Below are 72,089 nucleotides of genomic sequence, written 5' to 3'. Positions count from 1 at the left end.
ACTGCCCTAGCAGAGATTCTCCATTAGGGTTGAACCCCTGTGGCAAACTTCTGTCTGCACATCCAGGAATTTACATGCATCCTCTGAAATCTAGGTGGGAGTTCCCAAACCTTAATTCTTGACTTCTGTGTACCTGCAGGCCCAACACCATGTGTAAGTCGTTGAGGCTGGGGGTTGCACCCTCTGAAGCAACAGCCTGAGCTGTAAGTTGGCCCATTTTAGCCACAGTTGGAGCAGCTGGGATGCAGAGCATCAAATTCTGATGCTGCACACAGCGGGGGTGGGGGTAAGGGGAGCGGGGAGGTGGGTCTTGGGACCCCTAGGGGTCCCTCCTAGGCCTCCAGGGCCTGTGGTGGGAGGGACTGCCATAAAGGTCTCTGACATGCCCTGGAGACATTTTCCCCATTGTCTCGGCAATTAGCCTTTGGCTCCTCATTTCTTATGCAAATTTCCGCAGCTAGCTTTAATTTCTCCCCAGAAAATGGGATTTTCTTTTCTACTGCAGTCAGTCTGCAAATTTTCCAAACTTTTATGCTCTGCTTCCTCTTGAACGCTTTGCTGCTTAGAAATTTCGTCTGCCAGAAATCCCAAATTCTCTCTCTCAAGTTCAAAGTTCCAGAGATCACTAGGGCAGGGACAAAATTTTGCCAGTCTCCTTGCTAAAGAATAGCAAGAATCACCTTTAATTCAGTTCCCAGCAAGTTCCTCATCTCCATCTGAGACAACCTCAGCCTGGCCTTTATTGTCCATATCACTGTCAGCATTTTGGTCAAAGCCCTTCAACAAGTCTCCAGGAAGTTCCAAGCTTTCCTACATTTTCCTATCGTTTTCTGAGCCCTGCAGACTGTTCCAATGTCTGCCTGTGACCCAGTAGTCCCAAAGTCACTTCCACATTTTCAGGTATGCTTATAGCAGCACCTTCACTCCCAGTACCAATTTACTGTATTAGTCCATTCTCATGCTGCTATAAAGACATGTTCAAGACTGGGTAATTTATAAAGGAAAGAGGTTTAATTGACTCATAGTACCACAGGGCTGGGAGGCCTCAGGAAACATAATTATGGCAGAAGGAGAAGCAAACACATTTTTCTTTACATGGCAAAAGGAAGAAGTGCCAAGCAAAGGGGAAAAATCCCCTTATAAAACCATGAGATCTCATGAGAACTCACTACCGTAAGAACAGCATAGGGGTAACTGCACCCATAAAATTACCTCCCACTGGGTCCCTCCCACGATATGTGGAGATCATAGGAAATACGATTCAAGATGAGATTTGGATGGGGACACAGCCAAACCATGCCCTTCAGTCATTCCTGTCTCCTTGACACACTTTTTTCACTTGACTTTCACTACCTTTGCTTCTTTCCCTCTTATGTCACTAGTGGCTTCTTCTCAATCAGCTTAGATGGATACTCCTCATCTTCCAGATCTCTTACTGTTGGAGAGGCCCAGAGCTCAGACTTAGACCTTGCCTGTTTTCTGTCTATGCCCACTCCCAGTGTGAACTAATTTGGTTCAAAGACTTTAAATACCATCTCTATGCTAATGACTCTTCCTAAGTTTATACATTCTGTCAGGCCTGTGAGCCAAAGTTAAGCCATTATATCCCCTGTGACCTGCACATACACATCCAGATGGCCAGTTCCTGCCTTAACTGATGACATTCCATCACAAAAGAAGTAAAAATGGCCTGCTCCTGCCTTAACTGATGACATTACCTTGTGAAATTCTTTTCCTGGCTCATCCTGGCTCAAAATCTCCCCCACTGAGCACCTTGTGACACCCACCCCTGCCCGCCAGAGAACCCCCTTTGACTGTAATTTTCCTTTACCTACCCAAATCTTGTAAAATGGCCCCACCCCTACCTCCCTTCGCTCTCTTTTCGGACTCAGCCCGCCTGCATCCAGGTGATTAAAAAGCTTTATTGCTCACACAAAGCCTGTTTGGTGGTCTCTTCACATGGACATGCATGACATTTTGGTGCCGTGACTCGGATCAGGGGACCTCCCTTGGGAGATCAATCCCCTGTCCTCCTGCTCTTTGCTCCATGAGAAAGATCCACCTATGACCTCTGGTCCTCAGACCGACCAGCCCAAGGAACATCTCCACCCATTTTAAATCTGATAAGTGGCCTCTTTTCACTCTCTTCTCCAACCTCTCTCACTATCTCTCAACCTCTTTCTCCTTTCAATCTTGGGGCCACACTTCAATCTCTCCCTTCTTGTAATTTTAGTTCTGTTCCTTTTCTGGTAGAGACAAAGGAGACATGTTTTATCCGTGGACCCAAAACTCCAGCGCCGGTCACGGACTCGGGAAGACAGTCTTCCCTTGGTATTTAGTCACGCGGGCTCGCCTGCCTGATTGTTCACCCATGTTTCAGAGGTGTCTCATCACCTCAGGGACACCTGCCTTGATCCTTCACCCTTAGCAGCAACTACTGCTTTTCCGGGTGGGGGCGGGGGAAAGAACCCACCACCCCTTGTCTGTCTCTACCCCTTCTCTGCTTTTCTGCCAGGCAAGACCCACCCCCGACCCCTTCTCCGCTTTTCTGGGGGGCAAGAACCTCCCAATCCCTTCTCTCCATGTCTCTACTCTCTCTTTTCTCTGGGCTTGCCTCTTCACTATGGGCAACCTTCCACCCTCCATTCCTCCTTCTTAGCCTGTGTTCTCAAGAACTTAAAACCTCTTCAACTCACACCTGACCTAAAACCTAAATGCCTTATTTTCTTCTACAATGCTGCTTAACCCTAATACAAACTCGACAGTAGTTCCAAATAGCCAGAAAATGGCACTTTTGATTTTTCCTTCCTACAAGATCTAAATAATTTTTGTCATAAAATGGGTAAACGGTCTGAGGTGCCTGACGTCCAGGCATTCTTTTACACATTGTTCCCTTCCTAGTCTCTGTTCCCAATGCGACTCATCCCAAGTCCTCCTATCCTTCCCTCCTGTCCTCTCAGTCCCAACCCCAAGCATCGCTGAGTCTTTCTAATCTTCCTTTTCTACAGATCCATCTGACCTCTCCCCTCCTGCCCAGGCTGCTTCTCCCAGGCCAAGCTAGGTCCCAATTCTTCCTCAGCCTCTGCTCCCCCACCCTATAATCCTTTTATCACTTCTTCTCACACCCTGTCCTGCTTACAGTTTCATTTGGCGATGAGCCCTCCCCCACCCGCCCTGCAATTTCCTCTTAAAAAGGTGGCTGGAGTGAAAGGCATAGTCAAGGTTAATGCTCCTTTTTCTTTATCCAACCTCTCCCAAATCAGTTAGCGTTTAGGCTCTTTTTCATCAAATATGAAAAACTCAGCCCAGTTCATGGCTCGTTTGGCAGCAACCCTGAGACGCTTTATGGCCCTAGACCCTAAAAGGTCAAAAGGCCGTCTTATTCTCAGTATACATTTTATTACCTAATCCATGCCCAACATTAAATAAAACCCCCAAAATTAAATTCCGGCCCTTAAACCCCACAACAGGACTTAATTAACCTAGCCTTCAAGTTATACAATAACAAAATAGAGGCAGCCAAGTAGCAATGTATTTTTGAGTTGCAAGTTCTTGCCTCCACTGTGAGAGATACCCCAGCCATATCTCCAGTGCACAAGAACTTCCAAATGCCTGAACAGCAGCAGCCAGGCGTTCCTCCAGGACCACCTCCCCCAGGAGCTTGCTACAAGTGCTGGAAATCTGGCCACTAGGCCAAGGAATGTCTGCAGCCCAGGATTCCTCCTAAGCTGTGTCCCATCTGTGCGGGACCCCACTGAAAATCGGACTGTTCAACTCACCTGTCAGCCACTTCCAGAGTCCCTGGAACTCTGGACCAAGCTTCTCTGACTGACTCCTTCCCAGAGCTTCTCGGCTTAGCAGCTGAAGACTGACACTGCCTGATTGCCTCGGAAGCCTCCTGGACCATCACAGATGCTCTAGGTAACTCTCACAGTGGAAGTTAAGTCCGTCCCCTTTTCACTCAATTTGGAGGCTACCCACTCCACATTACCTTCTTTTCGAAGGCCTGTTTCCCTTGCCTTCTTAACGGTTGTGGGTGTTGATGGCCAGGCTTCTAAACCTCTTAAAACTCCCCAACTCTGGTGCCAAGTTGGACAACATTCTTTAATGCACTCCTTTTTAGTTATCCCCACCTGCCCAGGTCCCTTATTAGGCCAAGACATTTTAACTAAATTAGCTGCTTCCCTGACTATTCCTAGGCTACAGTCACACCTCATTGCTGCCTTTTCCCCCAGTTCAAAGCCTCCTTCGCATCCTCCCCTTGTATCCCCCCCATCTTAACCCACAAGTATAGGATACCTCTACTCCCTCCTTGGCGACTGATCATGCACCCCTTACTATCTCATTAAAACCTAATTACCCTTACCCTGCTCAGTGCCAATATCCCATCCCACAGCACGCTTTAAAAGGATTAAAGCCTGTTATCACTCACCTGTTAGAGCATGGCCTTTTAAAGCCTGTAAACTCCCCTTAACAATTCCCCCATTTTACCTGTCCTAAAACCAGACAAAGCTTACAAGTTAGCTCAGGATCTGTGCCTTATCAACCAAATTGTTTTGCCTATCCACCCTGTGGTGCCAAACCCATATACTCTCCTATCCTCAATACCTCCGTCCACAACCCATTATTCTGTTCTGGATCTCAAACATAATTTCTTTACTATTCCTTTGCACCCCTCATCCCAGCCTCTCTTTGCTTTCACGTGGACTGACCCTGACACCCATCAGGCTCAGTAAATTACCGGGGCTGTACTGCCGCAAGGCTTCACAGACAGCCCTCATTACTTCAGTCAAGCCTAAATTTCTTCCTCATCTGTTACCTATCTCGGCATAATTCTCATAACAACACAGGTGCTCTCCCTGCTGATCCTGTCCAGCTAATCTCCCAAACCCCAATCCCTTCTACAAAACAACAACTCCTTTCCCTCCTGGGCATGGTTAGTGAGGTCAGAATTCTTACACAAGAGCCGGACTGTGTCCTGTAGCCTTTCTGTCCAAACAACTTGACCTTACTGTTTTAGCCTAGCCCACAAATCTGCGTGCAGTGGCTGTCACTGCTTTAATACTGTTAGAGGCCCTAAAAATCACACACTATGCTCAACTCACTCTCTACAGTTCTCATAACTTCCAAAATCTATTTGCTTCCCCCCACCATCGCTCAAGACAACGCTTATGCTGATAAGGTAGCTAAAAAAGCAGCCATCAAAAGGCATCAGGTCCCATCGCTCAGGACAATGCTTACGCTGATAAGTTAGCTAAAAAAGCAGCTAGCATTCCAACTTCTATCCCTCACGGCAGTTTTCCTCCTTCACACAGGTCACTCACACCTACTCCCCAGCTGAAACTTCCACCTATCAATCTCTTCCCACACAAGGCAAATGGTTCTTAGACCAAGGAAAATATCCACTTCCAGTCTCACAGGCCCATTCTATTCTGTCATTTCACAACCCCTTGCATGTAGGTTACAAGCCACTAGCCCGTCTCTTAGAACCTCTCATTTCCTTTCCGTCGTGGAAATCTATCCTCAAGGAAATCACTTCTCAGTGTTCCATCTGCTATTCTACTACCCCTCAGGAATTTCTCAGGCCCCCTCCCTTCCCTACACATCAAGTTCAAGGTTTTGCCCCCGCCCAGGACAGGAAAATTGACTTTACTCACATACCTCAAGTCAGGAAACTAAAATACCTCTTAGTCTAGGTAGATACTTTCACTGGATAGGTAGAGGCCTTTCCCACAGGGTCTGAGAAGGCCACCACAGTCATTTCTTCCCTTCTGTCAGACATAATTCCCTGGTTTGGCCTTCCCACCTCTATATAGTCCAATTGCAGACCGGCCTTTATTAGTCAAATCACCGAAGCAGTTTTTCAAGCTCTTAGTATTCAGTGGAACCTTCATACTCCTTACTGTCCTCAATTTTCAGGAAAGGTAGAACGGACTAATGGTCTTTTAAAAACACACCTCACCAAGCTCAGTCACTAACTTAAAAAGGACTGGACAATACTTTTACCACTTGCCCTTCTCAGAATTCAGGCCTGTCCTCGGAATGCTACAGGATACAGCCCGTTTAAGCTCCTGTATAGATGCTCCTTTTATTAGGTCCCAGTCTCATTCCAGACACCAGACCAACTTGGACTGCACCCCAAAAAACCTGTCATCCCTACTATCTTGTCTTGTCATATTCCTATTCACCATTCTCAACTACTCATAAATGCCCTGCTCTTGTTTACACTCCCAGTTTACACTATTTCTCCAAGCCATCACGGCTGATATCTCCTGGTGCTATCCCAAACCACCACTCTTAACTCCCTCTTAAAGTAAATAAATAATCTTTGCTGGCAGGGCTATGCTGAACCTCCTTGGGTACTCTCTAATTAGATGTCCTGGGTCCTCCCAATTCTTAGTCCTTTACTACCTGTTTTTTCTCCTCCTCTTATTCAGACTTTGTGTCTTTCGTTTAGTTTTTCAATTCATACAAAACCGCATCCAGGCCATCACCAATCATTCTATATGACAAATGCTCCTTCCAGCAACCCCACAATATCGCCTCTTACCACAAAATCTTCCTTCAGCTTAATCTCTCCCACTCTAGGTTCCCACGCCGCCCCTAATCCCACTTGAAGCAGCCCTGAGAAGCATCGCCCAGTATCTCTCCATAACACCCTCCAAATATTTTCACTGCCCCAACACTTCCAACACTATTTTGTTTTATTTTTCTTATTAATATAAGGAGACAGGAATGTTAGGCCTCTGAGCCGCAGCTAGGCCACATCCCGTGACCACATCCAGATGGCCAGTTCCTGCCTTAACTGATGACATTCCATCACAAAAGAAGTAGAAATGGCCTGCTCCTGCCTTAACTGATGGCATTACCTTGTGAAATTCCTTTTCCTGGCTCATCCTGGCTCAAAAGCTCCCCCACTGAGCACCTTGTGACGCCCCCCCAACCCCTGCCCACCAGAGAACAACCCCCTTTGTAATTTTCCTTTACTTGCCCAAATCCTATAAAATGGTCCCACCCCTATCTCCCTTCTCTGACTCTCTTTTTGGACTCAGTCTGCCTGCACCCAGGTGATTAAAAAGGTTTATTGCTCATGCAAAGCCTGTTTGGTGGTCTCTTCACATGGATGTGCATGACACATTCATCCTAGATTCATATTCAACTGCCAACTTGATAGTTCTACTGAGATGCCCCTCAGAATCCATGCATCTCTGAGCCTTTTTTTTTTTTTTTTTTTTTTTTTTTGAGGTGGAGTCTTGCTCTGTTGTGCCCAGGCTGGAGTGCAGTAGAACAATCTCAGCTCACTGCAACATCCGCCTCCTGGGTTCAAGAGATTCTCCCTCCTCAGTCTCTCAAGTAGCTGGGATCACAGGTGCCTGCAACTATGCCCAGCTAATTTTTTGTATTTTTAGCAGAGACAGGGTTTCACCAGGCTGGTCTTGAACTCCCGACCTCAGGTGATCTTCCTGCCTCGGCCTCCCAAAGTGCTGGAATTACAGGTGTGAGCCACCACACCCGACCAGCTGACGTTCTCTATGAACCTGATCCTTCACAAACTCCCTCATCTGAGATTAGAAAACTCCATCTCTCATGTTACTCGAACCAAAAACTTTATGGTCATCTTTGAATCCACTTTTTCTGTCATACCCTATAGCCAACTTATGGCTATATAAAAAATACCCTCACTACCGTTACAGGTATAACTCTAGTCCAAGTTACTATCATCTTGGCTGGATTATAAAATGGTTATAGTCTCCTTGCTTCCAGCCTTGCCCTCTTTAGTTTATTATCAGCATAACTATAAGATGATCCTGTTAACATGCCTTCCCTCTGACCAAAGCCCTTCAACTTCTGGGCCTGTCCCATAGAGAAAAGGCCACAGTCCTTGCATGTAAGGCCGTTTTTAGGACCCCTGTATTACCTCTCTGGCTTCATGTGTGATTCCTTTCTGTCTTGGCCACCCACTTGTAGCTACCTCCTCCTGCCCCAACACCACTTCACTGGCAGTTTGTCCATTCTGTGTGGAGTGCTTTTCCTGCACATAACATGGCTGGGTCCCTCACTTCTTTTAGGACGTAACTCAAATGAGAGAATTTCCTGTATCTAAAATTTCAGTCCCCACCCCAGATACTAGTAAACTCATCTCCTTGCTTTTTCTTTCTAGCGCTTATCACTATGTAACATACCACATAGCATTTATTTTGCATAATCATCTATCCTCTATAAGCTCAATGAGGATGGCATCTTTTGTCACTGTATCTTCTGCAGGTAAGCACAAAAAATAAAAAGTGTTCAACGCATGTTTGTTGAATGAATAGTACGCAATGAATACATTTTAAAATTCTTCGTTGCTCTTCATTTTTCTTTTACCTTTCTGAAAACTCTTTTCAGGTTTTCTTTTAATTCCACTTCATCTGTTTTTCCCCTATACTTTTGTATCTTATCTACACACTCAACAAACTCTCATCTTGTAACCTCTCAGAACCTAGACTCTAACTTGAGTGCAAGTGATTCTTGCCTCTTCAATCTCAAGCATTTTCACATTATACCCACTTTCTAAGAGCCTATTGGAATTCCATTTTAGTTTTCTAATAAATCCTTCAAATTGTATAAAATAAAATGTATTATGTTCTCTCTCCAAACTTTTGTTCCATATCTTGCTTAGTGGTGTTACAGTCCATCTAATCACAAAAGCTAGAGCCACAGTCTCTTCCTCAGTTAGGAAATCCCTGTATGGCCCGAATGGCATTATGCTTTAATCGTCACCCAGCAAATATAAACATATATGCACGTGTATGTGTCACATATATGGTACACACACATGGCTACATATGAGGCATAGAATTAGAGAACATATCTATGGACCAGACTCAAGCAACAAAAAACAACAGACACACACACAGCAGTGACAGCAACTAAAGTCAGTGCTCTATAAAGCTCTAAGTCAGAAAACTGGCAGAGCCAAAAGCTTAATCAAGAGCCAAAAGTTCCCTTGGTGTTGCAAGGAATGGAGGCAGGCTCAAACTGGACATGGGAGCAGGGCTCTCCACCTATGGAAACAGCAGTGACCACTGACTAGGACTAAGGTATATGTCAATTTGTGAACTTACAGTGCTTGAAGGAGGTAGTACTTGAGCCAATGCCAGCCAGCTCTATGACTGACTATGGCAAGTACCTACATCATCCCTAGCTTTTACTACAAAAGCTGTTTCTGGACCAAGGGTCCTGTGGTACCACAAGCATAAGACCACTAAAAAGGGAGAGTCAACCCTAAAAGGAAGAAAAGGAAAAAGATAAACCTGCAAACAAAATTTCCAAATCACATAACCAAAACTAACACTAAGAGAGATGGTAAACAAGACAGAGATTGTGTCAGTTTTGAAAAAATAAAAATACAACAATCTTTGTGATTTTGAAATAATTTTAAGATTATCAGAGACACAAGGAAGTAGCACCCGTATAATGTTGTGAAACACAAGTAGGCAGACACAGTTTAATAAGAAATGGCTAAAAACAGAAACCTCTAGCATTCTGACATATGTAAAGATACGGTCCTCAACATAAAAAAGGACTTTTTAGATTGCAGTTAAAAATTAGAGCAGTAAGATAATTAATCTTAATAATTAAGATAATTATTCACCTAGAAAGAACACGTGAGAGTAAATGAGAAATATAAAAGATTATTTGAGGCTCCAAAACACATCTTAAAGGGATTTGAGAATTTCAGAGTAAATGGAAAGGCAGGTAAGCAGTTTTCTAAAAGGTCAAGGTTTTTCCAGAATTATAACGAATTTTCATATTAAACGGGCATCAGGTCAGGTATGTTAAATAAACTCACATTTAGAGCCATTACAATGAAACTGAAAAGGATGAAAGATAAAGTGAAGAAACTTAAAAGCTACCCCAGAGGGAAAGATGGATCAGTAGCAGAGCACTGACAATAGAGTGAGAACAGATTTCAACAAATGATTCTGAAAGACAGTCAAGTAAAACGACCACCAATTTAATACTTTTTATTCACTAAACCATAATTCAAGTTAGGGCAAGATGAGGATATCTTTAGACCCACAAAAGCCATGAGAACATATTTTTTAACAGGTCAAAAGAATTCCTAAGGAATACACAGCTGGCCCTTGAACAGTTTGAATTTGAACTACATAGGTCCACTTATATGGAGATTAAAAAAACAAACAAACAAACAAAAAACCTGGACCAAAAGTACAGTATTCAAGGGATACCAAACCTGCATATAAGGCAAGTTGACTTCAAATATGTGGGTTTCACAGGGCCAACCACAGGACTTGAGTATGTGTGGATTATGGTATACACAGGTGCTCCTGGAATGAATCCCGAGTACACTGAGGGACAACTGTAGTTTATCAAGAAGAAAAATTAACCAAACGTAATGAAATTAAGGAGATTGAAGGAATGGTAAAGTATGTTGGTCATTCTAATAAATATTTGGAAACAATTTCTAGAAAAATCCATGAAGACAGTGAAGATGAGCAGGAAAAGTTTGTTAAATCACTATCTTTTCTGGGAAGACAAAGAAGTATAACCCTTCATTAGTAAAAAACAAAAAAACAAAAACAAAAACCGGAGAGGCATAGAAAGAGAGAAAACATGTTAAAATTTTAGTGGTAACTTTACAAAGAATAAAAATATAACTAACCTGTAAGTTCCAAACTAGCAAGGGAAAACAAAAAATTCAAGTCCAGAAAAGGAAAAAAAGAGAAACGATGAGAAACAACAAAATAAAATAGCAGAAATAGCTCTGCAGGGTGTGGTGGTTCACGCCTATCTATAATCCCAGCACTTTGGGAGGCTGAGGCAGATGGATCACAAGATCAGGAGTTCAAGACTAGCCCGGCCAACATGGTGAAACCCTGTTTCTACTAAAAATACCAAAATTAGCCGGACATGGTGGTGGATGCCTCTAATCCCAGCTACTCTGGAGGCTGAGGCAGGAGAATGGCTTGAACCCAGGAGGCAGAGGTTGCAGTGAGCCACTATACTCCAGCCTGGGTGACAGAGTGAGACTCTGTCTCAGAAAAAAAAATAAAAGACATTGTTCCAAATGCATTCATAATTCTCAAATTATAATAGCATGAATTCACTGTGATGGTTAATTTTACATGTCACCTTGACTGGGTTAAAGGATACCCAGATAACTGGCAAAACATTATTTCTGTTTTTGAGGGTGGTTCCATTAGAAATTAGCATTTGAATCAGTGGACTGAGTAAAGATGATCCCTCCACACCAATGTGGACAGGCATCATCCAATCCATTGTAGGTTCAGATAGAACAAAAAACGGGAAGAAAAGTGAATTCACGCTGTTGTAGAGCTGGGAAATCCATCTTATCCTTGTCCTTTAACATCAGAGCTCCAAGTTCCCAGGCCTTAGGTCTTGGACTGAAAGTTACATCATCTGGTTCTCAGGTCTTTGGGTCAGGCTGCATTACACCACTGGTTTTTCCGGTTCTCCAGCTTGCAGACAGCATATTGTGGGACTTCATAGCCTCCATAATCACATAAACCAATTCCCGTAATAAATCTATATCTATCTATCTATCTATCTATCTATCTATCTATCTATCTATCTATATATATATGTATCTCCTATTGGTTCCGTTTTTCTGTAGAACCCTAATACACACACCTATTAAAGATGACCATGTTGGGAAAAGTTGTATGTATATTTTGATTATAACAGACACAATTTTTTTATTATGATTAAAACAACGCAACATAAACTTACCATCTTAAAATTTAAGTGTATAGCTCAGTAATGTTAAGCATATTCACATTGTTCAGGAACAGATTTCCAGAAATTTTCCATCTTGCAAATCTGAAAATCTATACCTGTTAAGCAACAACTCCCATTTCCTCATCCCGCCAGCCCCTGGTAACTACTATTCTACTTTCTGTTTCTTTGCCTACTTCAGATACTTGATGTAAATGGAATCATACTTCAGAAATGGCATAGTAAGATTGGAAATGACAAAACTGGGAAAAATATACCAAACAAATAAAAAATTAACTTCGTAAAGAATAGATATCAGACACTCCAAGCAAGTTAAACTTTGAGTAACACTGATTTTTAAGAAGTGGGCCATGAGAGATGCAGTAATGAAAGAGACCAAGGAAAATGACCAGCAAGACAAGTAGGATTAGAAAAACGTAGAGTTTCATTAAGGTGCTACAACAATGTATTAGTCCAGTAAAATAAAAACCGTAAACATATGGTTAAGTGTGGAAGTTAGGAAAACTGGCGATCTTGGCAAAAGCAATTTCAATTGAACATGAACAAATTTTGATCTTCCCGGGTTGAAAAGGAACTAAGATTTTGAGACGTTTGGATGAGAAAAATAAGAGAGGGAGGCCGGGCGCGGTGGCTCAAGCCTGTAATCCCAGCACTTTGGGAGGCCGAGACGGGCGGATCACGAGGTCAGGAGATCGAGACCATCCTGGCTAACACGGTGAAACCCCGTCTCTACTAAAAAATACAAAAACTAGCCAGGCGTGGTGGCCGGCGCCTGTAGTCCCAGGTACTCGGGAGGCTGAGGCAGGGGAATGGCGTGAACCCGGGAGGCGGAGCTTGCAGTGAGCTGAGATCCGGCCACTGTACTCCAGCCTGGGTGACAGCGAGACTCCGTCTCAAAAAAAAAAAAAAAAAAAAAAAAAAAGAAAGAAAAATAAGAGAGGGGATAACATAGAGGCAAGGTTAAGGGAAGATGGATATTGCATTATAGGATTCTCACAATCATATTTATAGTTGAGGACAAAAGAGAGACGGCAACTTCTCACTCCAGCTACATCACTATAGTTCCCCCATAAACCCCATACTTTTTAACTTGGAGCCACTCAGTGTTCCACAGAAAAGAAAAACATCTCTTGATGCACGTGGCCACCTGTTTACCTTTAGTAAACTACACAAGTTGACTTCCTGCTAAGTGTCCACACATCATCTAATTCATCATGTGATTACACGGCTAAGTGCTAGACCACATCACCTGGCGATTGTCAAAAACAGATCTTTTCACTTCATTTCTTCCTAGAAAGTATCTGATTAACACAGAGGTTAACAGTTTTTAGTATTTTATACAACGACATCACAGCTGGCTTAGTAATAGCTGCTTCTCTGTGATTTTATCAGATGGTTCACAGGGTTCTGTGGGAAAACAGCTATTATACTTGGGGTAAAAGCAAAAGCTTTGTCTTGGAAGAACTGGATTCTGCCAAGTGAGAAAGAAGAAAAAATATTTCAGGACAAAAGTTTTGTCGTTTAGCACTTTCTTGAGAGAATATTTGTCTTAGTAATGTTACCATATCTATAGCATCTAAGCTAGCACCTAGCACAGTAGCCATTCAAATGTTTGCAGAACTGAATATGAGATAATATATACAATGATGTTTAGTTTATAAAAGGACACAGTGCACGGCGGGGTGTAAGGAGTATTGTATGGTCAAAACATTCGGGGGTGATGAGAGCATGGCTTGAAGGGTGAGCTGGGACGTGTAAGAAAGGTCTTATAAGACATAACTAGGATTTAAAATTACTCATCGAAGGTTTTTAAACAGGGAGGTGGCCCATTTAGATTTACTTTAGAAAAGGTATTTCTGGTGACAGCAAAGACAATGGATTGGATAAAACAAGGGAGGAGAAGACAAGTTAAAACAGTGCAACAAAGGGGCTGAACTTCAGCTGTGGCAATGGGTTAAGAGGGAAGGTATCATCAGCCTTGAGAAAACTCAGGAGCAAAACCATCAGGAACGGTGATTACCGGTGATTAAACAAGAAAGAGAGTACCACAACTGGAACTGCTGTGGAATGCAGGTGGAGAAAAGAGATAATTGGCTTAGCCTGGGACATGCTGGTGAGGCCCATGTAACACTTCCAGGTAGTACAGTTAGAAAGTAAACATTTGGAGACAATCACTGCCAGTTACAGGAGCTATATAATATATATAATATATAATATATATAATAACTGCCAGTTACTGAGCTATAGCATTTAACATATCAATAATTAAGTATTTATTCATGAACCTGCTTCGTGTCCCACTGATAATTAGAATAAGATTTTATTCATTTTTCACATCACCAGAGCATAAGAAATGTTTGAAAACTGAGTGTATTGCTATCAAATTTCAACTCTGAGCTGTCATTAGATCAAAACAAAGCTATAGGAAGTAATCTCAAAATAACCACCAAAACAACTAGAATAATCTCATAAAAGTATTAGGTGTTGTACTGAAGAAAAAAAAGAGTTAAGAAAAACATTAAACTTGTAAAATAGAAGCCAAAGTTCAACATGAAACCCAAGAAAGGCATACAAAAAAATTACAGAAGAAAAGCAAGAATTGTACGGTTGTGAACTTCCCTTTTTTTTTTTTTTTTTGAGACGGAGTCTCGCTCTGTAGCCCAGGCTGGAGTGCAGTGGCCGGATCTCAGCTCACTGCAAGCTCCGCCTCCCGGGTTTACGCCATTCTCCTGCCTCAGCCTCCACAGTAGCTGGGACTACAGGCGCCCGCCACCTCGCCCAGCTAGTTTTTTGTATTTTTTAGTAGAGACGGGGTTTCACCGGGTTAGCCAGGATGGTCTCGATCTCCTGACCTCGTGATCCGCCCGTCTCGGCCTCCCAAAGTGCTGGGATTACAGGCTTGAGGCACCGCGCCCGGCCACCTTTTTGTATTCTTTAAAATGTATTCTTAAAATTTCTTTAACTAAAACATGTAATTTTAATTAAAAGCCACATGTGAATGTTAGTTTAACTTTTCTGGTATTCGTGGGTATCCACCATCACATAGGCAGATACGGAATCCAGATCTGACACTAAAAAAAATAGGAATGAAAAATGAACTTGTAATTTTTACAATAGTGAAATGGACTTGACAAATTATGCACATTTTAATCTACAATGTAGACTTTCATGTTTTATCTTAATAATATACCTTGAGTAAAATAAAACATCTTTGTCAAAAGACATCACATTCAGTAACAGATTTTTCAACAACAACAAAAAACCAAATGGCCCAAGTTATTCAGATAATTCAGAAAATATGTGGGCAAAACCTCTTCTCTATTAAAATAAAATACCAATGAAAATACTTCTGTGCCATTTTAGCTCACATTTGAGACTAAGCAAGACAATTATTTCAGGACTTTCCTATTACACATTTGTTTAAGAAATGCTCCATGAAAAAGGTTAAGTTCTGGCAGCTAGATATTTCTGGAGTATGAATATTATTCAATTCATGAAGAAACTGTACCTCTCTTTGAAGACTAGTTGTTTTCTTGGCAGGGTACTGGGTTATCCAATGTGTTAATAGAATGCTGTCTTAAACGATGAGTTTTAAATTATCCTATTACAAAAATCTGATCACTTCAGATTGTAAGAGTGGGAAGGACACCTCAGGCATTTTGCAAGGACATGTGGTTCCCATTCTCTTGAAGAACACCAGTATAGCACATCTATGGTAATATTGGTTATACATCACTTCCTATCACATTGAATTGAAAGAAATCAAGCCTCCCAAGTTGTGTACAAACACCAAACCACTTTCCTTTCTTCTGTCAATCTTTAAAAAGTAGTACGGCTCTACTGTGACCAATAACTTTTGGTTTCTTTCTGTAGAAAGGCTGTGAAAATAAATTATATATATTCCAGATACTTAACTTTCATAAAATTTTGCCAGAACTAAGGAATGCTTTTCCCCAATATCCTACAATTAGTGCCAATAGTGGAATTAAGATAAAAATAATACAGAAATTTTGTGAACATCTTTTAAGATACATTGTACATGAACTCATATCAAAAAGCATAGGATGATTAAACTGGAATTTTTAAGCATTCCTCCAAGCAATGTGACATTTATCTACATTAGGCTTTTTACATTGAGTCTATGTTATTTTAGGATATCGTACCACCTACTAATTCATTTTAATTCAATATGGAGTCTCAAAATTGTATATATTATTTTCCTGCAAATTGTGAAAGAGAAATCAAGTTCCTACTCTTTCTCCAGACAGTTAAGATTACATCTAATTCACACATTTCAGCACATACACACAGTAAAAGGGTAAAATCATATTGATGTAGAGTGAATCTAATTTTTGAATTTCCAGCATTAATGATTTAAACCTTTGTGCTGAAGTATGGAAAAATTAAATCCTTTAAAAGAAGTTCATAATAACTGAAAAAGGCCCCATCTGGCAATAATGAAGACAAATTAACAATAAAATTTTGAAAATCTGGCAATATGATCAAGCCAAAGCATACCAAATTACTTCTCTGTATTTAGTCACTGGTGGCCCAAGGAAGGATCAACTTCCTGTCTTGGACTCTGACTCTCGCGTCTAAATTAAAGCAGGAAAATCGACTGCAATCTGGGTTCCAGGTTTCTGGCTCACAAGCAACAAAGCTCAAAACTTACTAAAAGCTGGAAGACTTTACCCTCGACATATTCTCTAAGAAGAATCCGCTTTTTGAATAGCTGCTTTCAGTTTAGTTTAAAGACAAGACAATGGCATAAATTCACACCTTGAAGGTTAGCTGATTTTTAAAGCTTATTGTGCTATATTAACTCCTTTTGTGCCAATTTATGTTGAGCAAGAGTTTTTCTTTAAACTACACATATGAGCTAGAATTTACTAAAGAAGAAAGTTTGATAATCTGAATTAAACTGAATTGCTTTTCCATTCAATTATTTTGAATTGTGTCATCTAGTTTTGAAAATATTGTTATATTCATTTTTCTGTGTATATATGCCTGTCATGTAATTACATTTTTCAATAAATACTGTTTTAAAACAAATGTTTTAAATAGTTTTATGTGCTTAAGTAACAGATTTTATACTTAGTTTTTAACCAAACCTTGATGATCAAAGAAAATATTTCAGTAATTGTTCAAGAATAGCTTAGAAGTACCATTTATATACAAACTGCTCTTCCAGCAGAAAATCAATAAAAACAGAAAACAATTCTAGCAGCATCTCACTATAACCTGGAACAGTGCATTGAAAGTCCACCTCTGCTATGGCCATTTTAGCTATAGACATGTGCAATAAACCACTCGCTTGCTGTAAGAAAAGGGACGGCAAAAGTGAAACTACTTGATAAGCACAGGGCATTGGACCATGTAAACCATCATTATAAATAAAGAATCATGAATTGAGCAGTGATTTATGGAATAGTAGTTGTATTATATTACACCAGATTATAACAACAAATCTCTTTTTGTTCATAGACTTAGAAATAAATTAATGTACCTTAAATCTCTGTAGCTCCTTCTCGTTTACAATTGTGCTTCCATATGCACAATCTGATTTCACTCTGTATTACAACAATCCTGGGAGGTAGAAAGAACGGTCATTTTTGTTCATACTTTAATGGGCTAAATATAATTCCCATCAGTTTGAGACGTGATAATGTGAACTAATTAAGCCTAAGTTGTGTTGAAAATAATAAAAATTGTTATTGTATAAATGGGGCTTGGCATCAAATTGACACATTTTATTAAATATAACGTGCAAAATATAATGAAGTAATTTCTATTTAAAAAACGGTACAAGGCAGGTATTATTTAAAATGCTTTAGTAACTCATTTTCAATAAAAAGAAATCTGGCATTATAAAAATACATAAAATAATCATGATTTATAGCATTAATTTATGTAAGATACTTTTTTGCATAAAACAAAGTTATAAAATAGTTTAAAAAGGTATTCTTATATGAGCATCATTTCCAGTATAAAAATTTTCATAACTTTTTGTAATTTTGGTTCACCTGTATAAATAAAGCATTTTTATCCTTTTAAAATTCATAACTCCATTTAAAAAACATAAGATTCTCTCTCTTTTAAATAAAAGTTCACTTGAGGTAGTATGTTAAGCTTTTCCTTTGGTCTCATTCAGTCTATGTGTCCAAGTCATACGACTGAAAATGTGGAGTCCTGTAGTTCTCTAAAGTCTGTTTAAAGGTACAAATGTGATTTTCTTCCTGAAAATCTGTCCTTTCTTTCCCATCTTCCTCTGACCCAGAGTCCAAGTCTGGGGAAGAATGAGCTTTCAAATAAAAGGCTCTTGGCTGACAATCTGATGGCTGTCCAAAGCTTGAATAGGCATCTAGGTGAGGTCTCCTGAGAGCTTTTCCAAATGTACCTGAAAGAAAGAAACACCTTGAGCACAGGGGTCCCTTTGCTAGCATGTGAATCAATAAAACCCACTGCAAATGAAGAAACATCTTACCCCATGAATATGAGTGTTTTCTACAAGTCCACATTGTGGCACTCACACATTTACATCTGTGTTACAGACAGATCACTTCTAGAATGGAGCAAAAGACATTTGCCCTCCCTCATATTTACATCCACTGAACAAATGCATCTATTATTTATCATTTCTCGTGATCTGCAGTGATGTTAATGGTCATGCAATAAAGCTCCCCAATATAAGTTTCCCCATATCCTAGCTGAGAGCCCACCAATTTTGGTGAAGGGTGCGTTGGACGGTAACATCCAAGTTAACTGGAGCTAAATATACAAATTTTCTTTCAAAATAACCTATGTCCTGCCCTTTCTTCATTAACTGTAGCAAAATATTACTCAATTGAATCCAATTCTTGCCTCAGTCATACAAAGCATATTATTTTAATTTTTTCCAAAAAGGAATATAAATAATTACACTGTGATAAAACATAACATTTCGTAGAAGTTGGGTAAAATATTTGAAAATTCTCCCTTTTTTTATTGTCAACATGGCAAGTTGTGGCTGATTTTCCCATCTCTCCGTTCAGTGAAAAGATGATCTCAGCTCTTCCATCCTATTATCCCCATGCATCAGACGAAAAAATTCACAAGCTAATCTCAGTGCCAGCCAGCATCTAATACCACCGATTTGGACCTTAAGGCTGGTTTTCTTTGCCAAAGGTAGTCCAGCTTGTCAGACTAACAGTTGTTGCTAGGTAGGATGCTGTTTTCCACCCTTTGACTGCGGGTTCAGTTGGAAGCCACCAGACATACTAAACCACAATCATGCAGAGAACACAACTCCACCCCAAAGGCCGTGGGAGCCCAAAACCACTTTTTCCACATGGCTGACAAGCTGAGCTCCTAAGTCCTCCCCAAACCGTTGTCTTGGAGTAGATGCCACACACAGTGCTACCCAGAAAGCTCCTGAGGCTTAGTTATAGATTAAACACATCATCAAGTAAAATCCCACCTCTGACTTTGCTTTTAGAGGCATTTACACGACCTAGTCGGATGTCATGGCAGCCTCATTCAAGAAACCGTTTTTTACCAGTTTGACATTCAAGGCTCTCATTGCTCTCTCACACACGACTTGGAGTACGGATCCTCAGATGAGGTACCTGATAACTTAATAAACTTACCCATGAAAGAATTACTCGAGGCAACCGACGCTGGCTCTGGATTTGTGCTAAAATCTAAAGAGGACTTGTTTGGACACAGACTTTTCATTCCGGGTCCTTCATTTTGAGAGTAACTAGTGTTAAGTAGCTTCCTCACATGTGAGGGCCATGCTATATCACTGAAGCTCCGTTCGCAGGATTCTTCTGAAGGATGAGAACATGGGTAGCACTCCTTTTTCCTTATGTACCTGGGCTCATAGTGGTCCATTAAAGCTGTTCTTGGATCAGGACTGCAACCTTTTTAATTTGGGGGTAATAACAGAAGGAGATTATGGTTAGCACATCTAGAAGTCTCTAAGAAACAGAACTGTACTCAGGCAAGAAAACTACCTACCTGTATGATACGTTTCAAAAGGATCTGAGCCATACAGATTTCCCTTCAAATACACAGGGCCTGTAGATCCCAAAAAGGGACAAAGGAACGGGTCTGTGGCAGCTTCCACATCAGCTTCACTGCTGTTGTCAATATGGCAGGTCCCTTTGAAACAAAAGACTCAGTCACTGATCCAATTATTCAAGTGCCATTCTCCCCAGTTTTGGCATTTTCCATATTTATAGATGAAAGTTTGACTAGAACATCACATAGACCAAAAAATTGCAAAAATTTACAGTGGGGTTTTAAAACTTTTATTAGAGGACTTGATTAGTCACTGTGCTAGGTGTGTCGGCCTTATTGCTCACTAAGGCAAACTGATGTATGTGGATCCTGCAGCCAAGGCAGCCATGGTCTGAACCACATACCATCAGCACTGCCCCCTTCTAACAAAAGGTCCCAGATGACCAGAACCAGGATTGGCACTTGGCCAATGACCTCTTAATGCCCATCTCAAAGATAAGCTCAGCTAAACATATCATCTCATGGGTATTTGAACCAAACAACACAGAAATGATATGCCATTTGCTGCTGGACACAGCAGGTGAAGAATAAGTGATATCAGGGTTAGAGATGTTACGATGAGGCATGTGTCTGGGAAGCAGAAACTGGGCAGTCAGAGGTGGTGGGCTGAGAGAAAAGCAAATATGCAGAATGTGACGCAGTAATGCTGGTAGCCCAGAGCTTCTCTGGGAGCAGCCTCATCTCCAGCCCCAGCATCTAGGCAGCCTGGCATTATTATGCCCCAGTTCTGTCCCTTTAGGTTTTCCTTAAGTGTCTTTTCAGTTAACCCCATTATAGTTTAATGAGCTTTGCCACTAAATGGGTCTAACCAGAATACTCACTTCTGTGCTCAGATCCTCTAACTCTATGCTATCTGTAGCTTGCCAAGCACTTTTAATTTATCTCATCTCTGACGAAACTGTGAAATTGAAAACAAATATACTTCTCTCCCAACTACAATGTCTATCACAGAGCAGCATATAATAAATACTTATGGGAAAAGTTGGTCATATATTTTAGAATAACATAGATGGCTTCCACTTGCTGAGCCCTTAATACGTGCCTAGCACCACGTAGTTTTCCATTTTCATTTCATTTGCAAAAGTACCTCACCAGAAAGTACTCCACATGCCCCAAAGTACATGGAGTAAGTAGTAGGAGTCGGTCTTGTACAAAATCTGTGCTCTTGTATTATGCTGTCTCCATTATTATTCTGGAAACCATGCAGCATTGAAAGCAAGGGTCAGAATTAGACTTCTCAAAGAGGCTGGGCGCGATGGCTCACGCCTGTAATCCCAGCACTTTGGGAGGCTGAGGTGGGCAGATCACCCGAGGTCAGGAGTTCAAGATTAGCCTGGCCAACATGGGAAAACCCCGCCTCTACTAAAAATACAAGAACAAAAGAAAGCATCAGCCAGGCATGGTGGCACATGGCTATAGTCCCAGTTACTTGAGAAGCTGAGGCAGAAGAATCTCTTGAACCCAGGAGGTGGAGGTTGCAGTGAGCCGAGACTGCGTCACTGTATTCCAACCTGGGTGACAGAGTGAGACTTCATCTCAAAATACATAAATAAAAATAAATAAACAAAAAATAGACTTCTCAAAAGAAAATAATGTAAACCATTTGACTGTTAAGCCCATTCATGTAACCAGTTAATATCATTTAAGGAAGGAGAACATTCAGGGCCAAAGAACACTTATAATGTAAAGGATATACGAACATCCTTTACACATGGAATAATTACACTTTTCTAAACCCACCAGTCTGTTTGTATTGTTAGAAACAAAAATTTATTTTTTTTCCTAGTATTTAAGAGAAGGGTATAGAACTATACAATTTCAACTTTGCTAGTGATCTTGGGCCAGGTCCTAAATGTCAGTGTTATCAATGTCTTGTGAAAATGAGTATCGTATCTGAGTCTTCCACCATATGACTTCAAAACAATTACAGCCCACGTTCATTTTAAACACTTACCACTACTGTCATGTTGTGGTAAGAAAAATCCAGCACCTGAAGATGTGACAAACTGGTGGTGGCTTCCACTTTCTGAAGACACGTACCCATCCTGCCTGTCAGCTAACGTTCCCTGAGATGACAAATAACTAGGAATATCTGCTGGCAAGTTGGTCTCATCTGTAATAAAACAGCAGCATTTTATTAACCAAGAATGATCGTAATTTTCCCATAGGCATCCCAGGGGAATGGCATAGACTATTTTGGCTTCTGTGTACATCAAATTAGGGGGGATCTACTGTGGCAAAACCATCTCGATTGTACAGTATTCTGGAATGGCAAATTAGGACTTTGCTGCTCCGGGAAGTGTAAGCTGACTTTCTATTTTATTACCCGTTGGATGCACCTCCCAAATTTCAAAACAACAAATGTTTAAAAAGATTTTTTAAAAGGCTGAAGGCTTAAGAATTTTCATGGGACAGTATTTAAGCTTTCGAATTAAGCTTGATTATTGCCATATTCTCTGCTTAATATTATTAATCAATATCTGACTTTGCACATACTAATCAAGTCACAGCCCCTCTTCCACTAATAAAATCCAACCTAAGTACATGCACACACACACACAACAAGACACACAACTACTGCAGAAAGTAAACCTCATCATTAAAGGGCTGTTCCTGGTTCTCCATCACTATCTTATGAAGGAGTTAGAAATATTTTAGTCAGTGACTTGGATTTTATCTCACTGCCACAGGATATTCTGACGTCATTTTAACAAAAAGTATTAATCTTTAAACATCAGCTTTATTTGGGGCTGGAGTGTTATTTTTAGCGAACCAGATTTCTGCAGCTTGAAAAAAATGAGTCACCCTTCTGAGATGAACTCAGACTGCAAGACACACGTTCTAGAAGTATTTGCAGAACCACAAATACACATGACTCCCATGACCTGTGCCAAGCTTCTGTTTACACACCTGTGTTGGTAATGCTGCAATCTTCATTCCTCCGCCTTGTGTGGTATATGATGACCACCCACACGAGCGACGTGCCCACCACACAGCAAACCACGGCTATGATCACGACACCCACAGTGGCCCATCCGTCATCATCTAACGATGGGGCAGTCATCTGAGGGGAGTCGCAGGTCGGAGTGGGGATCACACTGAGGCGCACGTTTCCTCTCTCAGTGCCAAGTGTATTAGACATCTCACATGTGTATTTCCCAGCATCACTGACATCTGAGTCCACGATAATCAGAAGCTGATTGCCTGCTGCAAAAAAGTGCCTCTCGGTTACCACCAAAGGGCTATCATCTTTGGTCCAGTTCAATTTGGGGGGAGGGCTTCCTCCAGCAATGCACTGTAGGACGGCCGTTTCTCCCTTGGTTACCGTTCGGTCCAACAGAGGCCGCAAAAATGATGGCGTTTCTGAAATAACAAGTTATACTTTTAATTTCCCAAATAAAATTTAGTTTCCATATCATAAAATGTAGCATTTAAACTTATTCAAATTGCAACCTAAAATCTTATTCTCCCACAACTTACTGGACAGGCTTTTTTAAGAGCCTAAACATATACAACATTCAGTATTTCACTATTCTGCTATCATTAACTCATAACACCGGTTAAGCATAATATCTACTATTTTTAAAATCTCAACTTCCCTCACTTTTGCAAAAGTCAGGAAGCTGGTGGTGGCAGGGAGAGTGGAAAACAAAACCTTTTTTAAAAATAGAAAGTATAAAAATAATTTCAAGCACAAGGCTACGTTGATAAATAAGAAAAATCAGAATGCTTAAGTTTTTTAAGTGAAACTTTTTAGGGCCGGATGCCCAGGCCTATATTGAAACTCTGACAATAATTTACTTTTATTATTTAGTATCTTAATAGGTTACTTTAATTAGCTCTTTCAAAGACACATGAATAATAATTGTGTTTACATTTTTAAAAAGCATTTGGTTAGGTAAAAGATGAAAAAAACTTTCAGGAGGTATGGTAGGCTGAGAGAAAAGAGTAAGGCCTTCCCAATTTGTTCCTACATTTTTTAAATATGCTCTTTATGGTGTTAAGACTACCAATATAGGCTGGGTGTGGTGGCTCACGCCTGTAATTCCAGCACTTTGGGAGGCCGAGGCAGGTGGATCACGAGGTCAGGAGATTGAGACCATCCTGATTAACACAGTGAAACTCCGCCTCTACTAAATATGCAAAAAAAAATTAGCCTGGTGTGGTGGCGGGCGCCTGTAGTCCCAGCTACTTGCGAGGCTGAGGCAGGAGAATGGCGTGAACCCAGGAGGTGGAGCTTGTAGTGAGCCGAGACTGCGCCACTGCATTCTAGCCTGGGCGACAGGGCGAGACTCTGTCTCAAAAAAAAAAAAAAAAAAAAAAAAAGACTACCAATATAGACAGCACACAGCACAGTGGGAAAATTAGAGGCGGGTGATCTCCCCTAAAAGGGAAAGCATCACAAATTTTCCTTGGCCCCTCTCTTCAGGATGGAGGGGACAGGGATTCACCTTAGTGGCCAGACTTGAGGCTGTCATGCAATCTCTCACTTCAAAGTGTTCAAGAGGCCATTTGCATTAATACTTCCTAGGAAAAGGCAATGCCCCATAGATCTTCATCTCTTATTCTCACAACTTCTGGTAGTTAGGGACCTTGGATGAGCCAGTATCTTCAAGACTGATTTATACTACAGAATCTTAACAAATTCACCCACCTAGGACGGTCAGAGTTGCATTTGCAGAAATGCTTCCTGCACTGTTCTGAGCTGTGCAGCTGTATACCCCAATGTCCTCTATCTTCACATCCACGATAAAGAACACGTCATCCTCGGGCATCACATGCATGCGTCTCTCCCGTGCAGCTGGGAAGTCTGTGCCCCCATCCTTCTGCCAGGCTATCTGGGGGGCTGGGTGCCCCACAGCAGCACACTCCAAGCGTGCCATGGCCCCAGCTCGGATGGTGAGGTCCATGGGGGTCTTGGTGAATGAGGGAAGCACTGAAATCAGAGAAACAATATAGGCATTTGCTCAATGGAGTCTTAGAGATTCACTTGCATTCCTTTTTATTTATTATTTTTGTTTGTTTGATACTTACAGATTGTCCCTGACATAGATTGGGCAGAGGTTAATTCCAATTTTAAGTCAAGGAAACTAAAGTTGAGATGGAAAGATTAAAAGCCCGCTCAAGGTTACAGATACAGAAACAATGAAGTCAGGATAAAACACAGGTCATCTGATTCTCAGAATGAAGATCTTCCTGCTATTTTCTGCCGCTTTTTAGTTTCCTCAGTAATGAACTGTGAGATCTTGGGCATATCAATTAATCTCTTTGTACCCTGACCACTCACTTCATCTATTTTTTTTTTTAAGTCCCTCCTGGTAGCTCTAACATTCTGTGACTTTTGATACATGTTTTGTCCTACAATTTAAACTCTAAACTGTTCTATGTGCCAGGTCACAGCCATCATTTGCTGAGTGAACGCATTAATGAATCATATTCAAAATCTTCTACCATGGCAGATACAGACAGTTAAATGATAAAGTGGCAAGCATCCTACTGTAAAACTGTATACCTACCACACAAAGCAAACAAGAATAGACTTCCATTAACAGTGGCTAACAGTGCATTTACTGAGCACTCCACCTTGTAGCCATTTTGCTACATCCTTTACACACATTATTTCACTGAATGAGCATAATGCCTCCAGGGTGCAGGTCCTATTATCCCTAATTAAAAGATGTGGAACTGGAGGCAGAGATGTGAAGTAAACTGCTGAAAATCACGCAGGAGTGGCAGGATTCACACACAGATCTCTGAATTAAAGGCACTGTGCATTCAGCATGACACTTTGCAGCCTTCCAGATCAGTATACTGCACTGTAAACTCTCAAAGAACAAAACATGGCCAGGCACAGTGGCTCACGCCTGTAATCCCAGCCAGCACTTTGGGAGGCCAAGGTGGGCAGATCACGAGGTCAGGAATTCGAGACCAGCCTGACCAACATAGTGAAACCCCGTCTGTACTAAACATACAAAAAATTAGCCAGGCATGGTGGCACAGGCCTGTAATCCCAGCTATTCAGGAGGCTGAGGTCGGAGAATTCCTTGAATCTGAGAGGTGGAGGTTGCAGTGAGCTGAGATTGCAACACTGCACTCCAGCCTAGGTGGCAGTGCAAGACTCCGACTCAAAAAAAAAAAAAGAAAAGAAATAGAAAACAAAAGAGCAAAACGTGTCTGGTCCATCTCTGTGTTACTCACCACACTGAGTGCGGCGTCATCTTCAACATAATGGCAGGTTTAGATACAAATAACCAAGAACCTTAATTTTGTGGAATGAAAGGTAGGGAAAGGAAGAGTCAGGTGGGGAACTGTGAGAAGAAAAGACAGGGTTAAGATTAAGAGAGAAAAATAGGTGCTATTTCTAAAAGGTATCTTCAAATGCTAAAGGAAAAGTCAGATCACATACTATTTACTGTAAGCTTGGCTTTGACAGAGTAGGATGAACCAAAGTGATTGGAGATGACACACTGATATTTCCCCTCACTGGCAAATTCCACCTCGCGCAGCCGAAGGATGGTGGTATACTCCATCACCTCGCCGCCTTGGGCCCGGAGGTGTGCATAATTTTCCATTTCAGCGTCATGCAGTAGTTCATTGTCTTTTTTCCAAGCAAAAGTCATTGGGGAATCACTGCTGCTGGCAGCTGAGCAGATGAAACTCAAATTGGAACCTTTTATTGCCGACTGTGTTTCTGGCTGCACCGTGATCTGGGGTTTGGGAAAATCATCTGTTCAAAATGGAGAGAAGGAGACAAAACAATGTTAAGGCTCAAGAGTCCAAATACTACTCAAATCTGAACATCAAGAAATGCAAAAGCAGCGGCCTAGGTTTTACCCTTTGTGTATGTTGTCCAGATGGACTAGCAGTCCCCGTGTTGAAATGAGAGTTCATAAAGTAACTCATTCATCTCGAATACAGATGGAGATCTATTTATCAACCACTATTACCTGAGAAAAGACTGTTATTTTGGGGCCATCAGAAAACCCACAGTTTATTCCTGATCCCTGATGCTTTGTATAAGTACAAGAAGAAAGCAGTTTAAAAACTTACAGGCTCATGGATCATTTCTGAATGCTACTACTATCACGAAACTGCAATTGTTCCCATGTTCTACCCAGATAAGGAGCAGCAAGATTAAGAAATCAAACATCAATCAGGATTACTCAACAAAGACAGCCATTAACACTCCATTTACCAAAACAGAACCACTATTAAAAAGCAGTACTTTAAGTAGATCCAAAAAAAAAAAAAAAAAAAAAAAGCTGATGGCAAAAGAAAAAGCATCTCTAAAACAAACTGTAAGACACTGGCTTCGGCCTGGAGCTTTGAGCGGCCAATCACGCTGCTGTGTTAACCTGTCAAAGCTACATTATAATTAGAGCTAAGCGACTCTTTCATTCTAAACAGTTATTTTTAGTTCTCTGTTACTTTTTGGAAAAGTTACCTTTTTGAACTTCAGTTTCTCAGTGATGATGATGTAAACTCAGAAGGAAACATCTGAGATCTACCAAAGTGTACTATTTGGGTGCTACTACTATTTGAAAAAACTTTTTATGTGTGCTGAGTGGGTTATGGGGGATGCTTTGATAACTCCAATGCTGCTATTTTTCAATGTCTGCATACTGTAATCGAGATGGTTTCTTTTCTGTATTATTCTGAAATTCTCATCTAATAAATCGATGTTCAGATTCACAAGAAAGTGAAAAAAACTATGGACACTATATATGTGTTCCAAAGTAATAGGGGGATCAGATCCTGGGACGAAAAAACTATGAAATAAGGACCATGGGAAAGGAGCAAGCAGTTCAGGCCCTTACAGATGAACGCCAAAAGCTTATTCAGTTCCAAAAGCTACATCAGAGGTTTTATTTCCAGAAACTACTGGCACTGCTTAATGCTGCAACCTAAAAATATATATCGTGGACAAAGCAGTTTTAAGTAAATTTTTAAATGCCAATGCAAAAGAAAGTTCTTAATATTTTAACACCCATGCTTAAACATAAGCAAATTCTGATTTATTGTTTTATGAAACATATTTACTTTTACAGGGGTCTCCATGGCAGCTAATAGTAAATAGCAGCATCATGTAATAGATAGAAAATTGCACCAGAGATGAATACTTTTCTTTTAAATCCAGATCTGCTACTAACCAGCTAGGTAGTAGCAGAAAGTTTAGGTAACTAGATTTCTAATGCTGAGATTCTTGGATGCTAAAACAATGGACCTTAACATTATTTATAATAAATTCACATTTCCTATTACTTGTAAATGTTACCTACCAATAATTTTTTAGCACCCCATAAATCATTAATAATTATCTCTTTCATGTAAGCCTCCCAACAAGCCTCAGAGTTGGGAAGAGAAGAAAAGAGAGTTCCCATTTCATGGATGCAGAGACTAACATTTAGGGAATTTAAGTTAAGTAGAAGGGCTGGGATTATCCTTCCATTCTCTCAAGATCCAATTTCATTCTTTTTCCACCACACCATCCTGATGCCAAAACAAAGATGAAGCAATTTTAGAAAACTCTCTTTCCCATCTGTGAAATTAAAATAATCAGCAAACTATAGACCCATTTTCCTCTACCTCAGCAGAAATAAAAGCTTTATAAAGAGATCATAAATCTATTCAAAACCATTATTTGGATAAATGGGAGTAGAAAAAAGAAGAATAAATAAAAGGCAAGGGCAATACTTATACTCACCACACACAAAGCCATCTGGGCTAACAGCAAAAATGCTTCTTCCTTTTAGTAGCTGAGGATGGGCACAACTGGCATTTACAAAGCTCTGAAAGTTGTTTTCCGCCACCCACTGTGGGAGCCATTTTAGTTGGCAATCACACAAAAGACTTGATGTATTTAAATGCCTGAGGAGAGTAATTATATTCAATTTGTTCTGTATGAAATGCAGATTTCTACAAGTAAACTAAACCCAAGTAAATATTAACAAAGCAATGGATTTGGAAACTGAATACACACATCCCATGGAATAAGTATTCTACAGTCCATTTTAAAATACAAGAAATGTATCTAGCATGATTTTCTGTTGTTCTTACTGTCCCACAGAGATAGAAGTGTTGATTTATCAAAAGTTCTTTACAACTGAAAAATTACTACTATATTGAGTGACTGTACTATATTTGGTCCCACAAAGTTGCAAATTTAAAATAGAAAGAAAAACTCATTTCAACAAAAAGAACAAATAAATTCCTTTTTTGTTGTCTGGTATAAAAATTAAATAATGTTAAGAATGTGCCAGGCACTTTTTATAGATACATAATCTAGGGTGACACACCATATGACAGTTTTCCCTCTATACTTTCAGACTCCTAGAAGGAAAAGAAAAGCTTACAATTGTTGCAGTTTCTTCATTTGTGAAAATGCATTGCCTTGTAAAGACATGATTGCGTTGTCACTCAGGTCTCTGAAAAATCACCAAATCAAATGCATCAGAGCAAACTACCATCATTTCGTGCTTTTGGACAAAGTTTGGGCCCACACTGCCCACCCCATTTGCCAAACAAATACTCCCTCTCTGTGTTGAAATACATGACTGGGGCAACCCCAGAAGAATCCACTGCAAAGCTTGTGCTGAAGAACCAGGGCATTTCGTATCACAGATAGGTTGTGTTTTAGCGAAAAAGATTCACTTTATGTCATCACTTACAGATTATTTGACTCATTAGGGCCCAAGCTGCTCTATTATTTTATTCTATTACTCTTTATTCAAATTAGTAACTATTAGAAGCTTCTAAATATACAAATAAAATTTCTCATAATTATGCTTTTATAAAACACCATTTGCACAGTATTTTTGAAGACAGGCACTCAGTTCAGTGATTTACATGTGTTACTGCATTTATTCCTATAACAACCCAAAATATGATGGTATTACTATTTAGTTCAGCACAAAAGGGGAAGGTAAGGGTTGAAACAATTATTTTCAATTCCAAAACCTGTGCTTTTAACCATTAACCTAATTCTGTCACTCGCAGCTCACTAACATAAACGCAGTAAGATGTTCAGACAAGATACACTTGTTAAAGCAAATACTTCAGGCAGGAAATTCATAAAATGAACATATATTCTGGGTTAATTCTCTTTTTACAGAGACTTATAAGCAGTCTGCATTGAAGTATTCACCACAATGATTACCACTCTGTTCTTCTTTACAGGGGTCAGAGTATACAAAGGGAATATTGAGCGAGACAAGGGGAAGAGAAGACAAAGAAAGAAGGGACCACACGTGGCTAGACGAAGAGGCTGGGGCAATCAAGGGAGATTTAAGAAAACTGAAGCAGAGATTAATACTCCACTGATCCACTAATTCCACTTTCCCAGAAATGGAATGGGCCAAGTGACAAACCCTTTTGGCTAGTTTTCTTTTCAAAATAATCGGTTTCAATAAATACTGTAATGTTGGTCTGCCCTTCCAAGACTCAGCTTTGCAGAATCATTCTACTATAATTTGAACTGCTGCATTCACTGTCAGCATGGCTCACGATCCAAGTCTCCCTCAGAAGAAACGGTGCAGTCACAAGGTGACAACAAAGTGGTTTATAGATAACAGCTAAATCTTCACTCTCAATACACAGCACACATGGGAGAACCCAATATGGAATTTTAAATTGTAACTTCTTTGGTCCTGGTTAATAGACATTAAAACTTCTGGCTACAAGCATTCCTTAACAGTCATACATTACTTTGTACTTTTACTGTACAAGAGTAAAACATACAACCATGGTTATAAGCAGCTGGTTGGTTCCCTTAGTTAAAACATGCAACATTTTGATTCCTATCAATGTTAGTTAGCTTTCCTCTCTTAGTGGCTGAAAATTCCTGAGCCCCTAAATGACATTTCAGAAATGTGTGCCAGGAGTTACGAGTTACTGGGAGCAGCGGCAGACATTGTAAAGGCAAGAGCTAGTGTGATGCAGGGACACTGTGAAAGTAGGGGCAGCTCTGGGTCGAGTCCTGCTTCTGACAGTTACTAACCGATGGGTCAAGAAGAAACAAAAGAAAACAAACAAATGAAAAAAAGAGAACAATGGTAAGGGGGTTGCATGTTTCATAATTAAACAATAATCAGAGACCAACAATTCTCAAAGTAGTGCTAAAACTCTCCTATGTCACCCTTAAGGATTGTGGAACATTGTTCTTTAAAAGCCAAGTCATCTCTTTAACTGTCCAATGGAATCAATAAACTCTTAGAACCTCTGCTTAACAATAAAGATAATAATAGCTATTGAATTGCATTCTGATTCAAAATTAAATGAGACAATATACGTGAATATGTGGTACAATGCCTGACATATAGTGAATGAACTACATCTAGTAGTTTTTTAAAAATAATTAAATAATCACTGTTTGAGAAAAACAATTAAAAACCCATTAAGGAGATATAACTTTTGTCCTTAAATACAAAGGAAAGCATATACCTGTACATTTCTATATAGGTAGGTAGATAAGTAGGTAGACAGAGAAAGAGATAGAAAGATAGGGAGATGTTAAAATATATTTTATGGAACTGGAAGGATGCCAACAAAATTACATTCCAGTTTGTTTTATCTTTCATGACACGTAAGTAAAAACCATCTTAGAGATTCTCTTTAGGGTAACTAAATTCTAGCTACTCACAGATGCTCCAATGCATCCAAACCAGTGAAGGCTTTTTTAGTAATAGATCGGATCCGATTTCCTTGGAGTATCCTGGGGAAAAAAATTACATTGGAACACTTAATTTAAAAAGCCATTTTGGGTGTGGAACTCTCATAAACAGAACTGCTTTTTAAATTATGTGTGAGCAATTCCATTTTCTTCAATTAAACAATATATCCTGTAAAAATGTGCCCAAGCCATCTATTTCAATAATGTAGTTCAACATGGTTTTCAAAGCATTCAACATAGAGCCCAACAAAAATAGGTATTCAGTAAGTTACTCTGCTGATTAAGTTAAATTGTTTTTCAGAGTCCTTTTAGGAAGAGGCAGAGACTTTATTTCAAGTAAACTGTCTCAGAACACTAACAAAGCAGAAAATAGTGAATGTTTTCTCCTTCCCCTCCTTCTCTGTGGATACCCTCCATCCACAGGAGTTTAGGACTCTAGGGAAGTGAATTTGAATACTGCTGGCTTAAAACATGCAATCTGACCATCTGCAAGACCATTTTATGGCTAATTATAAGATGTTTTCATCCCGTTTTGCTTATAACCTACCACAGCATTATCAGTCGCTACTAGATTACTTCATTAAAAAAATTCCTGCGAGGACAGTACAAGATTGAGAATTTCAAAATGTGGAAGTGCATGCACTAACTTTTACACAATGATAATTCCAAAAGTCTAAGCCCTCAACATAGATGAAAATGATTATGAGGATATTAAAGTAAATTACACACACTAAAGTGTTGAATAAAACACTTTCACCTAAGGAAGAAAAAGTTTATAATATACATCGCGTGCAATAGCAGGCATTTGGGGAGAGGATAAAGGGTAGTAAAACCAGATTAAGCACTGATTTCATCTCTTCATGATGTCAACTTGTATAGCTGACTTCAGTGAAGACAAAATTTTTACATCGAAGAGTGAGCTAAATCATGAGGCAATTCATACTCACAGCCGCCTCAGTTTGTCAAGCCCAGAGAAAGCACCATTCATGTCTTCAATAGTCCAGGAAATTTCATTGTTCTTCAGATCCCTAATTTTGAAAGAAGCATTCCCTTTAGAGTGATAAGCTCAGAAAGCCTAATATCACCACCCAGGTGGCTTATCATTTGTAAAAAAAGTCTCCTAATTTCCCACATTACCTCCACCTCTTTCAAAACAACAGAAAACTCTTTTTCTCCAACTTACTTCTTACACCCTGCCTGACTCCCTCAACCACATTTTAAGTTTTCCCCTAAAATCAGAAAAAGTTGACACTGGCCCTATTAATTCCTCTATCAAAATGACTACATTCTGAAAGATCCGAACAGTCTGAAAAATACATTAAACTTTAAAACCACTGTTCCAACCACACATGCAGAAGTTCGCCAAAGTATACAGTATGTCTTTCAATTATGTAATGCTTCAAATCGTGAACAGAGCAAAAGTTTCTGACAGAGCAAAAATCCAAAGCCCACTGCACAACCTTAAATTACCATTTGAGAAATTTTTCAAAGGTCAATTAATTCAACTCCCTTTCCTTTCTCTTAGGACAGAGATCAGGTTGAGGATATAACCAGCATGATAAACAGTATCTTCCTTCACTGCCCTTTGTAGACCTTTGTGCTCTAAGTAATTCTTAATTTGCATTTTATAAAGAAAACTTAGTGGACTTAAAATTGTTTCCCTCTCAAGCAGTTACCAATTTCCTGGAGATGCTGAGAAGGTTAACTGTAATCACCAAAACAAACTGATTACTCTCCTTTTTAATCCCTTTACGAAACACATATGGATGAAATGGATCCATTTTAATCAAACTGATCTGGGAAAGATGAAGACACTACTTCTGAGGCTGTATGCATTTCCTTGACAACAAAGGAAATCTGCTAGGAGAAAAGTGGGCACATTTAGGAACCAATTAGGTTCATGTACTGACAGCAAAATGTGTTAACTTACAAAGTCTTTAAACTGGAAAGCCCCCGGAAGGCACCATCAGCAATGTAGCTGACTCTGTTGTTGCCAATGTGTAGTGTATTTAGTAAGCTGAGGCCAAGGAAGCTTGAATCATCTAACCTTGATAAGTGATTGAAAGTTAAGTCCCTGTAAAGAAAAAAGAGAAAAACAAATAATAGCTTTTATTTTTCAATTCAATGCAATGATTCGTTTTCCAAAAGACAGGTAGCGTGTGAGCTACACTAATCCTTATTTTTAAATTCTGCCTTAATAATACCCAAGTAAATATTTCTAGTCTCAGGAATTAAAACAGTACATTCTCTTTGCTTGAAAATAACCATCACTGCTTTTGCCAATGTGCCATAGACCTGCAACAGAATTGGCTTCAACTTACCACAACAAAAATAAGACTAGGTTGCATGTGAAAAAAGCTGTCACCTTGGAAACTTTGTTATGAAAATTTCACAGATCAGTGGTAAGAAGCTCATGCCCTGGCATGATCCCTGCTCTCAAACCTGAGGAGAATAAAAGGCAACTCACAGCTCACTGAGCTTCTGGCAGAACTCCCAGGCATCAGGGCTGATCCTGTTGATGGCATTCTGGCTGAGATGAAGCTCCTGCAGCATCAGCAAGCCGTAAAGCCAGCCTTTGGTAATCTCTGTTAGGTTGTTATGGTCCAGGTGCCTACATTTACAATAAGAATCAAAAGCAGGATCAAAACTTCATTATCTAGTCTCTTCAAAGGGGACATATGATTACAACCTATTACACATTCCTACTGTTATTAGATGTTTAAGCTTTTGTTATATGAAGACGTCAGCAAAAAAAAAAAAAAACAAAACAACCATATTCTTATAATTTAGGTGGTTATAAATTTAGGTACTTATAAATTATCGATCACATTACCTGAATCAAAACTGAATACTAAATTATAAATAAGATTGTGGATGATGAGACTTTTAACATAGGATTTCACATAAGACCTACTGAATGAACAGTGAGCATTTTATGATCATACTACCTGAGCAGGAACTGTGATAACCCACACTTACAAAATTTCCATGTTGCTCAGCCCCCAAAAAGCTCCATCCATAAGTTTCGTTACTCCATTTCTTTGCATTTTCAGAGACTTCAGAGCACCAAGCCCTTGGAATGTCAGTCCATCTATGTTTTTAATCTTGTTTCGGTTCAATTCGCTGCATTGAGTATTACAAGAGTTAGCTTATAGGACAATTAAATTCTGGAGGTAGTAATAAAATGTGTCATTACTACAATATAGTTAAACCAGTCAGTGTTCAATTACATAGAGTGTTTTCAGTTTCTAAACATTTTTATTGTAAAGAATTTCAATTTGTTAAGCAGGGAGTGAATTTCCTACTGAAATGGGTCATGTGTTTTTGGAATAATAAAATACTGAAACTAGACTGCATTTCAATGTCTAAAGTCTTGTCCATACTGAAACTAGACTGCATTTCAATGTCTAAAGTCTTGTCCATACTGAAACTAGACTGCATTTCAATGTCTAAAGTCTTGTCCACTCAGGATAGACACAAACAAATTAAGATTTGTTTTTAAACAATCCAGAATGAGATTATTAAATGTTATACTAAAATATGAGGTCTATCAAGGAGCTGGGCCTCAAATTTATCCTGTACGATCTGTTCACAAGTTGGTTACTATCTTTCACCATTCTTTTCAGGTTTAATGCTTTCTCTTTATGGCAGTAGTTCTCAGCCTTGGTTGCATACTGGACCCAACCTGGGAGTTTTAAAAATTTCTGAAGCCTGGATATGACCCCCCAGAGGTCTAGGGTGGGGCTTGGGCAGTGAGATTTTTAAAAGCTCCCCAAGTGTTTGCAATGTGCAGCCAAAGTTGCACTATTGCAGGAGTCTGTTCACAGATCGCTCTACAATATCGCTCTACAATTATTAACGAGACAGATCTTTACAGCCACTTAAGCTATCAGAGACTCCTGGAGTTGCCGGTATTATTCTCATAAACCACAGCTGTTGAGAGACCTCGGCTTTTTTCAGTGCCACAATGGCACTTTTGTGCCGGCGTTGGTCAATGATTACACTGTTCACTTTTTCAGTAACAATTCTAACGTGTCTTGTCAAGCAGCAGCTGGCACAAGGTGAGGAGGTGATGAGGTGACATTTAAGACTCTTTCCAATTTGGAGATTCTATACCTCCAATTCTCAAAGGAAAGGCAGCTACATTCTTGTTTCTAAACTCCTTTTTCCCATATTGTAGATTTTAAGGAATAGACACCAAGGGTTTGGAGGAGGTGAGAAACAGTATCTAAGAGAACATTTTACTTACAGGTGTTGTAGTTGGGGCAGTTTAAACATCTTGGGTGGGATAGCTGAGATTCGGTTCCTGTTCAGCTTTAACACAAGGAGTGTATTGGCCAAACTGTCAAAATACCCAGGTTCCATTGATGTGACTCGGTTGCTGTTGAGATACCTGTTGAAAATTTAAAGATGAGCTTCTCCTTCTGATTTATTTGCAAGTTAAAGTGCAGGCCATCTCTGTATTAGGAGTCTCCAGAGAACCTAACCATCAATGGAAACTTAAAAAAATTACTTTTTAGGTCCTCAAGGACAGATGCTAAGATTCACACATATTGCTGGGAAAAGAGTGATTAAAATATGTGACGGATGGAAATTTTTTTATAAATATCTACTTTTTATGACATTCATTTATTAATAAAACATAGCAATGGTCTGATTTTGATTTTTTTTTAAAATGAGCACTTTTCACACCATCTAGGTTTTCTAATTAAAAAAATGTAATTTTTTTGTAATCTGAAAGTGTAAGAATAAACTGCAGATTGTGGTTGTTCAAGCTTATAGCAAATTTCAAGTCAATAAATTATACTTTTGATCCATCAGTAGTAAAGTAGACAAAGTTTGTTACATCTTATTTTTTCATTATAATATTTTCATTAAAGGTGAAAGTTTTTACTAAAGAAAACTTCACTTACAGATATTTGAGCTGTAGGGGTGGAAACGCAGTTTTGAGCTCTGAAATATTGTTGCTGCTAAGGTCCAAAGTTTCAAGGGACTGAAACTCTTTCAGATGTTCAGGTAGTATTTCAACAATCCTGTTTCCAGCCCTAGAATTAAAAGAAAGCACCATTAACAAGGTTAATGGTGCAACAATCTGAAAGAAGAAAAATATTTTCTATTCCTGACTGGTTCTTCAGAAATACGGAACTGACTAAACAGTACTTTTAAAAGTTAAACAGCAAGGCCGGGCGCGGTGGCTCAAGCCTGTAATCCCAGCACTTTGGGAGGCCTAGACGGGTGGATCACGAGGTCAGGAGATCGAGACCATCCTGGCTAACATGGTGAAACCCCGTCTCTACTAAAAATACAAAAAACTAGCCGGGTGAGGTGGCGGGTGCCCGTAGTCCCAGCTACTCGGGAGGCTGAGGCAGGAGAATGGCGTGAACCCGGGAGGCGGAGCTTGCAGTGAGCTGAGATCCGGCCACTGCACTCCAGCCTGGGCGACAGAGCGACACTCCGTCTCAACAACAACAACAAAAAAGTTAAACAGCAATACCATGGCCATTTTAAGTTACTCATTAAATTATAAATCATAATATTCAAATATGTGGAAAACATTCCTATATAAATCTGGGGTACTGTTTAGCAGCTGTGGCTGTCTAAATGCTACGCACTTAAAGACAACAGTTGTATGTTTCTTTATTCTATTTTTCTTTTTAAAAAAATTTTTTATTTATTGTTATTGTTTAGAGACAGGGTCTCACTCTGTCACCCAGGCTACAGTGCAGTGGCACACTCATAGCTCACTGCAGCTCAAACTCCTGGGCTCAAGGAACACTCCCACCTCAGATTCCAAGTAGTTAGGGCTACACGTAAGTGCCACCTCACCTTACTAATTTTTTGTACAGTGGGGGTCTCACTATGTTGTCTAGACTGGTTTCAACTCCTGGCCTCAAGCAATCCTCCAGCCTCAGCCTCCCAAAGTGTTGGGATTACAGGTGTGAACCACCACATCTGGCTATTTTTCTTAACAGCTCTTCTCCCTTCTCCTTATTAAATGGTATACAAAATGCCTAACACCAAGGTGGCATACCAGGCACTGATGAGTTAATTCCCTATTCCTTCTTCTTGATTCCTAATCTATTTCTAATTCTTCCGCTGAAAAGTGCCCATATTACAGGTGCTAATGAATTTAAAATACTTGTTAGATTGGGGATTTTTTAGAACCATTCTAGAGAGATCCCCTTTTCTTTAACAGCAAGTTTCAAGGAACTGCCATAGTTTTCAATATCAATGAATATGCTCCAGCCCTTTCAATAGTACAAAAGTATTACATAAGAGCACTCCAGTTTGAATAATCCCTTGGCATAATTAGATCAAAACATGTTTTACATTCAAAGTCTTAAACATCAGACCATGATGTCCAGTATGGCAGCCACGAGCCACATGAGGCTCTTTAAATTTAAATTAATTCAAATTAAATGCTGAAATTTAGCTCCTTAGTCACAGTAGCCACATTTCAAGTGCTCAATAGCCATACACTCCTGGTAGCTATCAAATGGTACGGCACACATACAGAATGCTTCTACCACTGTGTAGAGTTCTATTGGTGAGTGTTCTACTGAACAAATGGAAGGAAACAAACAGAAAAAAAAGTGGCCATTTCAAAGTTCTTAAAAAGTCATCAATCAATATAGTAACTCCTGAGGGAAAATGCAGCATTAAATGACAATTTTGTTAGAAAACAGCAATCAAACGGATGTGCAAGCCATCTTGTCGTATTAGATCAGGAAGTTTGGTCTTTTTTAGACCATCTTTTGGCAGGAGAAAATAACGTCAAGGTAGAAAGGATATCTACAAATCACAGAAAGGTCTCCTCTTTACAACGCAAGGAACAATGAAACAATCTGAATGCTCTGAACAGAATTCTGTGTCTTATGTAAGTCACACACTGGTGTTTGTACATGGTCTGCAGTTAATCTTCAACTAAAAAGAAAACTTGCAAAATATATCTTGTGTATTTTTTGTACCCCAAACTGGATTTCTATGGTGTTCTGAGCTCTTCTGCATTATTTTAACTCATCGGTCTCTCACTATCGCAGTAGGTTCCCAAGCGAGGTGTACCTCTTATATATTTTCACAAAATCTTGTGCTGCAAGCTGATGTTGAACTTACACCACTGGTTTTCTCTGCCATACTGAGATATTCTTAGAAGCAGAATTCTCTCTATGTATCACCCTGAGAAAGTGTATAAAATCTAATAATATTGAGGATCGATTAAGTGCCAAGCCCTTTGCTAAACACTTTTCATATATTATACCCTTTAATGATAATAAAATTTCTCTGGTACAGACATTACAAAACATTTTAAAACTAGGGCTTTTCACCTAACAAGTTCAAGCTTTCCCCAGTCAGCTCAAAGAATAAGCCCGATTGTTCCTGAAGCAATCCCTTAAAGCTTCTTTCATAGAATACAGAGTATGAAAGATACTCTAGCATTTAATTTCTCATACAGATATGTACCTCCCTTGAAAAGGCCCCTACTTCCCACCTTGCAAAAATGCTGAACTTCTGGTTTTAAACTGATCCGGGAATCTACCCTGGCTCACTGAGCCATCATCATGCCAACACTAAGAATGCCACAGAACAGAGGCCCTCCCAATCTGTGCTTGCCCACTTTGCAGGTGAGAGGGGGCCCCAGGGCTTGCATGTATTTACCATCTACCAGAGTCAGATGGCTGACTTTCTGTCAGGTGCCACCTTCTTCACAAGAGAATAAGGGGAGAAAACGGGCATACATTTTATATTTAAAGAACAAATTCAGAAAACTTCTCGAAATATTGTTAAAACCCTTCTGCACAGTATTTTTAAGGACTGTGGGTGGATTGTCTTTTTCCAACTTTAAAATCCAAGTCATCAGAAAATCTAATGTCGAGTAACTAGCATAGACAATGTATATCTTAAGAGCTGAACTTTATGATGATAGTAAAGTTTTAAAAAAGAGATGATTCAGCAGTACTATGTACAAGTCACAAATGAATATTAAGCCCTTCAGATTCCCATAAAGTCTTACAGGCTTTTGTTTAGAGTCAAGTCAGCCATGACCTCTGATTTTGACCATTTCCCACATCTGGATTTGCCTGCGTATAAAGTCCTTGATCTAGCTGTGAGGTATAGGGTAATGCAAGTGAGACAATTAGTCAATCCCTAGGTCCCGGAGATGGATTCCATCCAGGAGACAAGCCACAAGGCCTTAGGGTCAGGGTGTGTGGGTTAAATAAAACCACACTGCTCTAGGGGACCAAAGTTTTCTCTTAAATGCATAATCCAAATGTTTGCATTAGCAGGATGTCCTCCTACAAACACTGGAGTCACTCTGAAGTGCCTGAGTGCCCCTCCCTCTATCCCCTCCCCCATCCCTAGCCCTATCTCCCTTCAAACTTTGCATCTGGTTTTGGTCCCCAGGCTGTCTCAGGCACGTATAGCTACATTTGTATTTAACAACAACAAATCAAAACACTCAGCTATGGATGTGTGCAATAAATACAGCAAATCAGTTGGTGGTGGGGGCGGGGAGGCCCACAGGTGTCTATCACGTTGGTCAAATAAGGCTACAAGTTAGATAACAGACCACACAATCTTTGGTTTATATATTCGTTTGTTTATAAGGTAATTATGAACAAGGTATTAAAACTGCCAATTACTTGAGTGACGAATAAAATTTTCCTTGCAGTAAAAGTATGCTCCAGCCAAAGCCAGCAATTTCCTGAACTGCACACCTCCTAAATTGCAGTGTGAAAGTGCTCAGTTATAGATGGCGCGTGCACAGTGCTGTCTTTGTCAGCACTGCTTCCTAGCACAAAAATCCCTTACAACTGCCAGAATAATAGTCCTTGTATCACAAAAATTTAAATCTGTCCTAATGGAACCGAATTAAATCCAAATACCCGTTTCTTATTAGCTCTTAGACTGACTAGCAAGTAACCACCTGATATATACCACACCAGTTTAAAACAAAACAAACAAAAAACTTGCTTTGTATAATGAAGAGGGCTAAGAATGGGAGACAACTACCTTAAAAAACTAGATTAAAAAATATTTTTTATCATCTAAAATCCTCAAAAAAAAAAAAAAATTTATGGAGTTGGTCAAAAATATCCAGTTCTAGAAGACAAAGATTCAACTCAACCCCAGTTTTCATTTTTCTCCAAATAGGAATAAATCCCAAACTTGATCAACACATTAAAAAGCACTGTAGTTAATTAATATTTTTGGCAGGAAACGTGCAACGCTTGAACAAAAACAGAACTCCGAATACCTTTTTCCATTACTGAATGTGGCAATACCATCTTTCCATTGTTCAAAAATCACAAAATAAACTGTAAATACTGGAAGGTATTTCAGTCTCGTACAAATCCATCTTAGAGACTAGGAATATTTTGGTCTTCTATGTTTGTTGATAGTACAGGGAGTTCCACGGTTAAATAATCTCTGAAGTGAAGTATAATTAGTCCCTTGTGGACACACAGGCCTGGGGACTTGGGTTGGTCAGGAATGCCAGATGGTTCCCTCAGGCTTCTAAGAGGCCACTGGAAAAACAGGAGTCCCAGGTATTTTGGCCTCGGCTTCTTGGGTCCAACGATAATGGTTTCATTTTGTTGCCCATTTCACTTTTCAGCCGACTTTGCCAAATACCTTTAAAATGCAGAGGCAAACATGGCTTGCCATTTTCATCTGATGATATTTAACTCTGAGAGTGCTGGAGTTCTACATGAGCAAGATGGACATGCCCCTTGACCTCACAGAGCTTAAAGTCTAGTGGGGAGAACAGCAGACAACAGGGAGCTGTCCACAGTGTGGTAAGTGCAGCAACAGGCAAGGAAGAGTCGGCAGTGGAGGTACTGTGGACAGACTTCCACACAGTGGCAGGGAGAATGTTGGAGGTCAGCAAAACTTCCCAAAGGAAGGGAAGAAACGGCTACGCTGAGATCTGCGGGATGAGTTAGCTCAGCAAGGGACAGTAGAGGCTAGTGCTCCAAGCAGAGGCAAAGATCTGGGCAAGTGAGAGCAGAGCAACGCTTCCCTTTGAGGAAATGAAGGAACACCTGATGGCTGAGTACAGCGTTCACAGGTGGAGACTGGAGAAAGAAGAGGCTCAAGAGTGAGGCCTCTGGGAGATGAGAGCCGTCAAGTTGGGCCCTGGAAACCACATCAGGCATTTGACCTTTATCTCAAGGTCAACTGTGGGGAGGGGGCCAGAGGATGTCAAATGGTGGGATGACAATATCACATGTACATTTTAGAAAGGCTACTCTGATGGCTGTGGGTGGAAAGACTGGGATGAGGAGGGCATGACCAGGTGCAAGGGCACCAATTGGAGGCTCCTAACTCCATGCAGGACAGATGACAGAAGGATGACGGGTGACCTTGATGCCCACTTAGGGGGCGAAGCACCACACTTCCTCTGGTTTCCAGGGTACACACTGTGCTCTTCTCCTTCCCTGACATACAGGATCAGTTCTTCCAGCTCTGCAGCCTCTGGCCACAGGGACCCAGTTCAGCTCTACTGGAGTTCTCATTCACTATCCATTACCATTGCACTTGATGCTTCTGATATGGGAGGTTTTCTAAGACAGAGTGCAGACTAGGGTCCCCCTGTGCTCAGGTGTGAGATGCTATTGCCCAGAACAGCTCAATACTGGCATTTTAATGCATCTGTAATCACTAAGAAAATGGGTAAGTGCATTATTCTCACATATAAGAACTGTGCTAGTTTGTCTGGATACTCTTAACACCTGCCTTGAATCTAAATCTGGACTAAATTAACAACAGTAAAATATAACTTATGAGGTTAGTGATATGACCACTTAGTGTGATGATTGGTTCTACTTCTTGATTCACTGTAATCTCCAGAAAGCATAACTGTCTCAAAAGAACCTTCATGCTCTCTTCAGTGGATATAAATGGTGTTAATTTAATTCCAGGGTCTGAAAGGAGAACCACAGAGTGGAATATTCTTTGTTAGTGAGGAACCAGAATATCAGGTTTTCTCACGCTGGAATTCCTAAACCAACCAAAGTGTAGCTTCCTGTTGAATAAGGGATACCTGTCAATAGTTTTAGCTGTCTCCTCCCTAGTACACGAGATAACAGGCAGCTTAAGACCTTGTAGCTGTGATGTGTAAGGACATGCAATCTAGGCAATTTAGAGAAGGTATCTGCATGCAGCATTTTCCTTTTAGAGGATGTGTGCACTGAAATTTAATGTGAAGTCATTTTTTATGTTTGCAATACCGTCTTTTCTTAGAATGCATCACTCTAACCACATCCCCTAAGTCCAATTCAGTGATTGCAACTAACAAATTGCTGAATCTATGGTCATTTCATACAAACAACCATCAAGCAAGCAGATTAAATGTATTGACTGGTACAGTCAAACCTGGCCCCAAGGAAATACTAATTTCTATATATAACTTGCAAACAACCAGCTTAGCACCATTTATAAAGGAATTACAAACTGTTAAAGAAAACACTACATTCTGCCAACACAGTAAAGGTCACTTATATTTCCAACAATAACCCCCACTCTCTTCTGAAAAGCTTCCCTAAAAACTATCTTGGCTGGAATAACTAACACCCCATAATATCAGGCAACTTTTAACAGAAATTTGGCAAGCAAAGAACTCCTCTCATATGGATAAAAAATAAACAGTCTCTGCTCATCTCTTTTCTAAAAAGATAATTAAGAGGTTTCATTAAAAGAACACATGTTTAGACTGGTCCATTGGTACTGTGGCATCAGAGAATAAAGCCAACAGAGGAAACTTGTGTAAGGAGACAGATTCTTGATGAAGAATTAAGGACACTAACCAGCAAACGTGTGTTGGTGTAAGAAGCAACGAGTCAGGCCGGGCATGGTGGCTCACGCCTGTAATCCCAGCACTTTGGGAGGCCGAGGCAGGTGGAACACGAGGTCAGGAGTTCGAGACCAGCCTGGCCAACATGGTGAAATCCTGTCTCTACTAAAAATACAAAAAAAAATTAGCCGGGCATGGTGACACGCACCTGTAGTCCCAGCTACTTGGGAGGCTGAGGCAGGAGAATTGCTTGAACCCAGGAGGCAGAGGTTGCAGTGAGTGGAGATCATGCCACTGCACTCCAGCCTGAGCAACAGTATGAGACTCTGTCTCAAAAAAAAAAAAAAAAAAAAAAAGCAAAGAGTCAGTTCTTTCAGCAAAAAGCCAGGTCAACATAAAATATAATTATCCTTTGGATCACAAACATAATAAAGATGGCCACATATTAATATTTTAATATAGAGGTCCTGCAATAATCAGTGTCTTATTCATGCACTAGTCATAACACATGTTAAAAATGAAAAAAGAAATATGAGCCAAGCTCCATCGTACATGCAAGCAATTCCAGCTATTTGGAAGGCTGAAGTGGGAGGACTAGTTAAGGCCAGGAGTTTAAATCCAGCCTGAGCAACATAGCAAGACCCTGTCTCTTTACACAACAACAACAACAGATCAATAAAAGAAAAAGAAGTCAAAAGCCCCATTCACACCACATACCAAACAGCCCTTCTTTGATCCCCAAGTATAAATTCAATCTAGTCCTTTATGTAAATGGAAATTTAAAAAGCAAATCCTGGAAGACAACAGGATAAAGAAAACATTGAAAAAATATTTAATCTGAAGTAATTTATGTACAATAAAAATGGACTCTACTCTGATTAGTAAACTTAAAAATTTTTCCTATTTCTTCTTTGGGGCAGAGGCCTTCCACAGTCATTTTCACACGTCGGACCATTGATCTGGTTTGAGTCTCCCCTACTAGGCGATTTACTTGTGAGTGGAGAGAACCTCTGATTTATCTTTGGTTCCCCAGAACTCAGGATAAAATGAATGAGTTCAAGACCCCAGAGTGAACAAACTAGAGTTCAGACACTCAAGAGCAGCTGTAGACTGCACCATAAGAATTTACCTTAGCTATTGTTCAAAATGCATAGGAACATCAGAAAACAGAATGTCCATTACTGCTACCAGCCAGAAAGCGTAAACGCAAAACTGTGATACTCTACATTAATCAACCTGCTGATAAGATCTGACACAATAACTCAAACTACAGCTCCCCAGACAGGAGATTCAGATTTAGACCCAGACGGTCCTGTGTCTTGATCTACTACGTTTTTGCGAACCTTAGTTTTCTCTCCCGTAAACAGAGGGAACTGAAATGAAATGAAATGATCTCTTCCAGCTCTACTGAGTTGTGACTCTAGATCTGGATGAGAAACACTGCGAATGACCAGATTTGCTGCTGAGAAGTCATCCAATTGCATCATGTAAATACTGCAGCCTCTTGTAGAACCTACCCTCCCTCCTGGGGGTTTCTTTCACCTCTCTCCTCCCGAGAGTCCCATTACCTGGATGTCTAGTCTTCCTCTTTCTCGGCTTGCTCCTTCATTTTCCTGGGGTCTATCTTTTGTTAGCTTTGCAAGAAACCATGTGTAAAAGCTGTCACTTCATGTTTGAAAATATCTTTATAGGATTTGGGTGTGTATAGTTTAGGTTATCAATCCTTTTCTCTTAGGATTTTTTTTGAGATGGAGTCTGGCTCTGTTGCCAGGTTGGACTGCAGTGGCACGATCTTGGCTCACTGCAACCTCCAACTCCCTGGTTCAAGCAATTCTCCGGCCTCAGCCTCCCAAGTAGCTGGGATTACAGGTACACGCCACCACGCCCAGCTAATTTTTGTATTTTTAGTAGAGATGGGGTTTCACCATGTTGGCCACGATGGTCTCGATCTCCTGACCTCGTGATCCACCTGCCTCAGCCTCCCAAAGTGCTGGGATTACAGGTGGGAGCCACCACGCCCGGCCTCTCTTAGCATTTTGAAGACACTGCTCATGGATGATGCCAACCTGGGAAGCCAGAGGCCGTTCTGACTCTCTGCACCAGTGTTTTGCAAACTTTAGCACACGTCAGAATTGGTGGGCAGGGGCTTCTGGAAGCCCAGATTGTTAAGCCCACACCTTCAGGGCTTCTGTTTCACTAGGCGTGGGTGGGTACCAAGGAAGCTGCTTTTCTACCAAGTTCCCAGGTGATGGTGATGCGCTAGGAGCACAGTCCTCATAGGACCACCTTTGCCTTGTTTTCACTGAGACATCACTCAGCAGGTCCTTTCAATCTAGAAATGTATATTCCTCAGTTTCAGGAAATTCAAAATTTTTTATCTTTCATAGTTTCCTCCTTTCTATCTCCACTGACATCTCTTTGTGAAATTCCAATTAGATAAGTGTTAGCCTTTTTAGTTCATCTTCCTGTTTTCTTATTTTTTCTTCCCATGATTTCCATCCCTTTGTTTTTTGGTTCTTTTTTCTGAGATTTTCAACTTTCTCCCAACATTTTTATTACCTTTTTAAAGTGTCTGGTATTGTATTGTTAACTTTTTCTGAATATTCCTTTTACTGTTTTTTTCCACCATGTTTTTCTGATTTTGTGGACATAGTACCTTTCTTTTCTCTCCAAAGATACTAAATTTGTTTTGATGTTCCTTTCTCCTTCCATTTGTCTCTGATTCTCATTCCTCGTTTGTTTCAGACTCTGACTTCATTGTTAGAAATATCTTCAAAAGTCTGATGATCACTGGCTACTCGTTTATACTTAATAAAAAGCAGCACTAAAAGCCTCCTGAGGGCTGTGTGTGGTATGGGCTTGCTGAATAGTGAGTGCCAGCACAGGTGAAGGAGGGACCTATTTCAGGATGAAATGGCCACATGTCAGTTTCAGTGAATCTTCTCTCAAATTCTCCAGTCTCCAGTCTGGTGAGTACAGCTTGGATGCTACCATCTGGGAAGGCTAACAGGAAATAAACTGAGGGGTGGGGGTGTTATCTTAAGTATTGAAATTTGACTTAATTTTCCTGATTTTAGAAGATGTGGCCCCCCTCAATCATTACCCCAAAACAGCTGGGCCTGTGTCCTGAATCCCAGAGACTTTCTATTTAAGGTCTCCCAAAATTAAATTTCCAAACCTGTGTCATGGGAAAGATAGTTACTGGGCTTTGAGTTTTGGAGGAGAAACCTGGAGGTCTGATTACTTCTATCTTGCTATGCAAAAGTTTTAACCAATCCTGTTTTCAGTCCTACTCTGCACTCCCATCTTTATAGGTTCTAAATTCCTAAGCCACTTTGAGGTTCTGAAGCATCTTTTTTCTTTTGTTTTTTTTTTTTTTTTTTTTTTTTTTTTTTTTTTTTTTTTTTTTTGGATCAACTTCACTTTTTCTCACTTTTAAGTCAGTTACAATTTATCCATTTGCTTGCAAAATTTGTATGGCATCTTCCATTTGAACTATATCCTTTCTTCGTGTTCTCTATTTTCTCTTTGCTCCCATTGGTATGCACTTTTTTATTCCTTTACTTTTATTTTAAAGGGATTTTTAGGAAGGAGCAGAGTGAAATAAATGCACTCAGTCCATCATGCTTAATAGCACGCCTTCAACAGAAATTCAATGAGTAAAACTAGGTTTTCTCTAAACACCAAAATAAAACCATTAAGTTACTGTAGTCTGTTTTACTGAAAAAAAAAAAAAAAAAAAAAAACTTAGATTTGTATATATTTTTTAATTAGCCTAAAGAATTTTCACTTCAGATGATAGTACAAACCAGAAAACACTGCATCAGTTACCATATAGATGACTGATTCCATATAAACACATCCAGTTAAACAAATTTCATTTTATTTTCTGATATGGTGCACAGACCAATGGACTAGAATGCAGACACAGAATAGCTTTATTTCACCCGAGTATTTATCTTGTCCTTGTGAATAAGACATAGAAAATGTGGTGACAATTATCATACAGGCAGGTGAGTTCATATCCCTAGTCTTTATTCACAGACTGGCATTAACCTTTAGGGAAGCAGCTAGTGGCAGCTACTGTGGCCCTGTGCTATCGACATTTGTATGAACATAGAGATGTGAATGATCAAGTGCAAATACCAAAAAACTAAAAGTGTAATTCATATATTAGATGAATTGTGATCCAAAACCTCTCAACATACTAAATAGCAAGATGAGAATTGAGCTGGGATAAGGCAGTGTTTTGGAATTTTAATCAAGCATTTTTACAAGGCCTATGTGAAAGCAATTCTTGTGAAAAGCGACAACAAGCTTACTGACAACAGTTGACCACAAACTCAGTATGAGCCAATAATACAACATGGTGCTTAAAATGCTAATATAATCTTAAGCTTCATTAATGTTCAGTATTCTGGTTGAGAGATGACCCCACCACATTCTGTATAAGACCACATCTCAATTATCTTGTTCTGGCCATTGTGTTTATACTGTCATGCCAGACAGGTGTGTGATGGGGTGGACTTCAAGGCTCTAGACTTGCATTTTCCAGTATAACGGCCACTAGTTATGAGTGGCTATTTAAATTTACACTGAAAATTCAATTCCTGGGTCATACTAGCCACATTTTAAGTGTCCGATATTCACATCTAATGGCTACCACCAGGTACAACACAGATACAGAATATTTCCATCATTGCAGAAAGTGCCATTGGACAGCACTTGTCTATACCCCATGTCATACAAGAAATGGGAATGAGAATTTGACCCAGGAGAAGGGAATGCTTTAAGAAAATCTTGTATTTTAAGACTTACAAGAATTACGCAGAAAAGAGAAGTTGCTCTCTCCAGCACACAGAACTACGATTATAGGTAGAGGCTGCTGCCGGAGGGCAGACCTCTGCTTAACGTATAAAAAAAACCTAGCAATTAGAATTAGTCACTACAGAAAGGCTGCTCACCAAGAATGACCTTCTATTCTTAGAAGTGATTAAGGAGAGGGAGGTCAGACAACCACCCTTCCAGGGATTTCTCTAGAGAGGAAAATGTCTCTTCTGATTCCAAGTTACCGGAATTATGCAACAACACACTAAACTATCAACAAATGGTTATCACCAGTTATATAATATAATATAGCAAGCTGTTCCTAACTCCTTTCACCTTTTCTTTAAAATTTACATGGCAACTGTACTGAGGAAATTAAGACAGGAAAGGCCAGAGGAGAATAAGAGAAAGAGAGATTTATACAATTAATTGACTACTTCCCTGAGTCTGTAAATATCCATTCATCTTTGAAGAGTACTGTCCTCTATCCTAGGTCGATACTTTGTGTGGGATCACAAAGTGATGTGTCTCAATTCAAAAGCATCTTACTCTTAAAAAAAAAAAAGCTCATTTTGATTCTATTTCATAATTTCTAATTTTAAAAATGGTTAAAATTGCTCACGCACAGTAAAAGTGGCAGTGGAAGAATGTTTACCATGCTCGTCCTATGCTGTATGGTACCTGCAGCATGAATATTACCTTAATAATTCATCTTGCCTTCTACCTGACTCTAGAGGCTGCTCTATCTGCTCGATAAAGCTATATGAGAGACAGGGAGACAGCAGGCAGGTGATTTTAAGTATTAGAAAGGAGGTGTTTATATTTATAATTGCCTTTTCTTTCATGTTTTAAATTTAGTACTTAAGCAACTTTCAGCCAAAAAGAGAGGAGGTGGTACTGCTAGAGCTCTGTTTCATTGTTTTGGTCTCCCTATCAAATAAGAGCCCGGAACCTCTGCCCTATAGAAGACAACTGAGAAACCAAAATAAGGAAGAGAAGAGGGAAAAATAACTAGGCCAGGATAGAGACACATGTTGAATCTTGCCATCCCAATCATGAAAAGAAACTAGCTGTAGCTTTATTGTCTTGTCTCTCTTGGTAGAACAAGTCTCCTTTTGGCACAGAGAAGTCTCTTGGTAGAAGTTGTACCTGATACTTTAAAGCACCAACTGAAATGGCTATTAATAGAATGAAGGTGAGAGAGGGCATGAGAGAACGGTGTAGGTTCAGGATAAATATTGGTAATACAAGAGTTTTTGTGGCAAGCTATACTGAAAAGTCAAGTCAAGCAGGTGGGAATGAATTTTACGGGCTTCAACACCACAGAAAGGTTGCCCAAAATGGGTCCCTGTCAAATCTAAAATTGTCATTACCTTGGAAAAACCAAGACTTATTAACGAAAACAATGGAGACGCAGGAACAGAAAAGTTACCCATATATATTAATCTGGACTAAGCCATCCATTCGTTCATCCAACACACATGTACTGAGCATCCACCATGGGCCAGGCACTGTGCTACATGCCAGGGTTGCAACGGGGAAAATAATAGACATGATCTCAGCTGCTATAAAATTTCATTTTGGTGGGGGAAACTTTTTAAAGAATAACAAATAGATGAGTAAAAAATACAATTACTTATATGATGATAAAGTAGACATTATAATAATGGAGATATAAAAATGTATAAGGGGAAACCTAAGGGTCTGATTTAAACAGAGTGCAGGCAGGGTGAGTATTCTAGGCAGTGGGAAATGCGTATGCAAAAGGACCCAGGGCTGGAACGACCTAGCACATCTGGAGAACTGAGGGGTGACTACAGAGACTGCTCAGTGGGCCAACAGGAAGCAGATCATGCAGAGCATTGTATGTCTTGAGAAGGATTCTTCTCTTCACCTAAGAGCAATGGGAACTGTTGAAGGGTTTAAGGAACCATGCAACAATCACAAATTTATGTGTCAAATACGGCCATTCTAAATTGAGAATTCAAAAACCTAGCAACCTTGAATTCTGGGGACCAGTTTATATTTAAATGTGAAGATAAACTTACAGTGTTTGTCACAAATACAGCTCTGTGTATAGCAAACTCTCTTTTATGTGTAACTCATCTATAAACATTTTAAAATCCAATAAAACATTACAAGTTATCATATTAAGATGTTTATGTGTTTATTTTGTAAGACTTGAGCTTCATAAGTTTATTTCCATTAAACGTAATACCTGGTTTGTATGTACTGGTGAAGGCTGCAGTCCCCTGCTGTGGTTTTAACATTGCTCCTCTCCAAAACTCATGTTGAAATGTAATGCTCCCCGGGCGTGGTGGCTCACGCCTGTAATCCCAGCTCTTTGGGAGGCCGAGGCGGGCGGATCACAAGGTCAGGAGATTGAGACCATCCTGGCTAACACGGTGAAACCCTGTCTCTACTAAAAATACAAAAAATTAGCCGGGCGTAGTGGTGCGCGCCTGTAGTCCCAGCTACTCGGAGGCTGAGGCAGGAGAATGGCGTGAACCCAGGAGGCGGAGGTTGCAGTGAGCCGAGATGGTGCCACTGCACTCCAGCCTGAGCGACAGAGCGAGACTCCGTCTCAAAAAAAAAAAAAAAAAAGAAATGTAATGCTCAATGCGGTCGTACTGATAGGGCCTTTAAGAAGTGACTGCACCATGAGGGCTCTGCCCTGATGAATGGATTAGTCTATTCGTGAATCAATGGGTTAATAGATTAATGAGTTATCATGGGAGTGAGACTGGCAGCTTTATAAGAGGAAGAGAACCTGAGCTAGTGTGCTCAGGCCCCCTTGACACAAGATGCCCTAGTGTGCCCTAGGGCTTAGGGACTCTGCAGAGTCCCTACCAGCAAAAAGGTTCACCAAATGAGGCCCGTCAACCTTGGACTTCTCAGCCTCCACAATAAGAAATAAATTCATTTTCTTTATAAATTAAAGACGTTATAGGTATTCTGCATAGCTTTCCGCATAGGTTTCAGGTATTCTGCTATAAGCAACAGAAAACAGACTAGGACAACCTCTAATACAAAGATGTCCTTTACATGTGAAGGAAACAGCCCATTCATCTGCATCAGGACAGCACACGTTCTAGATAAATCTGGCAGTAAAGACGGTCAAGTTCCATGGGTTTCTCTATACTAAGACGAGAGTATAAGGATGGGATATGGTTTCTGTCCACTTAATAAAAACAAAACTCTCCCATTTCCCCAGAAACTTAAGTTCTAATTGTGGCTAAAGCTGCTCCTCAACTTCCATAATTAATATCACAAACGACCACTTTTCAAATACTGAGTTATAAAAGTTCCGTTTTTTAAAAAAGGTAGCAATTATTTGAGCTCTACTGCACAACGTTACTAAGAGACATCATCACTTGAAAATACATGTAATGCTTGCCTTCCCTCTTTGCAACTTTACCTCTGAATTCAGAGCACATTAAAATATCAATATTACTTTAAAGTTATAGGTTGAGTTTGATGAATTAAATAAACTCTGTGCCATGTACCCAAGCAACAGTCTCTCGAATAAGAGTTTCCCAAACTTGTTTTTTTAATGGTCTGATTTTTGGAATGTAATGAGAAATGCATGCTTATGAATGAAATTCTCACTTAATATGGTGCTGGGTTCAGTATATAAATAGTGGAATATTGCAGATCTGATTTGTGATCACTCCGGCCAACTCTACCCTATTCATCATTCATAAGCCAACGCTCCTGTGACTCCCACCTCATGGCCAGTTTCCCTTTGTGAGAAAAAGAGATGTGGCCCTAACACACAGTAGGGCTCAGAACACTGAACAGCTCCAGGGGTCAATGGGTAAGAGGCATTTGGCAAGTCATGATTATTTATTATCAAAGCCACATTTGTTTTTATCCACTTGATTTTGAAAATTAAATGACTTTAATGAATGAAAATGAATGACTTTTTCTTTAATGGCTATCAAAGAAAAGGAGAAAAGCAGATTCTGTGCTTAACTGTAGTCATTTTATTCCCCTGTTTTTTTTTTTTTTAAAGTCTTCAATGAAGACTCTCCAAACATGCAAATCACCTAAGCATGGAAGAAGCTTCCTGAGCTGATCCCTACCAACTCACACAAGTTTTCTTCCTTCTCCTCCTCACTTCCCCCACGCTCCACACATCCTGAAATCTATGTGGTGGCCCAGGCATCCTCTACTCTCCCGGGCACACCCCATGTGTGCTATGTCTTTACCATCGGTCTTCTCTCTTGTTCAGAGCACCTTGAAAGTGGGGGCCAAATCCTATTTTTTCTTTGTTCCCTAGCACTTAGTACACAGTAGGCATTGTTGCTGGGCATTCTGAAGAGCTTGAAATTCACTTTACAGATACACAAGCCTTCAGGCTACAAATACTGCTGTTACTTATAATTGAGTACACACCAAAATTATTAGGAACTATTTGAAGAGAGTGGAAATTTTCCTGAAAATTCACCCCCAATGCAAAGTAGTTTTTCCTTCCCTCATCTCTTGCTGCCAGGATAATGTTTCTAAATCCTGCATTCCTCCTGTGACCCTCCCATTCAAGAATCCACTTTGGCCCACTGCCTCCAGTCTCTGCTCCTCTGCCAAGCCCACCACAATGCAAAAGCAGCAGCTGCCTGTGCTCACACTTTCAGAACTCTTTCATGTACATTATGCCATTTGATCCTTTACCGGAACCCCAGGAGAGAGATGGGCAGACATCTTAGACTGTTTTCACAGATAAACAACGAAAAGTTAATTAAGTCTGCCTAAGGTCAGACAGGTTAGTAGCGTGAGACGAGACGAAAATCTGTGCTTCTGTGAGTCCAATTCCCAGCTCAGGGCTCCCCTCTATTGCACAAGGGCCTGTGATTTCTCTTGTCTACTTGATTCTTAGTGAATACCTTCTGTGTGTCTGAGACTGTAGTGGGCTGAGGGGATTGAGAGCTCGCTAAGATAGAAGTCGGACCCTGGAAGGTGATGTGTGACCATGCCATTAGAGACTACACATGCTGTGCTTGTAAAAGCTTCAAAACTGGAAAAGAAAAATCGCCATTCTTGGGATTCTACAATAACTATTCATGACATACAAATTGCCAGTACTTCCTACCACCCAGTATTGATCTCTGTAGCATAGCAATGGGCATGACTGTCCTACTTTCCTGCAGCCCCAAAGCATCTCCAATACAGCAGGATGCATGATGTGATGGAACCACATCTCGCGGCATTAGGTTCCAAGCCAGCAGATGGGGGAAAACCATGTATCATCAACACACTCTTGAAGATCTCTTATGACTCCAGCAAGGTACTTTATGTAGACAGTCCTCCCCTCTCAATGAATCTAAGATGGGCAGTTCTCCTTCAGTGTGGGAAGAGATCAATTTGGAAAGAGGAGGGTTTTGTCATTGTTGCACATTTTAAATTTTTGGTTCAGGGTCTGTCAAAGTAGTTCAGAAGTGTGAAGGGCACGGGGGTTGTGAAAAAGCTGTATGTCTGAACACCATTGTCACTCTCAGTGGGCTGAGATATTCATGCTTAGAAAGGCATATGGGAAAGGAGGCTTTTATTTCCCACCTCACACATACTCCAGGGCATGCACTCACCAGCTTAGGGTGGTGAGCTGACTCTTTGTGTTAAGTTACTTCTCTTGTTCTTTTTTTCCTTTTAATTATTACTGCTATTGTCAGAATTTATTATTGTTATTTTCTCAAGTGTGCATAGTTGAACACAAGTTACGTAAAACATAGGTATGCTGTTGCCACTGTAAATCTGTAGCCACTAGTTTAAACTAAGTGTACAGAAGGAGTTCTGTCTGAATTACGCTAAGTGCAGTATGTGGTTATTTTATGAATATTCTTTAATTCATACATACATAGATAATGTAATTCATACATTAATTAAGCACTAATTTATGCCATATACCTGCAGTAAATGCTGGGGAAAAGAAGAGTTAGCTACTGAGTCCTCAAAATACAGCAGAGGAGAAAAATATAAACAAAATTACTTAATTACGATGTAAGTTGGATATACAAGGTAAGATGGGCCCGAACGTGGCAGGGCAGGCTTAGCGGAGATGACCCAATGTCCCCAGAAACACACACAGCTCCCTCCCTTACTTTCAGTCCCTGATTCAAGTATCTTCCTCCTGGCAAGCCTTTCCCTACATCCCCATTTAAAACTGTAAAACCCCTCTTTGGCCACATTCTTCCGACACCTCTTCCCTGCTGCTTCTCTCCACAGCACTTATCCCTTTCTGATCACATCTCTTATTTTTTGTGTTTCTCCTTCCATGAGAAGGTCAGCTCTATGAGGGCAGGGATTCCTGCCTGTTTTCTGAATCCTAACCTCAGAACAGTACCCAGAACATAGTAGGATTTGGTAAATATGTGCCTTTCCTGACTACATTAAAGAACAACTGCCAGAGCTCTCTAACCCCTTTATTCTCCTGTCTTTTCCTTCATAGCATTGATCATGAACTGATGTTATCTTTTCTTTTGATGTTTATTTACTTATTTTTCTCTCCTCACTAGAATGGAAGCCTCAGGCCTCAGGATAAGAGGGAGTTTGTATGCTTTTTCACTGGGTGTCCCAGCACTTAAAAGAGGGCTTGGCACATAGCAGACACTCAATAAATTGCAGTTGAATGAATCATCATCCTTATCACAGCTCACATTCACTGAGCACTCAGTACATGCAAGACTGCTTTACCTGTATTCTCTGTATCTTCACAGTAACTCTATGAGATAGACACCAGCATTATTCTCATTTTAGAGATGAGGAAACACAGTCAGTGAGTAACTTGCCCAAAAACCTGGCAAAGGGTGGAGCCAACAGTTAATTCCAAGCCACCTGACTTGAGCTTTACTTTTAATCACTGTTCTACTGATGTGACTTCATTGGAGAACAGGCCACCATGGCTTCTCAGCTATCACGTGGTTTAATTATCTGCCCCTCTAAACCATCCTCCTGCCACCTCCAGGTCATTTGCCACACTAAAGACAGTGTGACATTTTCAAATAGCAGATCTGATCATGTCACCCTGCTTTACATCTCTTCAATGGCTTTCCATTGGTAGAGTACATGTTTGGTGTTCTACCAGCAAAGGTCATCAATATATATAACAACCTCTCTGGAATGATGACAATGTCACCTCTGGAAAGACGACAGGCTATAAGACAATGATGGACTAAGAAGAAATGCTCTACTTTTGAGATAAGAAATAAAGAGAAAAGGCTTACTTGATTATGATATGACCCTTATCAGTAACTCTAGAAATATTTATGCAGTATCTGATTACAATATTGCATATGTTAAAATTGATACTCCTGGGCCCCACCCAAATCTACTAATTTAGAATCTCTAGGGATAGTGTCTGAGAATCTAACAAGTACCCTAGGTGCCTCTTTGACAGTCACTGACCTAACACTCTTCAACTCTAGGACACCAGGCCAGCATCTGCATGCTGGGTAACACCATATAAACCATTAGCATCAAGACTAAGACCCAACTAGCTCTAATAACCAACAAGGCTCTTTTGTTCAACTACAATGTTGTAGAACTCACGGATTCAAACTTCCCTAACCCAGAGCACAGGTTTTAATCATGTCCAATGCTCGAGCAGGTCATTCCACATCACACAAAGCCAGAGTTCGTACCTTCAGAAAAATCAGCTCCCTTATGTAAGCCAGGTCAATAGAGTTTTACTGTAAGATATGTTCACTCCAAAGATTATTCCACTTCTTTTAAAATATGTCATCCTGTTATAGCTAGGATACTGGGAGAGAAAAATTTTAAAAACATACAAATCATGCCTTGCACCTAGCATACTGGTTGACTTCTCAGCTAGTTCTGTGTGGGATTCAAAGGAAAGCATTTCTATTCAGGCCTTGTACATGCTAAAAGATTCCTAAAAAGGTTAGAGATGAGCTTTGTTAGTGGGAAGATTATCCCAGATCCCTATCATCCCAGATTCCCTGATATTATGAGAATAGATCCCTAACTGAATTCGTCTCTGGACATGGAGTTCCCTTTGATCCAATTATCAGCTCCTGGCTCCTACAGCTATGAGAAGACAAAAGTCTCACTAGGACAGTCTTCTCTGCATATAGCCCCTCCAGCTGGGAGGGGTCTTCATGGCACAGAGTAGAAAGAGTATGGAGCAGTAATATTAAATCCTATGGTTAAGACTTCAACTAATTACTCATTTTCTTTAAAACACAAGTTTTCAAACTTTTTAACCTGTGCAAATAACCCATAAAAATGTTTGCCTCTGCAAAATGTAAAAGACACACAAAAAAAACACAAAAACTCTTAATGTGAAAGTCAAATTATTCTAAAAACTATTTTGAAAGATATGAGATTTAATTGTGGTGCTACAGCAAGTTTTCAATCTGTGTCATGTTATATAACTTAAGAGATTTTCTTTTTTAAATCTCAGAAAAGTATTTCAGAACTCATTTTTAGCTTTATTTTCAAGTGTTTCTACATAAAAGAAAATGTTTTACTCTACACAACACAGAAATTAAAAGTGCTTGAGAAACAATGACTGTGTATTACAATATCCAATGAAGCCTGCAGGAGGAAACAAAACATTTTTAGACGGAAACAACCAGAGAGGTAAATTTTTCAAGATATTTCATTGGTATAAAAAGAAGTTTTTACTCTCCACATTGAATTATCAGACCCGTGATAGAAATTACTCTTCACAGAGTCTATGTCATCCAGGTAATACATTGGATGTATCATTATGTGAGACGAACAAAGCAATCACTGGCCAGACGTACCATAACTCATTAAGGAGAAAGAAAGTGAAATTATTCAGGGTGATTTCACACCCAGCACTTGCTAAAGTGAAACACAAAAACAATATGGAGAAGAGGACAAATTTTGAAGGAGCACAAATTTCTAACTTTTGAGAGATCACTGTAGCTTTCTAATCATAACTTTAAAGTGTAAAACACTAGGTTACTTATAATTTTCTAACTTCCTCACAAGTTCATAATGCTTTCAACGCTATACCATGCCAAAGAGTAGACTGCTTTCCCCACTCTGCCCAGATTACAAAACTGCACTGCGGATCCTCTCAGCCATGAAGTATGCCACGACCCTCAAGCTCTCTTAAACCTACTGACAGAATCTGCCAATATGCAGTGCAAGGACAGAAAGAGCAAAGTGGAATTTAAAAAGGCCACCTTGGTCAAACAAGAATAGCTGCAGATGTTTACGATACCAAAACCAGCACTCCATTTAGATTCTAACATTTTAAGCAATTGTAAAAACCAAAGAAAAAAGATATTTATGCTAGCATAAAAATGTTTTTTAAATACAGTGTTTATTTATCACATACCAACTGCTTTTTCTTTCATTCCTTTCTGTTTCTGATCTTTGGAAAAACCACATCAGTATCAAATGTCACTTAGCTCTTATTCAAACAGAGGAAAGCAGACACAGCGGCTGCACCCGTGACTTAGCTGACCTGGGCCCTCAGTAAAAACAAACCTCTATAAATCACCAGATGTAAGCAATTGGGTAGTGATCACTCTATTAATTGAACAGCTTTCCTGAAATTTACTGTATAATTTCAACCCTCCCAACACCTCTCTCAGAAGCAACTAACAACGGTGGGTTTTTTCTTAAGTTGCTTAAAGAAAAACATTTTTTAACATCAGTAGCTTAAATACATTTTTAAATTATTTAAGATTAAGGTGGTAAGCTAATTAGATTTTAGAAATTAAACCACAGGCATTCTAAATGCTACCTTTAAATGCTGAAAGTCAAAATTATTCCAAAACCTACCTCGGTGCATGTATATACATGTTACCTACGCTAAAAACACAGAAAACTTGGTACGACCTTAATTGTATTTGAAAACTCATATTTGCAAAACAACCTGCAAAGTTATTTCTGTCTTCAGTCACATATTTACTTTTTTTGAGTTGATGGCTCTGAACTCTGATTTCCACTGCAGGTACCACACTTAAAAGAGGATACTCCAATGGCTTCTTCTCAACTCCAGTTTCTCCTCACAAAACAACTCTGATCATTCTCCACTAGGAACTAAGTAATACGTAATCCACAGATCCCCATGACAACCATTGAGCAATACCAGAATTAAAGTCCTAGTCTACAGAATATGATTAAACATACATTTCTATGGTGTAAAGCTGGCCTCTTTGAATCTTGAAGACCAGTTTGGCAATGACAGCAAAGTGTAAAGTGTGTTGTTATAAGAATACATGAAATTTGGGGGTGACAGAGTTAGAGGCTAGAAGACAAGTTAACCAATTTAAAGAGCGTATCGTTATTACGCCCTGAAGAAAATATTCAATTTTCTCTTCTAAGATCTCTATGCTAGTCCCTATGCAACTACTACTCAAGGTTCCTGCAAACATACACGAGGAATTCTGCTGATAATTCACTTACAAGGAGAGAAGTGTAATATTTGCCGAGACTGGTCCCAGATTTGGAATGTTCTCCAATTCATTGTTGTTCAGTTTCCTACAAATGCCAAAAAAAGAAAAAGAAAAGCTGATTAGGTAATCTGTCATTCACAGAGGTGAAAACTGTACATATTATTTCAAGATACCTCCCAAGTTAAAAGTTTTGAATAACTCACTATAATCCAAGTATTCCTTACAGTTAAATAGCATAAGGGGTAATGTATTTTACTCAAACCTTAAAAGCAAAATAACGAAGACTCACACTTCTCGGAGGCTTTGAAGGTGGCTCATGGAACTTGCCTTGATGAAAGATAATCTGTTGTGACTTAAGTCCCTATAAGAAAACAAAATTAAAACTATGAGTCATTTCTAAAAATCACTGATAGTGCTAAGTGGACTCATGAAGTATCTCTATGAACACTAGTGGGAGCAGGAGAAATAACTGGTCTATTATGTCCACAAACTAGATGGCAACCAAAATGCCAAACTCAAAAATACAAGCTCCAAGGACAAAATTAGTTTAAGGAGACTGGCAGATTCAAATACTTTAAGCCCACAAACATTTTAAGAGATGTTTTTTGGCACACGGTGAACAGATCTTTTGTGAACTGGCAGGTCTGCTTCACCCTCCCATCTCCCCACTCCCAACCTGATATGATGACATCATGGTTTACGAAAAGGAGCTAATTAGGCAGGTTGCTGAAACTAAAGCCTCTATAGAAATCTTTTTATTGTTATACATTTAAGCATCGATGTCCTTATTGCAGTCAAGGAAAACAGAAACTGCTTTGCATACCTATTTGTTTCTCTGCGTTAAAGCACTAAATTTAAAGTATTATTTTGTGTGTGAGTGTTGAGAGGGTAGAAAACAATCTAAACCCTCTGCTTTCTTAAATTCCCCAAATCTCAATATCTGGTAATACATAATTTAAACCACACCACCACCTAACTAAGTTCAGCAGATTGCACAAAAACTTGTGAACAGATTTCAATCATTAAAATAAATGTGCTTCTTACTCAATAACTCAATTTAACTCAGTAACAATTTCCATAGAACATCATTACTATTAAAAACAGTAACAAAATCGTATATATACAATACTCTAGGCTAGAAAGTCATCTCATTTAAGATTAAAAATATGGAATAAATTCCAGCAAATATTCTTGGTTATATTCCCCATATGTGTTAATACATTCACTACGTGCCTTCAAAACAGTGTAATAAAAATGAAATGGTTCAAGAGTGATAAAAAACCAGGCGAACAAATAGCATGGCTTGAAGCTTCCCACTGAAAGAGCTTATCCAACCCATACTAATTTTTTCAGTGTTTAAAACAGAGATTTTTAAATAACCAAAGTTGACTGGAGAAAAGCATGAATGATGTGTTACAGGCGTAAGTATACCCCTTCTAAAAAGTAACTAAAGAGAAATCACCTCCAGAGAAGCACAGTGTTACTCAGTGTTTAGTCAACAATTAGAAATCAGAGATACTTTCAGTCTTTGAGTTTTTGTTTTGAGAATAAACCTGGATTCTCTTTTTCACCTAAAAAAAAAAAAAAACTGCAAGGTTTTATTTGAAATATGCTTGCCCAAAGACCTACCAGACAGTGACAGACATGAGTAGATTTGTTCTGGTAGAGTTATAACATGAAAAAAATCTGGCACAGTCTTTAAACTATAAAAATCCTGCAATTACAACCACTGCTGTGCATGCTCACCACACTGGCTGGAGCCAGACACTTTCCCTCATAGCCCAGCTCAAGTCCATCTGGAGTTCATCAAGGAAACCGTGAGCCCAACAACTCACGTTAGGATTCAAACAAGACCTGTGTGCTTTTAGCACCCCAGACAGTCACAGATTTCCCACATGGTTTAAAAAACAACCAAGGAAAAGAGTCTTTCACCTGGGAGGTAGCCTGAGTCAACAGAAAGTCTCATTTGGACCCACTTAACTAAAGAGCATTGTGCCAGCGTAAAACTGCATCCCCTATTGTTTCAGATCTTAAAAAGAAAGGGGTAAGCAATCTGGCATTAATATTTAACACAGGTGATTTTCTTTTTAATTAAGAATTTAAAAAAAAAAAACTAAAACTGAGCTCTCCATTTCATTTTAAGGATTATTTCACAGGGCAATCCTGTGAGAGAAATGAGATGGAGTACTTTACTTTTTTTCAACTAGTAACGGGGTAAGATTCCTCCTACAAAAGACCTGTAAAAAATAAGAAACTGCCTTCAGACACCAGTGCACATGCTGGGGACCCCTCATTTCTGATCCAGAAGCAGGAGCTGGCAACTCTGAATATTTCAGTTATTGCAACAAACTTCCATTCCTGAGTTTTGTGTACTATTAAAACTACATTATATGTAGGAGGAAAAAAAACGCCCCTTAAATGACATTTACTGCCAAATACTTACAGCTATGAAAGTTTTAGTGTACCTAAATTTAGATTTAATATAGTTTACATTTGAGAAATGATTACTTTCCAGTTAAGGGATGTCACATTTTCCTAAATCTTCCTTATATTGTTTTTATGGCTAGACCATTAAAAACAGATTCAAGTTGTACAATGTCGATGTTTTCTTAAACCCAGATCATAAAACATTCAATAAGAAAGGAGATTATTCGTGTTTAGAGTTCCATTAATGAACATCTTCCCCACAAAACTTTTACAAAAACTTTTTGTAGTGGGGTTAATTAATGGGAAAGGTAGTAAGATACAGAAGTGTTAACTATGTACCCAGAGCTCAGCTGGCCAAAACTTGAAAATCAAACTCTTTCTACATGGTTAGACAGACTTCTCTCTTCCTGCATATTAGCAAATGAATAAATATATATGAAAATAATCAATTTGCAACATTTGGTTCAAGCTATCATTTTCTTCCTTTTAGCATTTGGAAATCTGACTTCCAAGTCAAATTTTAAATGCAAATCCAGCACAGCTTCTTAATCAATCCCACTGGGGCCTGCAGAGCTGCTAATTCAGCAGAAATCTGGAAAGCTGAAAAACAAAAAGCCAGGCTATAGCTGTTTTAAGACACTGATCCAAAGTGACTCATAAATCAGCCTGTTATATTCAAGTTTTAGTCTGGAAAATATAGAAAAACAGCTGTGAAAACCATAAGGACTATTACCACTACCCCACCCCCAATTCTGGTACGGACCAGAAGATTTATAACAGGTCAACACTAAAGAAGTCACACCAGCAGAAACTACCTTTGGGACTTTCGCCTGGGTCCTGTTGAGAACTCAAACATTTCTACATAAGACAAATAATTCCGAAATGCCAGTGAGAATTTAATAATACTGGAAGTTCTCATTGGCAATTTAGCAACTTTTCCGTCTCTGGGTTAAATAACATTCTAATAAGCATTCCTCTTTAGGTTGAGAACTGTTTAAGCACAAACTCTAGACAAACTCTAGCTTGCCTTTAATGGCAGTTGTGAGCAAGGCTTCGCATGGTTACTGGGTTGTTTTTTTCAGACAAAGGCTCGCTCACATAGTTACTCTTTTAAGAGGCACTTTCATTAAAGTACTAGAGGTTATTTTCTAAAAGGAGTACTGATACAGTATCATTATTTTACAGCTCAAACTATTCAACTTTTCACACATGGGCCTCCTATAGTAATAAATCACAACCAAATAAAATGGAAAAAATACATACACACGTAGAGGTTTTTCTTAAACTTGCAAATTCAACAAAACAAAAGACAGTTACTGAACTTTTTCTGAAAAGTGCTTTCATAAGCCAGTCCAAAGACAAACTTCTACTATTTTGATTACCTAAGGAAAGAGAAGAAAAACGTGGAAGAAAAACATGCATTTTTCTATTTATATCTGAACTCGGAAATCATCTCGTTAGGACGATTTTTCTAATTATGAAAAACTTTAGTAGCCTTTTGAACCTCCTATTCTAAAATACCAAATAACAGAGAAAGTAAAACTCAATTCCACGTGTTTTTCTGCCTCTTTCAAAAGTGGAGAGAGGAGACCTCTAGAGTTTTAGGTACAAACAAAAAAAAATTTACAATAAAGAATTCAGACCACATGGCTTGGTGACACCTACAAAGATGGTTAAAAGTCACAGAAGTACAAGAACGACAGAGCTGTCCAATGAGTGATCACAGTGGGGTTCCTGACAACAGACTGAGAGCTTATTTATACAAGTGGAACTTATTTTCACATACATTTAAGGAATGTGGACTAGTATTGAGACAATTTACTGCTGGCGGAAATGTAATTAAAGACTGTGCTAACCAAATAAACTCTAATTTGTTTTTAGTGTGCCACCAAATTATCTGCAAAACAAAATCCTAATTAGGTCAGCTACTTTTAAGACAATGTTTAAACAGGTATCGAACCCCTTTTGGTTCAACTCAACTTCTAATCAAGGGCAACACAGATTGTTTTTTTCTAAACATCTAAATCCATGAAAAAAAAAAGTACTGCACACTAGCATGATCACAATAGACAACTTGACATTGAAAAACTATCGAAAACAAGTTAGATGCCGTGAATAATCTAAACATTTCTAAATACACTCCACGAAGCACTGTAATCATTTTCTCTTTCTCATCACTCTATTATTCCTAAGTGTTCACCTCCAGTCATTTACATGTTCAGTTCCATATGTTGTCAATAGAGCCATTCACATTTCATGAATAAGGCAGCATGACCTCCACAAGAGGCAATTGAACAGAATTAGCCACAACTAATTGAAAGTCTCCCTGCTTTCCGTTAAAGCCCTTATCTCCTCTTCCAATTGTAATAAAAACTACTAAATAAAACATCCCATGATAAGAAATTAAATATCAATCCAATACTCTCTAATTCTACTTTATTAAACTAAGGCTTATTAAAAACACAAGGAGTATACCTCCTGATGGCCAACAATTCGACATCCACAAAAGTTATTTAGATTAGCACAATAATTTTAAAATATAAATTCTTAAACACCTGACCAAACCTCCTACCACGATAAGGGCATTGGAATAGTTCACTAGAATTGCTTCAAGAACTTAAAATTTTCATTGCAATTCTGCTAAGTCAAAATCTAAGATTACGTATGAACTGCACTTTATTTTAAACAGAACAACTACTTCAAAAAATACAAGTTTTGATTGTTTACTTTCTACAGCACTCCTCCAATTTTAAAACTGGGACTGAGGAAGAATAGAAAGAGAGATGACATTTGGAAAAGATCAGCATTTCCAACTAAATTACATTTTCTTTCTTGTTCTTCACGCAGTTGGCAGTGATTTCAGGTTTTCAGACTTCGCAGCTAAAATCCAAAAACTTGCATAAGAGCACCCTGCGCTCTCCCCTAAACCGTCTGGGTGTTCTGAGGAGCTACAGAAATCACGCCCTTGATTCTGAATAATCGAGTTCCTTCCTTTCCATAGCTACTGACCAGTCTTTACAATCTGGTTGAGGAGCGGGAACTTAAGGTCTGCTAATGTCAAAGCAAGCAGAGGGAGAACAAAAAGTACGTCTACCATAACTTGGATAGTGACCGAATTCTGTTGAGGAGGCTTCCCGGATGAAAAGCCTGACTTCAGTTACTGGGTAGGAACAGAAAAAGGAGTCTGACGCAGGTAGAAACTAAAGCTGAACCAGACTCACAACTCAGGGAGAACTGCAAACTCCTGATGTGCGCAGGTTGCCACTCATCTCGCCTAGGCCTGGCAGGAGCGCGCATTTGAATCCCTTGGCTAACATAGGGCGCAGGACTTCATTCCCGGCCTACCGCGTAGTCACTGGCCCCCTCCCCTAGGCTACCTGCAGCCAGTTAGTACGCGCCAAGAGCCCACCTGAGCCGCCCACAAAGCACGTGGGAGGGAAACTGAGGCCCAGACAGTTCTTTTTCCACGTCCACGGAGGGCCGATCGCGGCCTGGGCCAGAAGGAACTATACGGAAAAAAAGGCAATGCACGCCAAACCCCAAGCAACCAGGCCCTGGCCGGCTCCTGTTTTCCCGAATCTCCAGGGGCCCGGCCCCCATACCCCCGGGGGAAGTACACTTACAGCCGAGCGACCCAGGGCGGGAGCGGCTCGGGAAGACGCGCTAGCCGCTGGCGACTGCAGTCCAGCAGGTCCCCGAGGCAGCGGCAGGTAGTGGGGCACGGGCGCTCGGCGGCTATCCCGGAGGGCTGCCCAAGTGCCCCGTGGCCGCCGCTGTCGGACCGCCCGGCTCGCCCCAGTACCGCGCATAGCAGGAGCCCCAACGCTGCCGCGCGCGCACGGAGGCTCGGCGCGCTCATCGCGGTCCAGCGGCCTCTGCCTCTGCCCGATGCTCCCGGCTGACGCGCGCTCCGGGCCCCGCACGAACTTCCAGACGAGGGTGCACGCCCGCCCTCCCGGCCGCGTGCGCGCTTGTCCCTCGCGCTGCCCGGTCAATTCCTTCTTTTACTCCCGGCGGCGAAGCCCTTTCATGCCCCCAAACAGCAGGAGGGAAACTGAAAAGAACTGCCAACTGCAACGTTGCAGCTTTAGCAACTCGCCGAAGCCCCTTCTTGTACGCAAAAGAAACTTTTTCGCCTCCACCCCGCGGCGCTGCGCCAAGTCCCGGCGCAGCGGGGTAGCGAGGCGGGGCGGGGAGAGGCCGACGCGCGCCCATTGGCCGGCCCGGCTGCGGGCGTCCCCGCGGCCACGTGACAATAACACCGCTCCAGCCGGGGGCCTACGCGCGGGAGAAAGTGGAGCTGAGATTGTAGGAAATTCAGAGTTATATTTTCCAGCCTCTCCAGCCAGAAGTCTCCACTACGTCGTGGGAACCGTATATCCAATGGAGTCGAAAGGCAAAAAGGAGTGAGCAAATACTAGGCTAGTTCTCGGAGGTGGAGGTATTTAGGAGAACTTCAGGGAAGTAAAGTTTAATTAGTGTTTTCAGGAAAACTTTCAATTCCAAATTAAAGACACTGATAAATTATCCTACCATCCACAGATAAAACAGTGGTTTCAATGAAAACAGTTCTTTTTTTTTTTTTTTTTTTGAGACGGAGTCTCGCTCTGTAGCCCGGGCTGGAGTGCAGTGGCCCGATCTCAGCTCACTGCAAGCTCCGCCTCCCGGGTTTACGCCATTCTCCTGCCTCAGCCTCCCAAGTAGCTGGGACTACAGGCGCCGGCCACCTCGCCCGGCTAGTTTTTTGTATTTTTTAGTAGAGACGGGGTTTCACAGTGTTAGCCAGGATGGTCTCGATCTCCTGACCTCGTGATCCGCCCGTCTCGGCCTCCCAAAGTGCTGGGATTACAGGCTTGAGCCACCCGCCCGGCGAAAACAGTTCTTTTAACGTTAATGCTGGTGGGTTTTCCCCCATACATCGGCTTCAAAAGTAAAAACAATAATAAAACATAAAACTCGTGGTTTTGTAAAGTGTATATTGAGTTACAAATCGCCAGCCTTTGTGCACTGGATAAAGCTGGGCGGCGTGGGGGTGGGGAATGACCTTCTAATAGACCTCGATGGCAATCATGGATTCCTGGTAATAGTAATAATGAACGTAGTCACAGTGACATTTCAAAGTAAAATGAAAACTAAGACTTTGGAGGAAAATATTGGTATATGCACCTTAGGCCACTTGCGCTTTGAGTAATGACACATGTTGATTGAGAATGCTACCAGGGTAAAAGTGCTTCCCGGCCCCCTCAGTTGGGGGAGTGGATATTTGGGGCTGGATTCAGGCTACAGGACTTCACAGTGAAGTTTGTTCCTTAATTTAACAGGTGATCAGAGCCACAGGATGTTGAAACTAATGGAGACCACAGAGATCATGTGCTAAGGGGCCTTCCTCCTCCGGGTAAGGAAATAGACCTAGAGAAGGTAACTAATGTGTTTGTTGCAAAAAAATAAAACATAAAAATAAAAATAAAAGCAAAACAAAAACTATGAACAAACCAAAAAACAAATCTTGGAAGCTTAAAGTAAGTTTTCACTTCTGTACATTGTTTATTGCATGCTGTTTTTACCAAGCTTGTCTGTCCTTGGAGTTACGTAAACTGCTCATGATTGAGGAGTGGAGATAGCTTGTGGAGTTGAGACTTTAACCCTGACTCTAATGCCCATTGATTTTTCACTGTAGCAAATCACTCCCATTTACGGGGAAAGGAAAAGACTCGCTTTGAAGTTAACACACCCTATTTTAGATATGGCATCCCATTTTCTTATTTCCAGCTACCATTAACAACAACCTCACTACCTTTCTGGATGATGTATAATTATAATTAGAAAATATCTATAATGATAGCACCTTGGTTTTGAATTTATGATTTTGTCTGCTTGAGAGTGGACAAGACACACTACAGTCATGGTAAGGATTTTCCAGCTCAGTATCCCCCATCTATTTTTATTTTTATTTTTATTTTTATTTTGAGATGGAGTCTCCATCTGTCACCCAGGCTGGGGTGGAGCACAGTAAGGCGATGTCTGCTCACTGCAACCTCTACCCCCTGGGTTCAAGCAATTATCCTGCTTCAACCTCCCAAGTAGCCAGGATTACAGGCGCCAGCCACTACACCTGGCTATTTTTTTGTGTTTTTAGTGGAGACAGGGTTTCACCTTGTTGGCCAAGCTGGTCTTGAACTCCTGACCTCAGGCAATCCGCCCACTTTGGCCTTCCAAAGTGCTGGGATTACAGGTGTGAGCCACCACACCTGGCTCCCCATCTATTTCATACAAGGAAAATTAGGTATAGTTCACTGAAGTTTTTTAAAAGAAGAAAGATTCCATTATACACATGCCATTATACATAAGCATGGTGGCATCAGTATGGAGGCTTGCTCTTGAGACATGAGACATATGACAGGAATATAAATGTGCTACCATTTTGGGGAGTTTTGGCTCATTTCCTTTTCTCATTCTTTATTCTTCTTGTATAATTTCATCTTCTTCCATGAATTCCATTTACATTTACATGCTGATATATACAACATCCATATTTCCAGCCCGATTCTTTTTCCTAAACTCGAAATCCATATGCGCAATTACCCACAGGTCATTAGAAATTGGATGTTCAAATGTAACATGTCTAGAATTAAATTTCACCACCCTTGAAACTGACTTGTTTCCTCCTGAATTCACTGTCTTAAAGAATGGATACTTCCCTCCGTCCAGATGAATGCCCGAGAAACCTGACGGTCACCTTAACATTGCTTCATTCTCACCACCACCACCACATTCAATCAATTAACAAGTCCTGTTAAAGCTAGCTCCTAAATGTATCTTCTCTCTGTAGAAATTATGCAAATCCAGACCACTAGCAGCTCTTGTCACCTCTCTGGCATTCTACTCCTTTCTTTGCAGTGCAGTCAAGTGATATCTCTGAAGGTCAAATCTGAGCCTGTGACTCAACTGACCAGGTCTTTTCATGGGTTCCTAGTGTCTTGAGAATAAAGTTCAAATTCTTTAGAGTGACTTTGACAGTTTTGTTTGTTTGTTTGTTTGGCGTTGAGCCTCTACTTACCTCTTTAATTCATTGTCTTTCATCATTTTTCTCCTACTCTAGGAACTACTTGCAATTGTCTTCTCAGCTGTGCTCTTGCCTTCAGCCCTCTTGCAAATGGTTCTTCTGTCCAAATCATTCTCTGCTCCTTCTTCTGCCTCATTGATGGCATTCCTCCTTTGGCAAACACTTCCCTGAGTCAGGTTTAACTATCTGTACCTCCAGTGTACTCTCAGCACATCAATATTGACTGGAGTGTAGTAGACCATTTTCACTCTAACCCCTAGGTAATACTTTAGAATTTTCCCATAAACATGTATTCCTTATCGCCTTTAAGGCTTTTACCGGCTATGGTGAAGTTAAATTACTTAAGTTTTCAGTACCCCAGTTTCTCAGTCTGTAAATTAGGAATACAATAAAAAAACTCTCTTACCTGGCTGGCTTCCATTTATGAGTTACTTCCTTAGCAGTCACTCTGTTCTGTCTGTACAACCTACTGACTGATGCCTATGACCAACTGAAATCTAGAAACTACCAGCCTTTTCCTAGAACAGCTTTTGCATATTTGCTCCTACCTGTCAGGTGCTAATCCACAGTAGTTACAGACTTGTTAATATTTATTATTAATGTTACACAATGTTGTGTAAACCAAATAAATACAAGTGCAACAAGAAAATACCTTTATTTCTATGATAATGAATTTGAAGGTTGGGAAAGATTCTTTAATGGTGATCGCTAAAACAGTGCTATCCAATTAGATGAAGATAAGACAATTGTAAATATGGGAGGAGGAGATTACACATATCTAGGAGATTTCTTTGGAAAGGTTACTTTGCTAGTAAGATCTTGTTGCACTTTAAGTGTGTTTGGGAATCAGTTAACAGGATCTTTTATGGGTGTCGCTTAAGCTTACTCAGAACTTTATGTGATCGTTGAGACAGTAAAAGAGGATGACATGGAAAGAATGCAGCACACATTAAAAATCACTGTTCTCCATTTCAATATGTGCTTAACCATGTGGTCAATACAAAGGGGAACTAGTCCTACATGAAAACTTTGTTTTTTAATTTTTATTTTTTTGAGGCAGGGTCTCACTCCGTCACCCAGGCTGAAATGCAGTGGCGGGATCTTGGCTCACTGTAGCCTCAACTTTCTGGGCTCAGGTGATTCTCCCACTTTAGCCTCCTGAATAGCTGGGACCACAGGCGCATGCCACCATACCCAGCTAATTTTTGTATTTATGTGTGTGTGTGTGTGTGTGTGTGTATATATATATATATATATATATATAGAGAGAGAGAGAGAGAGAGAGAGAGAGAGAGAGAGAGAGATGGCGTTTAACAGTGTTGTCCAGTCCGGTCTCGAACTCCTGGGCTCAAGAAATTCACCAACCCATTTCGGCATCCCGAAGTGCTGGAATTACAGGCATGAGCCACCTGCCTGTCTGAAACTTTACATCAATATAATAGTTTCACAGGCTTCTCAAACCTTTCATGAACCACAGGGCAGAGAGAACTTCCAGTGGGTATCCATCTGGGCAGATGACAGCTAATATCTTTTGAGATCCCTCATAGCTCTGTTCTGATTCCTCTATAGTAGATAGAAAATAGGCATGAAAGCAGAGTGACAGCAAAGATAGTTGTAATAGAGGAAGAAGAGGTACATAAAATTCTGTTTAATCTCCCAAAATTTATCCGTGAATAACAGTGACCTAGAAACAATATTAATGTAGCACTGAATTCTCTGATATTCTTACGATGTCATTTATTTTCTTGTATCCACACATACACACACACACACACACACAGGACACAGTGCTATCAAATGTTGAATCTCAGTTTTTGTGGCTAATGTCTTACGAATAAGAATTTAGTATGAGAAAGTCAAATTCATTTTGACCAGAGGTCTTTTAGCATTTGAAATAAAATGAGATAAGATGTTGGGTTTCTCTACTCCTTCAGAGGTTTACGCCGCTTAACCAGGTACTCGGAAGTTGACTTTCCATTGGAAATTGCTGAGATCACACCAGACAGTTTCTCATTTCCAACTGTGTCCCAGTGAATGGTAAGTTTCATCCATTTTCAAAAGGGTTTCCTACCGCCCATTTTGTGGTTAGCATAACCCAACCCCAGTGCTCTTTTTCGTTTTCCTGGTCTTTTTTCTTTCTCTGGCAAGTGTGAGACTTTCTTATCTTGAGTGCTGGCAAGGCCAGTGACTCACCGATAAAAAGTAATAGAGGTGCTAAGCTGTCAGTTTTAACATCCAAGGACAAGAATGAAAGCTAAACACTCAGTACTTGCTTTATCATTACAATGAATGACACAGTTTGTGTAAGTGTGAGCTGTGAAAAGGGAAAAGAGATAAGGCAAAGGAGGAAGAAAAGCACAAAAATCCCCAGATAATGATGCCAAAAGCAAATGTTGCTGTACTTTGTAACTGAACCATATCTTTTCCCATTCATTAGGGCATTTTAGAAGAAATAGATAACCTTCCTTTCTCTCTCTCTCTCTCTCTCTCTCTCACACACACACACACACACACACACACACATACAAACACACAAAATGCACAGCTTCACTTAGAGAGCAGATTACTTTACACAATCCCTGCTATGAACATGTCTTAACTTTCAGAAAATATTTAGAAAAATAAAGATAGCCACCCATCTGTTTTTCTCAAGTTGGCCAACTGTGTGATATTATTTGAATTGAAAATGAACAGTGTTATCTGAACTGCAAATTAATATATGCTATTTTGTGTTTTACTCATTTCCCACATCACCCTCTGGTTATAGTGTGAGCTCTGAGGAAATCTCATACTGTAGACAACACGGGATATCCTGGAAATCGTTTTGGAGCTGCTGGGAGTCTGGAGATGGGGTAGGGAATGGGAAAAGGGGGAGGGCGCCTTTGGCTTCCACCAGACCCTCCTCAAGGCAGAGTGTCCTTCCCAGCGGTAGAGCTTTTGAGTGGCCTCCAGTTTTCCCATTCCTTTGAGAACCTCAGAACAGTTTCTCTTCTTTTTCCAATCCTTGCTGCTGCTTCTTGTCATCTCTCGTTTTTTTGTTTTCCTGTGGCCAGCTGCAATCCTAAAACTCCACTGAGAATCTCAACTCATGTAAAATAGCCCACCCTGTCAGGAATACAGAAATCCAAATGCTTGAAAAGTTGTTAGCGAAGAAGCTGGGTGGTCAGAAGGTGAAACACTGTATTTTTAGATTTCCTCACTCTTCTATGCTCCATTTTTCTCGCCTGTAAAATCCAGTGAAAAACGATACCTTGCTGTACCATACTACAATATTTTGTGACTATAACATCCCATATAGATTCTAGTTCCTATTACTTCCAAATTGCTGTTTTCATTATGCAGCAAATAATGAAACAAAGTGAGTGAACTACAGAAACATCCCACTGCTAAGATTAATTACTAATGGAATGTTGGGATTAAGTAAACCTTCAATTATTAATATGAAATAGAATGAGGAAAATAATATTTAATTTTAAAATGAAAACAAAACTTAAACCACCTATAACCTTAATACAAGGTTCTAAATCTGTCTGTTATGACAGCGTACTATACCTATTCTGAGATTTTTTTAGTAGGAATTTTATTACGCCATCTCAAGAAGTTACTGCATAACTCAATTTGTTATGATTCATGCCACGAGTTCAGAAAGAATCATTAGGCATATTTAGTAAAAAGACTTATATATCCCTCCTGGGAACTTTTTTGCAGAATGTTTTTCTCCCACTTCTTGGATGAACAGTTGGCCTATACACTATTTTAAGAATTAATTTGCATTTCAGAACCATGAGAGCACTCATAAATGAGTTATTTATTGCTTTTATTTATAGTTTCATCCTCTTAACACATATTACATTTACCCAGGCCTGAGTATCAAATTATTAAGGTGACTTTGTCATAAACATTGTCAGAATCAAGTTCGCTGCACTAAAAACTCTGCTTCTGTCCCTAAATATGAGGATCACTATCAAGTTACAATATGATTCCACATATATTTGTTCAAATAGACAGTGAAGGATAATTTTGGTGGAATGGGGTCAGTTTCAGCAAGACACTGTGCACCTGTCACAGTAAGGACAGTACAGATACTTTCTTACT

At 40.0% G+C, this 72,089-nt stretch overlaps 1 protein-coding gene across 1 annotated transcript; it reads right to left on the bottom strand.

The window, feature by feature from the left end:
• Positions 1-17,492: 17,492 nt before the first annotated feature.
• On the bottom strand, positions 17,493-65,080 carry LRIG3 (leucine rich repeats and immunoglobulin like domains 3). The gene is made up of 19 exons (XM_010379146.2): positions 64,555-65,080; positions 58,794-58,865; positions 58,515-58,589; positions 36,406-36,537; positions 35,742-35,885; positions 34,472-34,615; positions 33,960-34,103; positions 33,423-33,566; positions 32,440-32,520; positions 31,463-31,534; positions 29,178-29,249; positions 28,529-28,692; positions 26,231-26,551; positions 24,479-24,760; positions 22,735-23,187; positions 21,779-21,937; positions 19,762-19,905; positions 19,389-19,664; positions 17,493-18,160 (listed from the first exon to the last, which is right to left on the bottom strand). The coding sequence occupies exons 1-19, from the start codon at positions 64,788-64,790 to the stop codon at positions 17,916-17,918; spliced, it is 3,360 nt and encodes a 1,119-aa protein (XP_010377448.1). The 5' UTR covers positions 64,791-65,080; the 3' UTR covers positions 17,493-17,915.
• Between the last annotated feature and the right edge of the window lie 7,009 nt (positions 65,081-72,089).

This window comes from Rhinopithecus roxellana, chromosome 10, assembly GCF_007565055.1.
Source record: "Rhinopithecus roxellana isolate Shanxi Qingling chromosome 10, ASM756505v1, whole genome shotgun sequence".
NCBI lineage: Eukaryota > Metazoa > Chordata > Mammalia > Primates > Cercopithecidae > Rhinopithecus > Rhinopithecus roxellana.
This window is presented reverse-complemented; position numbering and strand designations above follow the sequence as displayed.

What these genes read in the sequence shown, in the direction of transcription:
- LRIG3 (XM_010379146.2), bottom strand. Translation starts at nt 64,790, where the DNA reads ATGAGCGCGCCGAGCCTCCGTGCGCGCGCGGCAGCGTTGGGGCTCCTG. An exon ending in CTTGACAAACTGAGGCGGCT is followed by an intron (nt 31,535 to 32,439) that starts GTGAGTATGAAT and finishes TTTTTTCCCCAG; the next exon opens with GATACTCCAAGGAAATCGGA. An exon ending in TTTTGAAACGTATCATACAG is followed by an intron (nt 19,665 to 19,761) that starts GTAGGTAGTTTT and finishes CAAATTAAAAAG; the next exon opens with GTTGCAGTCCTGATCCAAGA.